The following is a 72089-nucleotide window of genomic DNA, read 5'->3' on the forward strand; positions in this document are numbered from 1 at the left end:
TTTAGTAGAAAATGGTTAAAAAAAAAAAAAAAAGTAATTTGGACTTTGGATAGGGAGGAATGATCCCAGCAAAAGGAATAGCAATTCAAAGCCCTAGTGGTCAGAGAAAATACAGCAAATAATGCAGATTGTTTCATATGAAACTAATGCACATAGTTTCTAGGTGCACAATGTGTTGGAGTGAATATGGACAAATGGCCAGAAGAGAGTGTTAAGCTTAGTCAACAGGTAAATCATTAAGGCATGTGTAAGGCATACCTATGCTAAAGACTAAATTTTAACTGGGAAAAAGAGAAAGTTAATTATTTCCTGATTGTTTTTACTTATTTTTTTTAATCACTGTTTATTCCTCTTCTCTGGTTTTTCCCTCTTTTTTTTCCCCTCATATCTGTTTCTCCCTTATATTTCATGTAAATACAAGAAATGTCATTGATTCATTCAAAAAATCTTTGTTGAACACGGCTACATATAAAATATTCTGCTAGTTCCTGAGAATGGTTACTCAGCAAGAAAGACCTGATTCCAACCCTGATGAAACATGAAGCCTAGTGGACAAGCTTCACATGTTCAGGAAACTAAAATAAATAGAGTGTTACTTAAACTTCAAAGTAGGGAAATGTCCTTAGATGAGATCAGAGAAGAAAGCAGCAACACATCACCGAGGGTATTTTAAATTAGATAAGAAATTTTGGCTTTTATGCTAAGAGCAATAGGAAACCATCAAAATAGTTTAAGCATGGAGATGATATGACTTGGGTTTATAAAAGATCATGCTGGCTTTGTGTGAAAAATCAGTTAATAAAGGGAGGAATAGCTAAGGAGACATTGGTAAGTATCTACTGCTACTTACATTCCCTGCAAAAAAGATGCCACCTCAGAACAAGAAGGTGCTGGTGATAGAAGAGGACAGTGTTATACATGGTGGCAGAAGTGGATTAGAAAAGAAAATGGAAACAAGATATGTTACTTGAAAGACATTTAAAAGGTAAACTCATCAGAAATTGTGGTTTGCCCATTAAAAAAAAATTAAATAGACAAGCACTTTCTCCTTCAGCTTCTGAAGAGTAGTTGGCGTATTTATATATTTAATATCATCTCCTTTTGTTTATCTTCTTCAGTGTGGTTTCCATTCCTCTACGCCATTGAAGTGGTTTTGATACAGATTCAAATAACCTCAATAACAAACTATTGGACATTCTCCAATCTGGTCTCCTCAATCATCATTAGGTTGCTTCTTTTTTTTTTTTTTATTTTTTTTTATTTTTTATAAACATATATTTTTATCCCCAGGGGTACAGGTCTGTGAATCACCAGGTTTACACACTTCACAGCACTCACCAAATCACATACCCTCCCCAATGTCCATAATCCCACCCCCTTCTCCCAAACCCCCTCCCCCCGGCAACCCTCAGTTTGTTTCGTGAGATTAAGAGTCACTTATGGTTTGTCTCCCTCCCAATCCCATCTTGTTTCATTTATTCTTCTTCTACCCACTTAAGCCTCCATGTTGTATCACCACTTCCTCATATCAGGGAGATCATATGATAGTTGTCTTTCTCTGCTTGACTTATTTCGCTAAGCATGATACGCTCTAGTTCCATCCATGTTGTTGCAAATGGCAAGATTTCATTTCTTTTGATGGCTGCATAGTATTCCATTGTGTATATATACCACATCTTCTTGATCCATTCATCTGTTGATGGACATCTAGGTTCTTTCCATAGTTTGGCTATTGTGGACATTGCTGCTATAAACATTCGGGTGCATGTGCCCCTTTGGATCACTACATTTGTATCTTTAGGGTAAATACCCAATAGTGCAATTGCTGGGTCATAGGGCAGTTCTATTTTCAACATTTTGAGGAACCTCCATGCTGTTTTCCAGAGTGGCTGCACCAGCTTGCATTCCCACCAACAGTGTAGGAGGGTTCCCCTTTCTCCGCATCCTCGCCAGCATCTGTCATTTCCTGATTTGTTGATTTTAGCCATTCTGACTGGTGTGAGGTGATATCTCATTGTGGTTTTGATTTGTATTTCCCTGATGCCGAGTGATATGGAGCACTTTTTCATGTGTCTGTTCGCCATCTGGATGTCTTCTTTGCAGAAATGTCTGTTCATGTCTTCTGCCCATTTCTTGATTGGATTATTTGTTCTTTGGGTGTTGAGTTTGCTAAGTTCTTTATAGATTCTGGACACTAGTCCTTTATCTGATATGTCGTTTGCAAATATCTTCTCCCATTCTGTCAGTTGTCTTTTGATTTTGTTAACTGTTTCCTTTGCTGTGCAAAAGCTTTTGATCTTGATGAAATCCCAATAGTTCATTTTTTCCCTTGCTTCCCTTGCCTTTTGCGTTGTTCCTAGGAAGATGTTGCTGCGGCAGAGGTCGAAGAGGTTGCTGCCCGTGTTCTCCTCAAGGATTTTGATGGATTCCTTTCGTACATTGAGATCCTTCATCCATTTTGAGTCTATTTTTGTGTGTGGTGTAAGGAAATGGTCCAATTTCATTTTTCTGCATGTGGCTGTCCAATTTTCCCAGCAACTAATCTTCGACAAAGCAGGAAAGAATGTCCAATGGAAAAAAGACAGCCTTTTCATTAGGTTGCTTCTTTCCAGAGCTTTCTATTTTGCTGACTTTCATGACTGCAGAATCTCCTTTCACCTTGGTGGCCCCCTTTTCCCTCTTTTGCTAGTTTGGTTCACAGTTTTCTGTCTGGTCTTGAAATGGTGAAGCCAGTCATGGTTCAGTTTGAAGCCATCTTTTACTCTTACTCTATAGACTGTCCCTATGCTATTTTACCCAAATCCATGCCTCTTAAAATTATACCTCCATTCCCTACATTTTTTTAAAAAGATTTTATTTATTCCTTTGCCAGAGAGAGAGTGGAAGAGGGAACACAAGCGGTGGGAGTGGAGAGGGAAAAACAGGCATGGGCTGAGCAGGGAGCCCAATTAGGGGCTCTATCCCAGGACCAGGGGGTCACGACTTTAGCTAAAGGCAGATGCTTAATGACTGAGTCACCCAGGCACCTCCATTCCCTACATTTTTTTTTTCTGAAATCCAGACTCAAATGTCACTGCATAATTAGATTTCCATTTAATTCTTTACTGACACCTAAACTCAACATGCACATTCACAGACAGGGAAAAGTAGAGAAGACTGAGGTTGATGGCTAGAGGGATACGTGTAATTGAGTGTAGCAGTGGATGAAAGAGGAAATCTTCAGAAATGAAGTCAAGAAATTGGGAAGCCTGGGCATTGGATACATTTTCCATGAGAATACTGAATCTACATGGTAAAATCCTCAACAAAATGCTAACAAACCAAATTCAACAGCATATTTAAAGGATTACACACTGTAACCAAGTGGAATTTATTCCTAAAATGTAAGAATGGTTTGACACATGAAAATTGATCAATATAATACACCAACAGAATAAAGAAGGAAAAGAAAAAAACATGATCATCACATTTGATGCAGAAAAAGCATTGGATTTCTGCACTTCTATCCAACATAGTACTGGATGTCCTAAGGAGAGAAATTAGGCAAGAAAAAGAAACAGAAGATATCCAAATTGGAAAGGAAGAAGTAAAGTTATTTCTGTTTATAAATAGATGACAAGTATTATATGTAAGAAACCCTAAAGTCTACAGGCATATACACACAACAAACAAAAACCTTTTTGTTATGGACATTGGGGAGGGTATGTGCTATGGTGAGTGCTGTGAAATGTGTAAACCTGGTGATTCACAGACATGTACCCCTGGGGATAAAAATACATTATATGTTTATTTAAAAAACTAAAAAATTAAAAAAAAATCTTTTTGCGTTAAGAAAAAAAAAATTAGAAGGTAGCAGGGTACAAACTCAATACACAAAAAACAACTGTATTTCTACACAATAAAAATGAGTAATCTGAAAAGGAAATAAAGAAAATAATTCCATTTATGATAGTATAAGAACTAGAAATTAGCTTAAACAAGGAGGTGAAAGACTTAGATAATGAACACAAGAAGTATTACTGAAATAAAGACACAAACAAATGGAAAGATAGCTCATGTTCATAAATTTGAAGATTCAAATTGTTAAGATGTCAATACTTACCAAAATAATCTACATGTTCAATGTAATCTCAATAAAAATTCCAACGACCCTTTTTTTTTTTTTTGGCAGATTGAGAAAAATTCATATAAAACTTATATAAAATCTAAAGGAACCCAAAAAATCAAAAAAATCTTGAAAAAAATCACACATTTAGAAGATCATACTTTTGGATTTCAAAACCTATTACAAAGATACAGTAATTAAAATGACATGGTTCTGGCATAAAGACAGACATTAAAACCAATGGAATAGAATAGAGTGCCTGGAAATAAACCCTTGAATACAAGAGTCCAAGATCATTCAGTGGGGAAAGTACTGTCTTTTCAAAAATCAGTGCTGGGAAAACTGGATAGTCACATGCAAAAGAATGAAGCTGGACCATTACCTCATACCATATGTAAAAATTAACTTGCCATGGATCAAATGTAAGAACCCAAACAATAAAACTCTTAGAAGACAATATAAGGCAAAAGCTTCATGACACTGGATTTGGCATTTTTTTTTAATAGGACACCAAAGGTAAGGCAATAAAAGCAAAAATAGGCAAGTTAAACTTCAGAAAATTTACAAACTTTTGCACATCAAAGAATGCTACCAACAGAGTAAAAAGACAACATACAAAATGGTAGAAAATATTTTCAAATTATATATCTGATAAAAGTTTAGTACTTAGAATATAGAGAGAATTTACAAACTCCTAAAACTAGAAAAAAAAAAAACACCTTATTCAAAAATGGGCAAAAGACTTGCATAGTAATTTCTTCAAAGAACGTACATGAATGGCCAATAAGCACATAAAAAATGCTCAATAACTAATTATTAGATAAATGCAAATCAAAATCACATTAACTATATATGTAATAATCCTAAACTAAAAGCAATCTTTATGTCCATTAACAATTGAATAGAGAAATAGAACAGTGAAAACAGAGTAACCAAATATATGTAACATGAATCTGAAATACATAATTTTTCCCCTAAAACAGACATAAAAGAATAGATATCAAATTGTCCCTTTTGTGCATTGTTTGATTTTAAAAAAGTAAAATATGCAAAAAGCATAACTATATATTGTTCAAAGTTAAGAAAGAGGTAGCAATGTGGAGGTGGCATGGCAGGGCACATTTTGAGTGCTTGTGACATTTGCTGATCTGAAAGTGATCACTTAGATGTGTGCTTGGGGTTAATTTATTGAAGCGTGCATTTATATTTTCTTGCAATTTTGGGGGATACACTCTACTTCTTAATTAAAAAGAAAACATCCTAATTGTCATAAAACTACAAATACCTAGAAACAAAATTAGTAACATAGGTAATTGTCTATATGAAATCTATAAAATAAAACCCGAATAAATAGGGAGATGATATAAGTTCTAAAATTAAAAAAAAGCATCCTACAAATTGATGAAAAACAACCAAAAAGGCCAGAGTCAATAACAAGTGGAAAAAGATATGGACAGGCAACTTGTAGGAGTACAATGCTAATGTTGAAAGAATGTGAAAGGTGTCAACTACATTTCAAAAGAAAATACAAGAAAATGCAAGTTAAAACCACAATAACATTTTTGCAAGTTTTTTAAACAATACCCATGATATAAAGGTCTAATGGGGGAAAAATAGAAACTTTGCCACATTTCTAGTGGGGGACAGAGTATGTTAACTGAATTTTTCTTGAAAATAGTCTGGTAGTATCTATTATAATCAAAACATCATAAGCCCTTTGTTGGCTCTATCAAATGATAGTGCCATACATAAAACTGTAGGTACAATATTTTTGTTTGTTTGCGCCATCGCTTACAATGACAACATCATGAACAATTTGAATACCCATCAATGATGGAATAACTCTGTTACATCTAGGGCTGTCCATAATTTATTGCAAAATAAAAAAGAAAGCTGAAGAGAAATATGTTTTTTTCTAGGTTCTGTAAAAACACTGTCACAAAAACCCATTTACCTGTATAATGGCTTGTAAAAGACATTTTTAATCTATTACTCTCAGAAGAATGGGAGTGGCCAAGGCTAAGGGTCAGCTGAAGAAATTTTTAACTTGTTTTTTTTCCTCTTTTATTGTTTCAGTTGTTACAATGAGCACTTTATACACACACACACACACACACACACACACAAAATTTTTAACTTAAGGGTATTTATAAAGAAGAAAGTTTCCTTCTCAGATTAAATATATGACACTTTTCTTTCTTTTTCATAAAACCTCATACTTTAAGCTTCACTCCTTTCGAGCTCCAGTGCCAGGTGTTTCTTGTCCACTTTCATTAACTTCCCTTGAAACTGGTCTAGCTATGCCAGCTTTCCTTTTATTAAGACGGTTATTTACATGCTACAAGTATTTACAGCGTGTTAAGATGGCTCTGCGGCCAAGTTTAAAAGGGGATTCTGGTAAATCCCTTCCGCTTACAATGCTTTTATCTATTACTATTCTGCCGTTCATTGCTCTCCTTCTGTTTACTTAAAGATTTGATCTAAGTTCTTTATGCTTTGCCAGGACCCAAAGGCACACTTTTCTCTTGATGCATTCCATAGTACTATTCGCTGGCTTGATTCTCTAAGAGAAGATTCATTTATTGAATCACAAGGACTCTAGATTTAACTCAAGATAAATGTTGAGTATTGCTTCGGGTCCTGGAAAGCATTAGATGCTCTGTGAAAAAGTGGCTCAACCTTGAAGTTAAAAGGAGCCTGTTTTGAAGTTCCAAATGCACATTCCTCCTCAGTGTACTCTATCACCATAAGATTTTTATACCCTGAGCTCACCTTGACAACCCAAATCTTCTTACTGGGTCAGCTTCTTTCCTCTGGGAATTTATGGAGAACACAGACTCTAAGATCCCTCATTGTTCTCATGCCTAAACCATTATTCTTATTTCAAATTCCAGGCTTTCAAAATCACAATAGCCCAAATGTCCTAATGGCCAAGCACACACTCTTCTTATGGCTCTCCAGATGCTACAGAGATGGTTTAAGCTAGAAATTTGCCTTATACCACTCCCTCCTCAACAGTGTTGAAGAGTCCTGTCCATGACCCTGCTCTCCTTCCTGATGACCACTAGCTTACTTTGGCTTTTTTCATGTTTCTTCTGATGATTATAAGTCTTCCCTTTGAGCTTTGTACCTCTGGTCTTCGTCAATTTCCAACACACTTCTGCAAAAATTATTTTTTAAAAAACAAAACCCCAAGCTTCTCAATTTCCTCCAAAAAGAGCTTTGATGTTTCCCCAATATCTATGAGGAAAGGATTGATGATCTTAACATGTTAAATGTGTCTTCCAAATAATTTCAGCCCATCTTTCTGACCTTGACACCAATATTCTACCAGCATTGCCCACCACCAAGGATGGCAGGCTCTGCTATACCCTCTTACATTTGGATACACCATTTTCTTTGTAAGAAGGCCTTTCTGACCTGGTTTTGTGTGGTGGATTCCAACTCATCCTTTTAGATCCTGCTCAAGGGGCACAAGGTCTGAAGCCTTCCTAACTCCTTTAGGCAAATAGCTGTTCTTCATTTCTATCTCCATTTTATTGTCTAGAATTCTATTGTGGCATGTATCAGATTATATTTTAACCATCTGACTACATACTTGAAACTTCCTTAAATCATGGGTTCTTCCAGGCCAGTGATAACAAGTTTAAATCCAAAAGTTGGATTCAGTTTCTGACATGGGAAGGAGTCCAGTGTGTACTTATTTGAGGACTTTGGGAATTGCAGAATACGCACATTTCTTTCACAGTAATCAGGAGTCTCAATATTCCATAAAGACTCTCATTAAAATTTGACTAAGTAAGATCAGGAAATGAATCAGAGAGATGCCTCTTGTTATTTTATTCGAAGAACATCTTCCCATAAACCTGTTAAGATTCATTGGAAAGTGACATGCATTTCCCTCATTTCAACTGTGGACTAAATAATATTACCACACATCCTACTCTTAAAAACTGAAAATTTGGTTTCCAGACTGCAAAAATGTCTCAAACCTTTGACTCCTTTCACTACAACTACATCAAGGTTGAATTTTGTTTTTCACTCAAATAGTTGATTTTACTCCAGGAGTTCTTAGAGAAACCTCTTATGTCAGTGAATTTGTGTTCAGAATGCAAACTCTGCTGCTCAATTTGTGATATTTTTTTCCTACACTGTAACTATGATTTGTTTTTTATCATTATGGTATATAGCCTGCTCAGGAAAAACAAAACAAAACAAAAACAAAAACAAAAACAAAACCTTTTATAGGTACTATGGTAGAATATATGTATATTTGAAAAGAAAGAAAGATTTGAACATCACCTCATACATGTACATTTCACATAAGGAATCTGACACTTAGAAACCCCTAGTCATTTATTAGCATCACTCTCCCACTTATCCAAGTTCACAAAATAAGTGGCAGATAAACAAAATTCAAACTCTGTCCTTTATAAGCTCCCAAATTTTATATTCATTCTGCATGTTGCCTCTCTGATTTGGATTTCACCCATAACATTTATTTCCATATTGTTGGGGTGCCTGGGTGGATCATTAATTTACATCTGACTTCAGCTCAGGAGCTCAGGTCATGATCTCGGGGTCCTCAGATCAAGCCCCATGTTGGGCTCGTTGTTCAGTAGGGAGTCTGCTCCTTTCTCTCCCTCTCTGCCTGTCCCTCCCTCTGCTTGTGCACTCTCTCTCTCTCAAATAAATAAATAAAAATCTTTAAAAAAAATTTATTTCCACATTGTAAGTCATATTGTGTCAAAAATTAAGGTTTTAAGTGCAATAGAGAAATGAAAAAGTTATAATAAGATATTTTAACTGAATTTTAAATTATGTCTCAGTAGCATAGTTTGACTTCAGCTATAATGTTCATCTTCTAATTATATGCCAAAACTACTAGCTAATTGATTTACTTTATATTTGGTTATATTGTAAAATATATTTAATTATTTAAGGACTAACCGTTAAGACTCTCAAATTAGACTATCATTCCACTTTCACAATAAAAATAAGTGGGTCTCGATTTTTTGTGAACATTAAAAAAGGTTTTAATGTCCCTCAGAGTGTTTCTATTTCTTCCCCCAAACCATGCCCCTCCAAAATCAATACCGGAGAGATTTACATAGATGAAGAGGACAACATTTGCATTGATATAAAGAGAAAACAGAACATGATAATGGGTGGGTTGAGAGGAAGAGTGGTAAGATAAATGGATCAGGGGACAGTAAAGGTTTAAAGAGGATGGCATGTACCACTGAACAGTTGTAGTAACATTTTCCAAAAGATATGTAAGTGTAATATATTTTGTGAAATTTCATCACCAACCTCTGTGCATTTCTAAAGACAAACTGAACACTTTTTGCATATAATTTCAAGCTTCAGTTTCTGTTGATTATTCTCTCCTGAGATATACTAGATAGAATGTTATAAATATATTTCCAAATATGTCTCTAACTGTAATTTGGAACTTAAGTGTCTTAATTTTTAAATACACACACACACACACACACTTAAATACATATATACATATTAAATATGTGTGTATATATATACACACATATTAGTAAAGTGAGAAATAAAATAGTTGTCTTACCTTGACCATGGGCATGGAAATTTATCTATGTGACCATGATGTATGCTGGAAAAAAGACTGGTGAATTTAAATAAGGAAAAAGAGCATGGTAACTTCAATAGCTATTTGTGAATTCCAAGAAAAGCTGGGATGCTTTAAAGCAATATTATTGGGATCAAATCACAAAATACTTGAGTTCATTCAAGTGATTCTCATGTACCCTCAAGTTTATGAATATTATAACACACCGTGCTTCTTATACTTTACTTTGATACATATTACCTAGAAATTTGTTAAAATGTAGATTATAATTCAGAAAGTCTGAAGTTAGGTTTGAGCATTTACATTTCTAACCAGCTTTCAGGTTATAGCACTGGTCAAGGTACCACACTTTGAGTAGCAGAAGGCTATTGGTTTTCACAGTGATCAGAGAGATCATAAAGAGAAGTAGCACTGTGTTAGATAGTTAAGAGTCATTCTAACATTCTTGACAGTACAACAAGATGGTAATTTGTAATTTGGATAAGGGATATGAATCTGGGTTAGTAATATGAGAGAGTAGCTCCCCTCAAAGGGTAAAAGGTGCCCAAGAGAAGATTGGAAAAAATTTCAGGTAATCTGTGTTGAGAAAAATCTTGAGTATATAGACTCAGAGGCAACTGGTGAAAGAAAGAAACAAAGAAACAAAGAAAGAAAGAATGAATGAGCTGGGCAAAGACTGTGGAACACCAAATGTGTGTACAGAAGAACAAATTTGAGCAAACTTCTCAGTAATAAATCAAAATGAATGGAGACAAACAGAGTTGGTTCAGCTTCAGTGACTGAGAATGAAATGCGAACTTAAAAAACTTTGAGTGTTAACATCTGCACAATGTAGGGATGACCCAAAAGCCATTAAGAGAAAGGGACACAGGATGAAGAAGCTTTTGAAGAGAAAAGGAAAATTAAGATGTTTTTCAGGTGGTGGCAAAACAACAAGGCGAAGGAAAGTCTTTATGGATGCCACAGGTCATCTCTTCAGGGACTGTAACCATCGCTGAGGATCACAGACAGTAGAAGGAAGGCCATCTGAATCCACTGTGAAGGAAAAGGAAATGGGAGAAGTTATCTAGAGAAGTAATTAGGGAGAGGGGCTATAGAAAATGAGATGACTCCTGCTGGGTTTTGAACTGCAGTAACCAGAAAATTCAATGCAAGGGCTGAGAAGAAATAGATCTTGAAGCCAAGGAGAAATGTAGAAAAAGAAATAGTCCAAGGGAAACAAAAATCACATTCAAAGGGTGCCTTTTACAAATTAAAATCACAAAGTTTATTATTTTTATGACTCACTATTAAAAAGGAAAAAGATGACATCAGTTCAAATTTTAACAAATTCTAACTAACCATGTTAGAGACTAATGGAAAGGGATTGCATCACAAGGAGATAAATTAGTTTTAAAAGTTGGAAAGAGCAAAAGAGGTGCAAAAACATGGTAAAATAAAGTGGCAGGGCAAAGCGTAATGACCAAAGACCAAATGGTTGGAAAGCATGATACAGATAACACCGCAAATGAAAAGAGTCTGCAATGGTAGAACCAAGAACTCCACTCATGTGGAGGAAGCTGGGGAGATTCCACTCATTTCTGGCACAGACACACTGGAGCATATTTGACCCTTGGCCTGGTGAACAGCAACAGACCTTCCTCTCTCTTTTAGTTCTTCTCCCACCTTTACTCACTAATATCAATATATTGTCCCACTTTCTTTTGAAAGATGCTTGAGACTTTCAGAAAATACAGAGCTGGACAGTTCAAAGTAGTAAAACAGAATTTTTACTTTTTCTTTCAGGAACTATTCCAATAGCAGAGGAGAGTTCAGTATAGAACTGGGCTCAATTCCAAGTACAGCAAGAGCAGTGGGGACAAGTCAACATGTAGTTGACTTGTCAACATCGGGCCAACATGTAGATCAGGAGGATTGGAGAATGAAAAATTACTAAGACAAGACATCAAGGGTAGGGGGGATTCTTGCTGAAGGCAGGCCATGATAATCAGCTGTCACCTCAGGGATGGAAGGGGATGAGGAATATGACTAGATATTAAGAGTGATCAGATCCCAGGGTTGGGACTCTAACTAAAAGGACCTAGCAGAATTCTTGCTAAAACTGCCTGAGGACAAGGTCCAAAGATGAGGCTTAGTTGAGAAAGGGACTTAAAGGAGCCCAACTAAAGTTTAGTCAGGGAAAGAGTCTTTGTCAGTCAGAGGATCAACTTTCCTCATCAAAATAGAAACACTCTTTCAGGGTGCCTGGGTGGATCAGTTGGTTAAGTGCCTGTCTTGGTTCAGGTCATGGCCTCAGGGTCCTGGGATGGAGCCCCTTGTCCGGTTCCCTGCTCAGATGAGAAAAAAACAGAAATACTCTGCCTTGAGTCTGCTGTCCTTCTCAGTGTTGGGCCTCACTTTTTCCCTAAGACTGTGTTCCTTTTTCTCTTTTCTTTTCTTTTTCTTAATCACTGCCCACAATATGCTAAAGCTTTTCCCTTTTCCTTTCAGGTCCTGGTAGATGACAGTTTGAGCATCTGATAAATGAATTTGAGTAATGAAAGTCATGCTTAATAGTCGTTTCCATCTCATCCCTTACATATACATTGGCAAGACTTTAGTAATGTTTACACAGGAATTACAGGGACAAAAAGGAGATAACTTCATTTTGAGGGTCTTTTCAGCTGCATATACTCCCAGGAAAGAAGATCAATCCTATGTGATAGGCAGCACTATAATTTTTAAACATTTACTTGGTCTTGGTCCATATCCAATTGTGCCATTACTCAACATTCGCAAATCTGTATCAGAGTTAATCAGAGGAAGGAGAGGAAATTGTCCAAAAGTAAATAACCACATGAATCATTACTGATTGTGATGTATCTCATTAAAAAAAAAATTTGAGAAGTGCAGAAAAGTAGGGCAGAGGAAAATGGCTGTCATGTTAAGGACAAAGGGAAAAAATGATCAAGCCTTGGATATAATTTTAAAAAAATAATAATTTTAGCAGAATACACACTCTGAAATAGCTGGTGTCTTTCATAATAGTCATCAGAGGAGGTATCATACTATGATGTTTCCATTGCTCAAGACATTTTTGAAACACTTCCTGGGAATTTTCATCAGGATCACTTCATAAACCATATAAGAAAATCATTCCCATAAAATTATAGTCATTGCCTGCATATTTGCACATTTCCACCATAGCATCTGGATCTTTATTTTTTAAAACAAACAGATAAAAATACTTATAATTGAAAAGTGTACCTGAGTGAGTGTAGATGAAGCAATCAACCTGGCATGTTGAAAGTAAACTTAAGTGAGATTGAACATGGTTTTCAATTTGAATTGTTTTAAGCAACAAGTTTCCTGACTTCTTACTGGTAGTAATTTCTTTTGGCATTAGTTTTACAAGAAAGAAAATAAAGCTTGATTCATGATTTATTTGGAATAAACAGGATCAGATATTCCCTTTGTGATTTCTTTGGGCATAAAAAGGAAATAGTTCTACCAAAGATTAATTTGGAACAAAATATTAATACATTCACCATTGTCAAAGCAGTCAGCTGTGTAGTAAACTAAATCCCTGGCAATTTCAGAGTCATTATTCAACATGGAAATTATAATGCATTTCTCTCTTACCATGAACAAGATGGGATCCCTATAGAGGCATATCACTCAGATGTCTGGTTTAGCAAAATCTGTGTATTGTGTCGTACATTGATCATTGTGTTGAGTATTAACACAGATCTTTGTGTTCTTTCCTCCCAGTGTGAATCAAAACCACTTGATGGGAAATTATTTTTTATAAGGGGAGCATAACCACATGTGTAGATGATTCAATTTCTTTGGTATGGATTTTTTAAATTATAAATTCCCTGACTGATTAGAAAGTATGCATAACAACATTGAATTAAGAAGATGCCATTAAAAAGTATGTTTCTTCAACAAATTCCTTTTAAACATTGATACAAAATATCTTTTTTCCCCCTTCATTTTACATTTAAAGAGCTCTTTGGTAACTGTTTGGGGACAAACCAAGGATAAATTGTCACTGAGTTTTGAACAAAACTGCTGTCTTTGCTTTCCATCTACAGACACAGAGTTTATGACAACATCCAGTCCTGACCAAGACGTTTATATTCCTGAAAAAGAAAACAAAATGGGCTTGTGTATAACTTACAATTTATAAGAAAACGAATATATCATCTTTTCAAGGAGGTCAAGTAGCTAATAGGATCCATTCATTCAACAGAGACCAGCTTAAGAAAGGTTTCGATGATATGCAGGAAGAAGCTGGATCGCACTGGCAACCAATAAAGGGTTTTAAGCAATAAAGTGGCATGACATGTCTAAAATCCTCAGTTTGGCCGCCATGAGTAGATGACCTTGAAGGAGAGCAAGAGAAGTTAGGAAACAATCACAATGGCTGGGACAAACATGATGGGCTGAGCAGGGAAAGACTTGGATCTCCGCACATGGAGCTCGTGGAATATATTGATAATTAGATATCAGAGGAAGGAAAGCATCAATATTCTGAGATAATTCCCCATTGTATAACTTGACTAACTGGAATATATAATGTTGCTTATTCAGGAAATGGCGAAGACAATGAGAGAAGCGGTTTGAAGAAATGAATCAAGCATTCTCCCTTGACTGTATTAGGCCTGTGATGCTTACTGGACGCCCAACGGGAGATCTCCAGGAGGCGGTTGAAAAGACATGTATGATGTGAGGAGACGAGACAAATGATAAATGAAAACATCGAAGTCATCTCCATATCATGGGCATTTTAAGGCTACTTAATGAGATGAGTTCAACCCGGAAGAATAAAAGCAGGAAGGAAACTCGAAATGTTCATCCATGTAAAGGTTGAGTAGACAGGAAAGAGCAAGCAGAGGCAAAGGAGAGAACAGTTAGAAAAGAGGAGGAAAACCAGAGGAGCCTGTGGTGTCCTGGAAACTTAGAAAAGAAAGTCTTTCTCAAACAGAACATTTGACAGTGGCAGAAACAGCTGAAAGGGCAGCTATGGGAGAGCACGCATGGAAGCATCTAGTGCACTTCCTGGAACACAGCAGGTACTCAATAAATGCCATTTCCTTTCCTTTCCTCATGCTAGTCTTAGAGGTGCTAGTGTTTAGTGAAGAAGAATAAAGGCTTAAGAGCCAATCTGCCTCAGTCCAAATTCTTCCTTGGCCGCTCCATAGCTATATAACCTTATTTGGGTCATTTCACCTTTCAATGGTTTGATTCCTGTATTTTAAAATGGGGGCCAGGGCGCCTGGGTGGCTCAGTGGGTTAAGCAGCTGCCTTCGGCTCAGGTCATGATCTCAGGGTCCTGGGATTGAGTCCCACATCAGGCTCTCTGCTCAGCAGGGAGCCTGCTTCCTCCTCTCTTTCTCTGCCTACTTGTGATCTCTCTGTCAAATAAATAAATAAATAAAATCTTTAAAAAAATAAAATAAAATGGGGGCCATAACAGTGTCTACTTCATGGGGAGGCACATTGCAATTAGTCAGTTAGTTAGTTAGTTACTACTACCTATTCTATTTAATTTCTTCCATGTGATGTATTTTTAAAATCACCCACATTGTGCCTATATCTGCTTTTAAGGACTATCGATTGGGACTACTTCGGGGACATGCAAAAGGAAACAAACAAGTGGCAGTGGGACAGCTGAAGACTAGCAACAGTGGAAAGCTGTTTCCACCCAGAAGACCAAAGGGACAGGAGGATGAAATGGTGTTATCAGCATGCATTCAGGATTAGAATTGCACAAGAGTGGTTTCCTGGTGGGAAAGAAAAATATGCTTATTACCAGCAACGGGTGCTGATAAAGGGAGGGAGGGAGAAGTACATCAGTTATTCTCCTTTTACCTTGATTTCTCAGTCTCCTGGGACCTCTGACTGATTCTAAGCACAAGCCAGCTGGCAACAGAGCCAGTGAGGCAGTTTGCAAAAATTAGCCTTCTAAGACCCAGATGGGGTAGAGAAGAGTGGAACATAGACTAAGCGAACAAAGAAAGAACAACCAAATATGCTTTGCTATTCTCTAGTGTTATGTTCCTAACCAAGTCCCAGCAAATGATACCCAGATAAGGGTGACTCCGCCCCATTTCAATACCTCCTGCCATGCCGGTGGCCAGTCCATAGCCAATACCCTCAGCTTCTAAATTTCCTTTCATGACATCCAGGTTTTCACAACTATTAAACAATATGGAATCTCCTTAGCACTTTGCTTCCTTCTCTCTCTCTCTCTCTATGTATATATATATATATATATATATATATATATACACACACACACACAAATATATGTATACATATACACACACATATGTATGGATCAGTTAAAAGAGTGTTTGTAATTTATATTGTATTTTATATATTATAAATTATAAAATGAAAAGCTTGTTCCAAACTTTTCTGGAAAATAGGCCAAAATTTTTGTCTATTTCCAAGATTTGGATAGAATTCCTTGATTTGACTACATCCCACAAGAATGCCTTCATTCCTGTTTTTTACTGGAAACTTCTAAACTGTTGACACCACAGATTAAAAAAAAAAAAAACAGATGGGCAAGTCTCTATGACCTCATTTTATGTTAAGGATACAAATATTCATCCAGATAAAAAATAATGTCTCTATTTTTTTAATGTCTGTAAATAAAACAACTTGCAAAAGTCATTTTATCCATTCATCCATTGCTTGCTTATTGACATTAAGTAGATCTATGGTTATGGTGGGAAATTCTTCAATCATCAGTCATTCTCAGTAATCGAGGGGATTTTTTTTAAAAAAAAAAGCAAATTTTTATAAAAAGGCTCAGAGTTCAAAATGCCTAAAAATGTGTGATTAGAGATATTTGTCATAATCATGACAAGATGAATGAAAATCCTTTTCAGTGGAAATAACATCTCTTTCTTTTTTTATAAAGAATTATTTTCTTTAATTTTACAGCAAAAAGGAAAAGAAAGACAGAAAAAAAGAAAGAAGGAAAGAGAGAGAGAGAAAGAAAAGTAAAGTATTTGGCATAGAGTAGTACTGAACTTCAGCCAGAGGAGAGTTTGTTCAGAAGTTCATCCCTCCTTTAATCTAGGCTAGTTCAAACTACAGCAAAATTATAATTTTTAGTATCTCTTGAAATTCCAATGGGTTCTGTTGAGAAGGAACTTCAGAAGATAGTGACTCTACACTCTTCAATTCAAGACAAGACAGCATAAAACTCTTTACTAGTTAAATAATATCAGAAAAGTAGTTTGCTATTTTTCAGTATCATATTTGTGATTATCAGACCTTAACCTGAGATGCAAAAATCCACCATCTTCCCAGTTAAAATCTTTTCATAAAATAATGGAAGCCATTTACTTACATAGAATGAGCTAGCAAATACTATTTTGTCATTTCCAAATGAGTTAATATAGCTCTTCATATGACTAGTAGTATCACAAAATGGATGGTAATTATAAATTGCATTTTGACAAACACAGAATCAGAAAGAAGCAAAGGTCTTTCATGGCAAATCAGTCAGTAGTTATCACATACCAACTGAGTACAAAGTTATATGGTCAAAATAATACAAGCAAATTATGTTAGTTACTCCTTTTCTCCATTTATCAGTTTTTGTTGTTGTTGCTCAAGAGTTATTTATCCAAAGTAATTTTTGTGTGATGTAATTTTATTAATTTATATGTCGAGGAGAAGTAGTACGGTTTGGTTAGTGCTTTGCTCATGGCAAAGACATGTAATAAACAGGTTATGTACTTTAGGATCTGTCATTTTCTCTAAGGAGAGTAGAGCCATACTAGAGGCGCTATGACAATGACCAACGTGTGTTGTCGGTATTCGCAGAGCGTGAGCCCAAGCAACAGCCAGGCTTCATGGAGTACCTGAGACATGAGCTGATCTCCCAGTGAAACTGAGTCAACCAGTATATAGACCGCATGAGTAACTTGTATTTAAAAGAAAGGTCTAGGGGCGCCTGGGTGGCTCAGTGGGTTAAGCCGCTGCCTTCGGCTCAGGTCATGGTCTCAGGGTCCTGGGATTGAGTCCCGCATCGGGCTCTCTGCTCAGCAGGGAGCCTTCCTTCTCTCTCTCTGCCTGCCTCTCTGCCTACTTGTGATTTCTCTCTGTCAAATAAATAAATAAAATCTTTAAAAAAAAATAAAAGAAAGGTCTAGAAAGTGATGATCTATTTTGGTTTCTCAAGTACTTTTCATACCTTTGATTTAGAATTTGTCTGTTGTATACAAAATGTCCTTGTAGTAGTAAGTGCCATGTATCTCAATGTGATCAAAATACATACTCTGCAGAAAGAAACAACAACAACAACAACAACAACAACAACAAACAAGTCATCTAGTTAAAACGTGCTGTGGCTATGAGACAGAGGTGTGTGTACTGCAGGAATGACCAGGAGAAAGTCCGCTCTGAGCTCCTTCACTCGATGGAGAGATTTCCAAGCTGCAGAACAAATACTAATGATTCCAGCTGAAATCAGTACAAATGTAATTCTAAATAGGTAGCCAATTTCCAAGTGTTGATTATTCAAGAATATTGTGGATTTTTCTAATGCTACAAAATACTAACTGGGATACATTTTAATAACACAAATCTACTCTTTAGCTGAACATACTTAGATTTTTCTTCTTATTTTTGTAGCAAGTATTAGGATTTATTTACTCTGCAAAATATCCAGCTCTAGTCTCACTAGCAGAGAGTTGTAAAAATTCTCAAGAAAATGACAAATTTTATCTTTGACCCAAATTTCTTTTTCAAATTACTTTCACTAGTGATAACACATTCTAGAAAAGAATATTTTGAGTTATTCTCTGACACACAGCTCTTAGGGAATAAAATTACTAGGTCCTATGTTATTCTTATTAGATTCTTTTAAAAGAAAAGTGACTGAGGGAAACAATACCAGCAATATTTTTATTTCTTTTTATTATAAATATAATTCTTTTTATTGTGTTTTTCCTTTTTGCTACATTTTTATTATAATTTATACTTAATTCTTTTTATTATATTTTTTACTTAATTTTTCAGATGAGAACATTAGAGTCCAGAATTGTAGTCATTTGCCCAAATCCAAGTAGCTAAGGAGGGTTCTGTTGTAAAAAAGTTAATTTCATCACACTGGAGAGTATATTTGATTCAATGTGTGAATGTACTTCTGTTATGCAAGAAGAGTACATTTCAAACATATGAATGGAATTTTTGATGATGAGAATCTTTGAACTCTATGATACTAGAGGAAAACCTTAGAAGAGAGGAACGAATTACTTGTAGATAAGAAAGGGAAAATTCTTTGAATTGACGGATTGGATGGAAAAGCGTGTGAGGTGCTAAAAAGTGGAAAAGTCACCCTAGAGAGAATGTCTGCTAGTTTGTTTTATTTGTCTGTTTTGGCAGGAGGGTATACCAAAGTGAAAAAGAGGATAGCATCAGGACAGTGCTCTACAAAATATTAGGAACAAGTTTCGGTCAGTTAAATCCTGTGTGGCAAATTTGATGGGTAGGATAAAAAAACAGGACAGCATTATTGAAAGTTTCCATTGATGAAGAGAAGGACAATCTCCAGCAAGGTTCACTTTATAAATAAATGCAGTGTCACCCTACTATAATACAGTTTGTGATTAAAAAAAAAAAAACAATTGCAAGTGACTCAGGATACCTGAGACCTCATGAAAACATGAAAATTAACACTTGGCCGATAATGTATGTGTGGGGGAAAAGGTCTCTTTCCTACCAACCGTCATACTAAGTAGCAGGTGGTATGGGTAAAGCCATTCCAAAGAATAAACTACAGAGATAGTAACAGGCCCAGTTAAAGCCACTTGACGGATGGGATGGTGGTGTCAAATTTCCATGCAAGGACGGCTCCAAGAGAAAATCTATATAAGACCTAGAGTTCAAATAACATCTGGATTTAGGTGTGCCTGAATGAGTCACATTGTTAGACCAGTCATGGGAAGTACTGAAACTGACAAGTGGCTTGCTACTGATGTTCTCCTGACTGCCTGCAAACGATGTGATTTTATTCATCTGCCAACTGATAAAAATTATATCTATCCTTTTGTTTTATAAGAGCAGCATTGGTTTCATTTACACTTGAAATGTTTAACCCCTGAGAGTTCCAGGTACTGACAGAACACCAAGCACTGATCAATTCAACATGAGGATCTTTTTTACAAGCACTTCACTATGATCTTTGAAGAAAAACCCATGCAAATATAATTCTGTCTTTGTTTAAAGAAATTCAGAAGATTGGGCTTAAAAAAAAAAAGAAAAAAAGAATGTCAATATATGCAAAACACGACTTATTTGATGATTCATTGGCAGATATTAAAAGAAATTAGAAGTTGGCATAAACCAATCTCTACTCTGGGTCGTTAATGGATTAGGAAAAAAGACACTGGACCTGATGTAAAAACACATGGATTCTAAACTGAGAGTAGGTTTTTTGGTTTTTTGTTTGTTTGGTTTTTTTGTTGTTGTTGTTTGTTTTTTTACCATCTGTATTATTTTTGGGCAAGTCACCATATCCCTCAGAATAAACTTCTACCTATTAATCTACACAGTTATGCTAAGAATTCTTGTTTTTCCTAATTCAAATGGCCTGAGATGTTCTATCTTGATTGGGCTCTGAACCCAGGTTTTCCTCCCAACCCATTCATCGTCACTGAGCATCCAATGTTTCCTTTTTAGTCATGCAACATTTAGTCGTGCAATATTTGTGTCATGCTAAGTATTTACTGGACATTGTGAAATGGAAACGAATGACGCACACAAGAAGGAATAAATAAGATATCCACAAGATTTATTAAACAATCCAAAAAAAAAAAAAAGAGGAATATTTGAGAAGGCATAAGTAGGAAGAGAAAGGGGGCAGGAGAGGACATAAGAAGATATAAAGCGGCGAGTTTTCCATAGCCGGCTACAGAGTTGCTTAGGAACCCACATAGACTACGAAACTATGGACAAATACTACTCCCTGGATTAGCCCATCACAGTATGTATCTGAGTTTGTGTTGTCCTCTGTTCATACTCTCCACAGTCAGTGATCTAGAACAGTGCTGCCTAAGAGAACTTTCAGCAGGGATGGAGAGTTCTACGTGCGTCCTGTCCCATACAGGCAACCTCTAGTCACGGGTAGCTGCCGAGTACTTGGAATGGGGCTAGTGTAACCGAGGAACTAAATTTTTATTTTAATTTAATTTTAACTCAAAATGCAATTACATAGTCCCATGCGGCTGATGGCTACTGTATGGGACAGCGCGGATCTGTGACCTACAAGGTTAACGAGCGACTGGCCATATTCCTGTGTGGAGCAGAGGAAAGCTTCCAAGACAGAATTGTGGCTCAAAATAATATGTGTCTGGCAAAATGAACCATTGTTATAGGGACTTCAGTTTTCAAAACCACCCGAGATTTTGTTTTACAACCCGTGACTGACTTAATACATCTCTTCAACAGATCATTGCCTTTTGTCACCAGAAGTGGAAACAGAATTGAGTTTGCTCCATGGAACGCACTCCTGTAGGTTTCTGGGACTCAGTTTTCTCATCTGTAAAATGAAGTGTTGGACTTCATCAGATCACGTTTAAAATTCTTTTCAGCTGCGGGGATTGGGAGCAAGCCTACACGAACCACCAGGAAGAGCTTGCATGTTTGACTTTTAAGTCTCATCTGTGAATTCCAGTCTCATCATCAGAATCTCTCCAGCATGTTTCCCCTTTCCCTTTGTGCCTCTCACTCTTCCTGTCTGTCCACAGTTCAAAAGATTTCTCCTGTCCGAATGATTTATCCTTCTTGATTTATGCTGTCAGATAGGTCTGTTTAGATAGAGTCCAGACACACTCATGTGTTGCTTATGCATTCTAACCAAGAGAGACAACTTCAAATGGATCAAGGTTATCTAAAAGAAAGAATGAGAACTTTAGTCAAAGATCAGAAGGAAAGAATAAGATGATAAAATAAACTTGGGATAAAGAATTCTAAGGTTTAAACCAAACCAAGGCAGGAAGCATGTTTTTCTTTCACAAAATCAGACGAATTCTTCTGGGAAGGGTTCTTTGAGCAGCAAGGAGTTGCAGTTGCAGACATGCAGATCTTTGACGTGGCCACTTGGAGCTTGTCAAAGAGAAACAATCTGAAAATTCACTCTGGTCCCTCTGGCTCCCCTGGTTCGCTACACCCTGAGAAAGAAAAAGATTACACAAGTGCCACCTTTTGGACAAAACGGCAATAGCAACAAAGAGGTCAGCTATTAAAGAGTATTAATTCTAGCTCATTCTTAAAGGCAATAATGAAGAGGTAAATCATTTTAATCTTATCATAATGCTTGGAAGTTATATTCTACATAGGTCTAGAAATCTTCCCACTTTAAAAATATAAGTAAAGACTGAATTAAAACCTGAATTTGTTGTTTGTCATTTTTAAATGGTGTATTTAAATAAAGTAAGTATATGTGACTTTGTTTTAAAACAATATGAAATAATCACAAAAAATAAAATGATATCCAAAATATGGATGTCATGGTTTTCTTTTAGCCTGATCATGCATGTAGATCTACTGGGAATGTTAATTATTTGCTCTCAGTTACTCTGCCCTAGAGAAGATAGTCCTTAACTTTAAGTAGTATCCCCCCCCCCCTTTTTTTTTTTCAGTATTAAGAATGGAAAACTGGAGAGGCAAATACCTTTATTTTGTTATAGACGGAAATTCTTTCTTGTTTTTATCTAAAACCTGGGGGTGGGGGGGATGGCCCCAGGAATCTGCTAAGGCTTTAGAGGTACAACAAAACATGGTAGAGAATAATATAATTATCATTTAACATGTGCTAATACCCTTTGCATGTCCCAGACATCCTGGGCATGCCCTCCACTGTCATACTGACCTCTGAGCAAAGTGCTGCAAGTGAACAGTAGCCAAGGCTGACCTTTAAAAGGCTTCAGGGATGGAGGTAGGAGGATGTTGGAATTTATCAGAAACCACATGGAGATACCCACAAATCTGACTTAAAAATAGTTCTCACTGGCCTGACCCATTGAAGTCATAAGTATAAAATAACCCTCTTTATTTAATGACTCATTCTCTCTCTAAAGAACCTTTCAAACATAATCCATTAAAGAGGCATGAAGGCAACTCCAATAAATGGCTGATTGCTTCCATGGGTCCCTGAATTCATCCTCTCCAATTTGTTTTGTTTGCACAATCACATAGACATTCAAGAACTACAATTTTTGTAATGTTTCCCTTAAGTTGCATCCCAATTCAGATTCTACCTTTTTCCCTAAATGAAGTGTCATAAGGCTGCTGTGATTTTTAAGTATGAAATGAAAGCTGCCTTTGCTAATAACAGCCATGATACTCTGAAGAACCTTCTTCAGTGATCATAGATGATACACTATCCTGACTCTTTGTATATTGCTCCCTTCCCCACCCCACCCCGTAAATTTTAACAAAATTATTTGCCCTCATATTAAATATGTGAGAGGCAGATCGCTGAAGCAGCATTTTGTGTCTTACGCCCTGCCAACATGGGGATGTTAAAATTACTCAGCACGCCCCGCTGTGGTTCTCACTTGGCTCTCTCTTTCCCCAAACCTCAAAATAGCTTATAATGCCACGTACCATATGTGGAGTAATAATTAGGCTTACCAGGGTGCTTTCTGTTGGACAATCTCTTTGGCATAGATGAAGCCATAAAATCCAGCTTTTTACACAAAGTTATCCATTTTTTTTGCGAATGCTTTAAAGATCATAACTGTAATATCGCTCGACAACTTGGCATGCTCAGAGCTGACTAATGGGCACTTTTGAGTCTAGAGTTTAATGCATTTTTTTTCTTTTGGGATATATGCCAGAATTTGGGAATCAAATCAATAGCACACATCCACAGTCCTTGAACCCTAAAAACAAAGTGAGGGCATATACTTTAAAAATATCACTCAGAACTGATTTTGCAAAAATAATTTGGAACTTCAAATGAAAAGTAAATGCAAAGACCTTCTAAAGAAGTTTAACATTTTGAATGAGCTTTTGGGAGCGAGAGACAGTATCATATTATTTTTCTAATTAGAATTCCTATATCCGGTCTGTCCTAATGGATGCATAAACCTCTTTAATTTGGCCACACACAGTCTGTTTGGGATTGCCCTCTTGCATTTAATTTGCACCCCCAAACAATCACAAACCAGAAACATATGTCGTAAATCATGTGTCTTCAGATTCTGCCACGTTGTTGGTATAAAACAGAGATATTATCAGAAATGACTGTGAAAAATAAAATATTTAAATATTTATAGAGTAAGATCAGGATGGCTTAAACTTGGTTTTAGAGGTCAACTAAAGGGGATGGGCTCAGAAGTCGCCCTTTAGACACACACAACACAACAGCGCATATTTGTTTATAAAAACAAGTCTAAGGGCAGGCTCCTTTCAGAACTGTGAGACTGATAAAGGGAGAAAAAAATTAGAAAAAGCTATTTGTGATTATTTAATAAATTTATTTTCTCTAAACTATAACATCCACCAAACCCTTATTTCTTCTGGTATGTGTTTCACTTTGGTATTTTTTTTTAAAGGTTTTATTTATTTATTTGAGGGAGAGAAAGAGAGCGAAAGAGCATGAATGGGTGGGGAGGGGCAGAGGAGAGGGAGAAGCAGACTCTTCGCTGAGCAGGGAGCAGGACACAGGGCTCAATCCCAGGACCCTGAGATCATGACCTGAGCCTAAGGCAGAGGCTTAACCCACTGATGCACCAAGGTGCCCCTCTTCTGATATGCGTTTATTAAAATTCATAAAGGACATAGGGGAGAGAGAAAAAAAAAAACAGAAGCATAAATTTCCCATTGCACCTATATATCCAAAAGGTATATCCCAGTAGTTTTGCAGCTTACACACTAGTCTATTTTGTAGTTACCCTTACATACTGTAGCCTACATGTGTTTCAGCATGGGAGTAAGCAAGTATACAAACATCGTGTTTAAAGTTTTTTTTGAAACTCCTTTTTCTGTTTTCAAAATATAAAAAGTATTAGATACATGTACATACACATACATACATATGTATTAGATGCATGTACATACACATAATACTTTGTGTGTGTGTAATTTGGGATCCTCCTATTTTACATTGTGTGTGACAAGGGTGGGATTTAGACGCAGTGTGGTGCCATTACCAGGAAATGCACAGCCTTTTTTGACCCCATTAGAAAATATTATAAAATTAATGCAAATAATTAAAAGGCATTTATATTCTCAACAGGGAAACTATTACAACACAGAAAAGTCGTTTGTCTACTTACACTTCTGCAAAGTGCAAACAAATAATATTTTGTTACTTAAAATGATACAGTAGTAGATCATGGATATTAAATCAGAGTGTAGGCTCTGAACCTTATTTCCACCATCTTGTAATATCTAAGATCTTGCGATCCTGAGAAGTCATGAAACTCCCAAAGCCCTAGTTTTCTAGAGAAAAACCTGACTCCATGGGTTAGGGTGAGGATTTAGTGTGGTTGCAAAGACATATCTTTGTTTTTCCAAGTAGCCAAGATTCCTTGTAATTTCCTGTGCTATTTCCACAGGGGACACTTGGTAAATATTTATTTTGCTTATTTGAAAGTCTAAGAAATTTTCACTGAAAGCACCCTATTGCACAAGGTGAATGAGCACTAAGTGAATGAGTTACCTAATGTTGAAATGGAAATGAAGAAATGCCCTTTAGAATGACTTTCTTGTTTTTTTGTAAACAAGCTCCTTCTGAAGTTCTGCAAAAAGGCCCTTCCTCCAGTAGGCCCACTCAGCACAATTAACCACCATTATCCCAGGATGCATTTAATCAGTTTAAAATCCTCAAAAGAACAAATCACTTCTAAATTTGGCCCAACCGTATTTTATGATAGCAGCACATGGGTCATAAGCCTTGCCTTGCCTTTCATTCATTCATTCATTCATCGTTCACTCATTCATCCACTCATCCATTCGTTTATTTGTCATTTAGTCAGTCATTTATTCAACAGACGGTCACTTAGATTTGAGTGTCTATGCGTGTTGGATTTCTCTGGAAAAATGGGAGAAGAGCAGGAGATCCAAGTGTGTATAATTGTCCTACTGAGTATCTCAGAATCTTGAGCAGTTTTCTCTGTTCCCTTCACACCCTTGCATTTGACCTGAGCAATCAGAGATGAAGAGGATGACCCCCTCCATAGCTATTGGGTGTTTCACTGTCCATGAAGGGCTAAGAGCTCTTTTCAGCTTGATAACCCATGAAGCCATGACTCTCAACTCAGAAGGGCTCCGAAACATGTCCAGGCTGATAAGTGAAATTGGCCTGGATGTTTATGCCTCAGAAGCAGCTTACTCTGAAGACATTGTATCTAATCTTGCATTTGTAATTTTTAAATTTTATTCCATAAAGAGGGCTCCAAATATTTAAGAGTTTCAGGCCACACCAACCTGGTTTGTTTCTCCTATACCTGTACTGCCTCTTTTTATTTTGTTTTGTTGCATTATATGAAGTTACTGCTTTTAGCAATCATTTTTAAAATACCCAAACCAGTGGTTCACAACAATACCATGCATGATAGTTATATAGAAAAATTTTTACAATGTGATTCCCAAGTTCCTTCAGTAGGGTTTGCAATCTTAAGAATATGTATATACACATACATAGTGTATAATATATAACGCATTTATAGATCATGTGCGTGATATATATGAATATATAATACATGAATATATGTGATCTTATATACATCATATATACACAATATATATTATATATGATAAATAGGTGTGTATGCATTTGATATTTGTATATATGTATATATTAGAAATTGCTAGCTTTCTATTTGGAAATGATGACAATTGCAAGGGATGAAGGAGGGGTAAAAAGCTCAGTTTGGCTAAGAGCTGTTTTTCCAAGTAGCCTCTGAGTGGAGGTATTTGATAAATGGTATTTATACATTTGGAGGTATTGACTGCACTCAAATCAGCCCTGCCATAGACACAGCTAATCATTCACAACTGCTCGGCAATGACCTTGCCACTACACTCCAGCTCCAGATTCACAGTGCCTATAATAAAAATGATGAAGTCATACACATTGGCCCTAAAACAAACTGTAAAGGGTCTCCACATCTTCACTTTGTAGACTCTGATATACAGCACTTTTAGTCCTTTTGCTAACTTGCCTTTTTTCTCCATCTCCTGCATCAATTTTCACCTCTATTCCTTCCACAGAACTCCTAGTTCCCTACCAGCAACCTGGTTCTACATCATTCCCCCAGTTTCCAGCCACGTAGCTTTCCACTTCTCCAGTCCACCTGCCATAAAGTAGACACTGCCAACAGTAATGGAAACCTTTAGAGATACCCTCTACTGTCTATTATTGTCTATGGTCAGTCAGATTTATAAGAGTTACCTTTACATTATATAACCTGTGACCTCAAAGAGACTGGCTCAAATAATACACCATGGCCTAGAGAACTACAACATTCAAATAGTATTTCACTAATAAGGACAATGGCTTTCAAAAGAGTACTATACTCTCCTTTTTTCTGTCCCGTCCCACTGTTCAACCAAATCCAGGCACGGATCAAAGATTCTGGAAAATACCATCCCCTATAAGTTTGAACCAATTGAGAACTGAAATGTAGCCAAGACTCAAAATAAATATTCAGAGATCTTGAATATAGTGGAATAGGAATGTAGACTGATGAGTAATAATAGAGTATATTAAAGTGTTAATCAAAAGAGTTTAAAGGTAATCAATACTTAACAAGGAATTAATTGAAGGATTGAAAATAAGTCAATTTTCCCATCCATTCTTTTAATAAATAACAAAGATTTCTTTAGTCTTTACCATATAATACTACCATTTTTATATTAATTACAAATTAGACTATATTTGATAAAATACTTAATCTGTAATACTAAGTCATATTTATTACTAAAATACATATTACAACCATTTAAATAATTCTGTGGTGTACTAAACTGGATAAATTATTTAAATGATATGCATTTTGCATATATACAATCCTCTTCTTTCTTCTAAAAGATTTGTATACACAAAATATTTTTCAAATAATATAAGACCTCGTCATGTGTATTATTTTAAAAAATAAATCTTAACAAGATGATATGAATGGTTCTAAAACCAAAATATATGTTATATATTACTTTCAACAACATAGCAATAGCTACAAATACTTAAACTGGATAGAATGACCCACCACCACCACCTGCTGTTTGAAACCGAAAATTCAATTGAGTTCAATTTACAGGACTGGAAACTCAAAGCTTGGTCTAGTTACAAATTATCATGGGGATAAAGTACCATCATTATCATTATCTCTCAGATTTTAAGGTTTTTAAATAATGTATTTTTTGAGCATGTGTGCATATTTTTAAATATACCAGTATAACAAATAAGGGAAGAGACAAATTGAACAAAATAAGGAGAGCTAAGTCAGATAAATACTTTGAATTTGAGCTCTCTGTTGTACTCCAGAGGTAAGGAGAATTTGGATTTTTCTGCTAAGAAATCACATAAGCTTTTATTCTTACTGATTCCATAGACTATACATGTTTATTGTTCTGTATATTTATTACTGGTAACAGGAGCATTGTCAATGTAATGCAGAGGGAAAACAGGACTTTTTCTTTTCTTTTTTTTTTTTTTAAGAATTTGTTCATTTACTTACTTATTTATTCAAAAGAGAGAAAGAGAGAGAGAGAATGATTGGGGGGAGGTCAAAGGGAGAGGGAGAAGCAGGATCCCCACTGAGCAGGGAGCCCTCTTGACTTGGTGTTCAATCCCAGAACTCGGGTATCATGATCTAAGCCAAAGGCAGCCACTTAACCAACTGAACCACCAAGATGGCTCAAACTAATTTTTTCTTAAGACAAACTTGGATTTGAAATCTAGCCTTTCTACTTGTTAGCTTTGAGATCAGTCCATTTATGCAGCCTCCCTAAACCCCCTGCTGCAGATTTTAAAATATTGGGATATTAACACAGACCTAGGGCTTTACAAAACTTTGAAATAGTAAAATGTGAAGCACTAGAGACACATGTTAGGCACTAAATAAATGGCATCTCTGATTGTATTATTTTATCCACAATTGATGTGTATAAGAAAAATTTTAAAACCTAGGTTTCTATACTTTCAAATGGAAGTTTATTAGCACTTCTGTTTCTGCCATGTGTTGCTATGTGCTTAGGTTAAATTGACTTAATGCACTTCCTTTGTCATCTTTTGAGTTCCCTATATACCCTTGGTTATAAGGGTATCACTAAAATCCCAAATTTGGGAAGTTCAGATCAGCCCAGACCATGGACAAATGTGAGGGATCTCATGAAGACAGAGGAAGTTTTGTCTTTCAAATAAACATCAAGTGTAGAACTTGAGTCAGACAGTCAACCTGACAGAAACATGAAATTTACTATAAACAAGCATCATGATTTCAGTCTACGATCCAGTTGGAGATTATCTTTTGACAAGGAGACTGTGAGAGGTGTACAAACAGGCCAAACACACGTTCGTGAATATATCTGGATTCATCTGATGATACAATATCACTTTGGATAGCACGAATCTCTCTCATGGACAAGCTTCCAAGAGATTTTAAAGAGTAGACTTTTATCCTGTTTTCTGCTGTAATCCCATAGAAAGTAGCAATTTCTTTAGATGTCATTATTATCTCTAGAAAAGTAACATTGTGAGTGTGGCCATCACTATGAGTGTTCTGTACCAATTCAATTAGATGAGAAGAATGAAATAGGTCTGTATCATGGAGATCTTTGGTACTACATAAAATTATGTAATGCATGGATGAAAAAATAAATATAGACACAGATGGATGGATAGATACATGGATAGACAAGTGGAGAGGCTTCAGAAAAGAAGTTTACCAAGGGAAAAATAAGGAAGGTTGCTCCTTCCAGTAGAATTCCAACTAATAAAGGTAAAAGGAATGATAGAAATAGGAAATCACTATTTGGAAATCACCCTAAGTAATAACAGTATCAGGTAAGAATTATCAATGGATTTGTGGGTGAAAGTATAGTGAAAAGCAGGATGATTAAATTATCTCAAAGCAGTTTGCAACACAATATTTATTAATTACAAAGGGAAAATGGTAAGTTTATGTTGGAGAAAATTGGCAGATAACATCTTTACCAAGTGGACACAGATGAATCACCCTCCCATTAATATAGCACATGAGGACACACTGTGAACGGCATACTACTCCTATGGTACTCTTGCTCAAAGTGCATAACTTGAATCTAATAATAAGGGAACATCAGACAAACCCAAACTGAGAAACATTTTTACAAGGTAACTGGCCTATATTCTTTTTTTTTTTTTTAAAGATTTTATTTATTTGACAGAGAGATACAGAGCACAGGCAGAGGGAGCTGCAGAGAGAGGGACAACCAGACTCCCCACTGAGCAGGGAGCCCAATGTGGAACTCAATTCCAGGACCCTGTGATCATGACCTGAGCTGAAGGCATACACTTAACCAACTGAGCCACCCAGACATCACACTGACTTTTATGCTTTTTTAAAAAAATATTTTATTTATTTATTTGACAGAGATCACAAATAGGCAGAGAGGCAGGCAGAGAGAGAGAAAGGGGACAAATCAGGCTCCCTGCAGAGCAGAGAGCTGGATGTGGGCTTGATCCCAGGACCCTGAGATCATGACTTGAGCCAAAGGCAGAGGCTTAACCCACTGAGCCACCCAGGCACCCCTGACTTGTATTCTTAAGAAAAAAAAAAAATCTAAATCATTAAAAGACAAAAAACTGAGGATCTGTTTCAGATTAAAGCAAGATAAGAGACATAACAACTGTATGAAACATGTGATCCTGGATTATGTAAGAACATTACTGGCACAAATCGCTGACTTCGAATATATGGCTTCTGGATTAGATACTGTTACTATTAATGTTAGTTTCTTTTATTCATTGTAATGTGGCTAAGTAACAGAAGATATATACTAATGTATTTAGATGTAAGGGGTATTATGTCTGCAAATTACTCTCAAATATTTTAGAAAAAGAATATATAAGTATATTTACATTTGTATTCATAGTTATACCCATGGAGAAAGGGGGAGAAAGAAGGAGAGAGAGACAGAATGGTTAAACAAAGATGTGTTAAAAATTGGGGAATCTGGGTTAAGATCTATCAGAATTCTTTGGACTAATTTTGCAAATTTTGGACATCTGAAATTATTTCAAAATTAAAAATTAAAAATGGTGAAAGAAAGATAAGGAGGACAGAAGAAAAGGAGGAGAAGGGCTGACCCTCTTAGAAGGTCTTACAGCAAAAACTTCTCATTTCCAATATTCTATAACCACAGTAATAGAAGTATCAGTTTATTGAATGAGGATAATTTGGATGGGAAAGAGGAATAAAGAACCCGGAGATGGAGTCTGGGATGAACTGCACCTCTAACAGAAAGCATTTCCTGCACTATAAGCTCTATGAGGGGAAGAAAATGGTAGGATTTTGCTCACTATTGTTCATCCAGTTCTGATGCAATGCCCAGCACCTAAGGTGTGCTCAATAAATGTATGTTAAAGGAATAATGTACAATTTCTACAATTCCTGATTTGTCCAACTTGTATTCTCCTGTTTTGCAATTATCCTCACATCTTCCTAAATTCTAGTTCACTAAAGATCCCATAAGTATATAATTATTCAACCTGAGCAACCTTTGCAAGAAAGGAAAACTAAATTACGCAAGACCGAGAAAGATGAAATCTGACATGACTCAGTAATGAAACATGGGCACCTCTTTGCTGGCTGTGATAAGAGGAAGTTTTGTGGTTAACACATTCTTTTCCCCCTGGTGAGCAACTGTTAACTTCCTTGAACATTAATTTAATATCAATAGCCTTAAACAGCAGTGGAAGAGTTGTGGTTAAAAACAAGAAGGCTGGTGGAGTGTGGTGTTCCAGTTCAAATCAAAATCCAAGGTTTCAGCAACATCTAATTTTTTGGAATGTGAGTGGTGAAATTTGAAATTATGACCATAACTGGAAGTGCCAGAGAATGCTAGAGAAGTTGTAATTACACGGGACACGTAAGCCCGCCTGGGGAACAACATGTGGCAAGAAGTGTCTTTAATCTGCCTCACACACTGAATCTCCCTTCTTGGTGACATCCACATTTTCCTTTATATTAGATGGTAACTAAGTGGGCCAAGTCTGAGCATGCCTGGGAGCCTTCACCCTAAGACACGTCCATCAATAAGAGTTTTCAGGATGACTTCAAAGGAATATCACATTTCCATACTCTACCCATAGATGAGAAATGCAATGGAGAGACCTTCTGCCAAAGCCAACCAACTCGCACACCCAGTGACACCTCTGCAGTGACTTGGAGCACAAGACTAAGGAATAGGGATGACGGTTGTGGTGGAGTTTGATGTTTTGAAGTTTTATTTTATTTAATAGAATTACTGAGACACAACTGACATAAAATAATGGCACATATTTATTGGGTAGAATTTGGTGTTTTAACATTTATACACACCATGTTTTAATATATAGACATCCATGACACCATCACAATGGAGAGAGTGAACAAGCCTATCACCTCCAAATATTTCCTCCTGCCCCTTTGTAACCCTTCTCTCTTGCCCCTCTTCATCTTCCTTCCATATAAGGCAAGGACTTACCTGCTTTCTAACACTACATACTCATTTTCATTTCAAAAGATAGAACCATATTGTGTCCTATTTTATATAAGCCATAGTTTAATTTAGCATAGTTATTCTGCTGACATTTACACCCTCTATGTTGTAGTATAAATTCCTTTTCACTCTAGACTGTTACTCTATTTTATAATACACAGCAGTTTATTTATCCATTTGTATGCCAATGAACATTTGGATTGTTTATAGCTATTAAAAATAGGGCTGATATTAACATTCATGTAAAAGTTGTTCTGAAGACTTAAGCTTTCATTTCTCTTAAGTAAGTAGGAGTAGAAGAGCTGAGTTTATGTTTAAGTACTAAAGAAACTGCCAAATTATTTTCCAAAGTGGTTGTATCATCTTGCATTCCTAACAGGAGTGTATGACAGTTCTAATTTCCCAAGAACTTGGCCAACACTTAGTAGGTTTGTTGTTGTTGTTGTTGTTGTTATTTGCCCCAAGAGTAGGTCTGTTGTGTTTTGATTTTGTCCTTTTTTTTTTTTTTTGCCATTCGAATAGGGATATATTCTTAGCTCATTGTGGTATCTCATTAATGTTTATTTCTAAAATAACTAGTGATAGTGAACATTTTTTAACATGTTTAGACGCCATCAATATATGTTGTAATGATTTATTCAAATATTTTCCCCAGTTTTCATTGCATTGTTTTTCTTCACTAATGTTTTCAGCATTCTTTACAGTAGTCTCCCCCTTATCCACAGGGAATATGTTCCAAAAACTCTGTGGATGACTGAAACTGTGGATACTACTGAACCCTACATATACTGTGCTTTTTCCTATACAGAAGTATCTATGATAAATTTACAAATTAGACACAGTAAGAGATTAACAACAATAGCCACTAATACAATAGGACAATTTTAGCAATATGCTGTCATAAAAGTTACGTGAATGTGGTCTCTTTCTGCTCTCAAAATCTCTTATTGTACTGTACTCACGCTTTCTGAGAGGATGGGAGAGGATAAAACACCTAGGTGAGGAGATGAAGTGAGGGGAATGATGTAGGCACAGCGACTTGGGGTTAGGCTATTACTGACCTTCTGACAATAGGTCAGAAGAGGGATCATCACTTTCTGGATCACAGTTGATCATGGTTAACAGAAACTGTATAAAGTAAAACTGTGGATAAGGGAGGACTGCTGTATATATTCTGAATACATATCCTTTGAAGCGTACGTATCATATGCATGTATATGCCTTGTAAATATTCTCTCCCTGACTGTGACTTGCCTTTTCATTCCCTCAACAACATCTTTTTTTTTTTTAAAGATTTTATTTATTTATTTGACAGAGAGAGATCACAAGTAGGCAGAGAGGCAGGCAGAGAGAGAGGAGGAAGCAGGCTCCCTGCTGAGTAGAGAGCCCGACGCGGGACTCCATCCCAGGACCCTGAGATCATGACCTGAACCGAAGGCAGCGCAGCGGCTTAACCCACTGAGCCACCCAGGCGCCCCCCTCAACAACATCTTATGAAGAGTAATTTTTTTTAATTTTTATTTTTTTAAAGACTTTATTTATTTATTTGACAGACAGAGATCACAAATAGGCAGAGAGGCAGGCAGAGAGAGAGGAGGAAGCAGGCTCTCCACTGAGCAGAGATCCCAATGAGGGGCTTGATTCCAGGACTCTGAGATCATGACCCGAGCCGAAGGCAGAGGCTTTAACCCACTGAGCCACCCAGGCGCCCCAAGAGTAACTTTTTAAAAAAGATTCATTTATTTATTTGAGAGGAAAGAAAGAGAACAGGAAGAAGTGCAGAGGGTGAGGGAAAGACAGACTCTCAAGCAGACTCCCCAGTGAGCACAGAACCCAACATGGGGCTCAATCTCACAACCCTGAGCTGAAATCAAGAGTCCAGACCCTTAGCTGACTCAGCCACCCAGGCTCCCTGAAAAGTAGATGTTTTTGATTTTACTGAAAGTTGATTGATCTATCTGTTCTTTTATGGACAATGTTTCTCTTTTGTTTTAATTTTTTGTGTTGTTATGGCATTGGGATAAGTATGAATTAAGAGGGCTTATTGAAAGGTGCTGAAAAGCGCATCTAAAATTTTGTGAAAACTTTCTACCACAAGTTGTACTTTAGAACCTAAACACCTTCTGTTGATGTGAATACACAGCAGGAGGTCAATAAAACTTCTAAGATTGACACCTTAGATTCCTCACTATTGGTCTTCATTACTCTATGTGGCTGAATCCAGGGAAGCCATTAGCTATGGAGGAGTTCCCTGTCCATGGCAACTTCCCTTACAACCGAACATGTGAGGAAGATCAGAATACCAGTTCAAGGTTAGTCTGTCAAAACCTGCATCAGACAGAAGGGCCCTTGGGTAGCATAGTGCTGTGAGTTGCCTACTGGACAGGAAACACATTAGGCCCCTACACAACAATATGTTCTGAAATGAAGTGGAAATTGTAAAAGCATATCAACACATCAGAATCACCTAGTGAAATACACTATTGAAATAGAAAAGTTCATCAGAATCCTCTAAATCAGTAATCTTTTGGATTACACAGTAAGAAAGAACTCTACAATTAGCAGTAAGCTATTGTCTTTTCAAGACAAAGAAATCTTCAAAAAAATGCATGGGGACTTTTTAAGGCCTGGCTCAAATATCCGTCAAAACCATCTTATTCTATTTGTTCTAATGATATACTTAGCAGGTATCATTATACCAGCTGAAATGCACTTAATTCACTGGATGATAAATGTAAGAGTTTAAATTATTTGTCCAGTGAGCAGGTATAAATTGAGCCCCATTAGAGTTCCAGGAACGATTGTAGGCATTGAGAATACAGCAGAGAACAAAACATATATTAAGTGGTGATCAATGCTAGGAAGAAAAATTAAGCAAGGAAGGAAATCAGAGGTTGATAGGGATGTGCTTTTTAAGTAAGAGGATAGAAAATTTATCTTTAATAACATTTGAACAGATATCTAAAGAAAATGATGAAGTGAGCCATTCTTTTTTTTTTTTTTTTTAAGATTTTACTTACTTATTTGACAGACAGAGAGGCAGGCAAAGAGAGAGGAGGAAGCAGGCTCCCTGCTGAGCGTGACCTGAGCTGAAGGCAGAGGCTTTAACGCGCTGAGCCACCCAGGCGCCCCGTGAGCCATGTTTTTTTAAAGATTTTATTTATGTATTTGAGAGAGGCAGAGAGAGCCAGCGGAGTGGGGGAAGGGGCAGAGGCAGACAGAGAAGCAGACTCCCTGCTGAGCAGGGAGCCCCATGTGGGGCTCAGATCCTAGGACCCTGGGATCCTGACCTGAGCTGAAGGCAGAGGCTAAACCAGCTGAGACACCTGAGCGCCCCCAAGAGCCATGTTATTATCTGGGAAAAGAAAGTCCAGGTACAGAGAACAGCAAATGCCTAAAATCCAAAGCAGTGGCATGTTTGGGCATGTTCAAGAAACAGTAATAAGCTAGAGGGGAGAGTGCAAAGAATTAGACTAACTCAATGGAGATCTCTTGTCCTCCTACCTTCTATCAAATGTACCTCACTTCTTCTTAAATTCAATAACCTCTTTGCAACATAAATTCTTTTTAAAATTCTGATTTTTTTTTTAAGTACCTGTCCTCAGTGACTTTTCACATATACTTTGTGGATTTCAACGTGTCTCTAATCTTTGGGCAATCACAGGTACAGCTCTGAGCTGTTCAGAATCAATCCACAAAATTTCAAGGGGGCTTATATTTCAATTTCTCATCATCCACTCAAAAATATAAGAAGGATAAAAGGAAAGACCTGAATCTGAACACAAGAAAGATAGATAAAGGCTGTATGTTTGTGAAGTATTCCTGGGAGTCAGTTTAGAATCCTTAACAATGCTTATCATTATAAGAACAACTTGAAATATAAAACTTGTCTATAATCATTTCTCTTAATTTACTGTAACACCTAAGTGGTAAAAAAAAAAAAAAAAAGAAAAGAAAAGAAAAGAAAAGAAAACATTGTCGGGAATTTCTGCCTTACAAAGTTGTCCTCCGAAATACGCTTTTAGCTTTTTTTCTATTTTTTTCTATTTACAAGAGTTCTTGCAATCTTTTGTTTCTGGTGTTTTTCAGTGAAAAGAGGAAACAAAACATGTAAATTATTTATATTAGCCAAACAAGGGAGACGTTTGTTTATGCAAAGCCATCTCCATCCACAAAGGTTTATAAACACTGTTTTGGTAATACCAGGTTTTTACCAAAATGCTGAACTAAATTTCCTTTGCTCTGTCTTTGTGACACATCAAATAGTTTACTGATTATGTGTGGGCCTTAACCAAAGTCAATTGTACGCTTCCGGTTGTAAAAGCATGCTTGCAGTTTAATTAAGACCAGTTCCATAATTAGTTGCGGGACCATTCATATTTTTTGCGACAAGGTATGTGATACTTCTTGCTCCCTGGTCATGAGTTTAAGGAGAAGAGGAGAAGATAAAAAACAGGTTAGGTGTAGCAAGGCAAATCTCCAGTCAGAGATAAAGTAAACAAAATAAAGGAGTGGATAGGATTCATTCTACGGCAGCTAGGTTTCCTTTATGAAGAACACCTTGTTCAAAGGAGCCTTCCATTTAAGACCCTTGTAATAACAAATGGCTGATTCAGAGTCCCTTTTGGTGGCATACTCATGAGGGATTCCTGACCTAGCGAGTAAAGGAGTTATGTCTTCTCTAGAAACGGATGAATTCTTTACACAACCTTTATAAATTTACTGTATGAACATTATTTAGACACAGTGCATATGGGGAGGTAAATAGTGCACACAAAATCTTAGGAGACCCCAGTCTACTGTTTTATAAAACCTTCATAGAATATTTATAGAACGGAATGGTTCTAAATACTCACATTAGTGATACCGCAAATACGTGGTCTTGGTCTTCGTGTCACCTTGACATTTACCATCCTACACTGGAAAAAGTGAATGTTCACATTAGTTTCACTTTCAAATTATAGTTCGGGATACTCAGTCATGCGGCTTAAGGTACAAAATTAAAAAAAATAAAGATATTTTCATGATCTTTAAATAAATATAATTCAGTTAGAATTCAGCTTTCTGAAGATAAGAAAGAAATCATATCTAGAATTGTGTTGTCTTCTCACCCACCAAGTTGCAAGGATATATATTACTTTATGAAAAATGGTTATTTTGGAGTCTGCATGCCCAAGCATTTTCTCTGCTTTTTTATTACAGAAAATTCAAGGCCTTCAGGGGAATTCATGGATCAAGAAAAATAATACATTCTTTCCATATTATAGAATATTTCTATCACTAAATATAACTCAATGCCAATTTCTGCAGTATCCATCTATATTACAAAAAGCCCAATAAATACAGGAGTTGGAAACATTTGTAGATTCTTGAAAGATTTCTGATGTTTAGTTGGCAAAAGTCACAAAAGGTTGAATTTTCCTCAAAAATACTGATATTCCACAGAATTAGAGTGAACTTTACTGTGCCTTGTGAGGATGAGTATAAACAGACAATATTTTCCTTTTTAAAAAATCTTCCTTCTGTTTTAACAGTGACTTAAACAGAGTATTTATGTTGCCTATCTAAGTTTTTATCATAGCATTGAGGGATACAACATTGTAGCAAGTTTTCTGTTATGCTTTTGTTGTTGAGATAGTTGTTTTCTCTATGACCCTGAGAGCAAGACCTGAGCTGAAATCAAGAGTTGGTGCTTAACCAACTGAGCTACCCAGACACATTTTTTTCTCCTTATTGCTCCATTAGGTTTATATTAAAAATATATTTCCCTTCTCTTTTTCATCTGTGTGGTTATTTCTCTGTGTGTGTATGTTCAGGGGTGGGGTTATCCCATTTCTGGGCATTTCTCAAAAGTATACCAATGTCCCATGCCTTATTAGGTTCTTACCAATATTCAGATTGTCACATCACTGAGTTATAGACAGTCTTGAGGGCTAAATTCTGTTCAAAGCCTCAGCCATGCTTTGCTATTAACTGATAAACATGTTTTTAAAAAACCCTCAATTCAGTAATAAATCACTGAATCATCAATGGCCTAGAAGACTTTGGGGAAGAGGAATAACCCTAGAAGTAAGTCATGATGGATCCTAGTGGGTTTTTGGAGGGCTGTTTGCCCTTCCCCTCCTCCCAAGTCCCATGGAATCCTGAAAGAACATTATGCATTTCCCAGAAGTGGAAACATCACCCATGAGGTATAAACTGCAAGATCCCCCCGGTAAACAGTGTAACGATTCTGCCTTGCAGGGTTCCACAAAAGAATCTGAGAGTGCACTGAAGGTGCTTCTCTTTTGTACTTCCTTAGAGAACATACACACATTTACACACACACATTTTTCAGGCATAGGAAATATTTGCTTTCTATAAAGGAAGTGCTTGCAGCTATAAATCACGCTCAGTGCTGACAAAAGACCAACAAAGAAACCAGTACAAAAATGTGAAACAGAAATGTTAAAAAAGAAAAAAAAGTCACTCTGAAAATGTTTCATTACTATGAATATATTCCTAGTCACTCAGTTAAAAAAAAAAAAAGAATATGTATCTAAAAAAAAGATATGTATCTAAGAAAGATCTAATATAAACTAAAAAAATCTAACATAAATTGAAACTCCTAGATATAAAACTATTTAAAAATTAGAGAAAAAGCATACTTCACCTTCTAATCAATGGCAAATGGTGAATATATCTGAGATATACTTTATAAGAAATAAATATCAGTTGAAATTTTTTTTTTTTTGAAAAATGATGTCTGGAAAATATGGCATATGAAATACTTTACCTTCCTTCTTGATTCTGCGGGGTTTGGATCACAGTTTGTGAACAGAAGTTGGCTGGGCAAGGAGCAGCTGAGATCACCGGCAACCCTTAGGTGCACGAAATCTCTTAGATTAGAATTATTCCCCATATCCCTATTTCTGAAACAGTCAATTTTTCAGATTGGAGCAAATGGAAGATGCAAATTTCTTGATAACCTACTATAAGCATTTCATATAAAATGTACACACCAGCCTCTAAACTAGGATTCACCATTGTCTGTTCTAAGAGTAAGGAGACAATGACTTAGAGAGATTAAATCATTCGTCCAAACTCTCCCAGCAAGCAAGTGGTGGGGCCACGGTCAATTCATCCTCAAGTCTATGTGATTCTGAAGTCGGCAATCTTTCTCTTAAATCCTACTGCTTTGCATTTCATGAAGACTGATATATTCAACACCATGGAAGAGTCATCTCAAAGATCAGATGCCTATGAGATGGGAAAGATTAACGACATTCCAAGGGGAGGGAGGGAAGGGAAAGTAGGTTCCTACAGGGCGCACTGTGAACAGTGAGCATTTCCATGATCTCTGAAACACCTGTGATGGACTCAGTTCAGGGCAGAGTAAGAAACTGGGGTAAGGACAGTCTGTTCAGACCAGTGTATGACTGAAGAGTTGGAGACATCTAAGGAAAATGAATGAATGAATGAATGAATGAGAACTCTACTATAACCTGCTTGATGCCTGAGTCAGACCTGGGTTTGTGTCTATTTGTCTGTCATGTGTCCTGTTTACTGGGCAGTTGGCAGCATGCCTTGTCTTCCCCACCGATCATACTCAGTAGCCTCTGCAACCTCTGGAAGACTGAAGTCAAAGCTTAAAGCTTCTTTTTCTTTGAAGACCTTGGGGACACAGCGGTCAGTAAAGCTGGCTAGCTGATAAACTTTGAGAAGGCCCCAAAGCACAAAAGGAAATAGTTTGTGAACGCAGGCATTGATGGCACAGCAAGAATTCTCCCATTTATGGAAATAAGGCTGCCCAGTGAGTAACCAGTGCTCACCAGTACTAGAATCTCCTCTTCTCCATCCCTCCATGAAAAAGTAGATAAAGGGCAGGAATCCTATGGTTCTAAGGTGTTCTGTTCCAGTACATTCCCTACCCTAGGAGGGCTGCTGAATCTGGTCTTATGAGACAGGGTAACTTTCTATGAGGGCAAGTGGAGGGACCCCAGATCAGACCCACTTGTTAGTATCCTTGACCCTACACGTATCCTATGTGATTTTTTGTTTTGTTTTATTTTGGGTCTATTAGTAACCCAAATCTATTCCAAGGTATCATTCTCTCCAAGACTCCAATTCAGACCAGCTTTCATGGTCCAGCTTAGTTCAGGTGAGATACAAATTATTAATATTCATTGTAAAGCACTTTATAACTATCAAGGTTCTATTCCATATCTAATTTTATTTTTCATAGTACTCTCCTTGAGAAATAAGATATTATTTCCCAGTTTTTCAAGACATGGCAACTGAGGGCCAAAGTTGCCATATCTCCTTTCACAACACATCACTAATACATTTGGGGCTAGACCTATGTCTCACGGCTACTAGACTGTCTCAGGCCCAATATTTTACAAACGACCTAATGAGAATATTGCAGAGTTTTTTTTTTTTCAAATGGTAATTTCCCCAGTATTGGGAGCTTTGGAATTTCCATTATGTGTCAGCACCTTTCAAAACAAATAGAAATGAGGATAAGATCTGACTGGCAGAAAAAAAAAAAATCACAGAAACTTGAAAAGATTTCTTTTCAATTTTAAAAACACAAGTAACCAGAACACCGTCTTAGAATATGTTCTAAAAAGGGAGTTTGAAGACAAAATTGATCTAATTAGGAAAGTGTGAAGAAAATATCCAAAAAAGCAAACCATATACCATGTAATAGTCTGGAGGCAAATAAAGAAAAGCTGCCTTGGTTTTTAGAAATGAGAAAATCATAATTACATAATAACTGGCACTAAAACATTCCCCATTTTAGCTCATCAACAGATTTTTCGTCTCCACTCGCTTGAGAAAGAGGTAAGTCAGGGAAGATGGACAAAGGTCTGGCACCTAGTCAAAGTTTAATCAATGCTTATTCAATAAATGAATGAATGGATGGACAGAAATATTGCCATAGACACGGCTGAGAAAGGACACGAGGAGATGCTTTCTTCAAACATAGGTCTTACTCTGTGCTATCCTACAGTTAATTCCTCAACTGTTTTTTTTTCCTTTTTATCTCTTTTTAACTTCTCCTTTTCTCCAGCTGATGGATTCATAGGTGTTACCTAGCCTTGCACAGACTGAAGGAGGTCCAGTGGAGTGAAGGATTAAGGCGTGGTGTCAGATCAGTCTTGAAAGATGCCAGCTGCAGAGAGTATGCAATATACCACCTGTGGTTCAATGTAGCCGCCATGATTCCCTGCCTTCTAGTAGCTTCATGTCTACTCACTCATCTAATTTTCAGAATTCTGGTAGGCAAGTATTCCTACTTCCTGTTTATTTATCAAAAAAGAGAGACAGAAGTTCCATGCAGAAAAGGCGGCAGAACTGAAATCGTAACCTTTATCTGTCTGAGTTCAGTACTCCCTGCTATCTTTACTAACTCTCAGAACACAGGAATGATCCAACATCTGCATTTTGCATATGAGAAATGAGAGGTAATTCGACCGATGCCTGAACATTACAGACTAGTGATGGATCTAGGTACCTTAAATCCTTTTTTGGTCCTCTTTACATTTATACCAAAGCTAGCCATTGATTTATTAGTTGAAGACCGATTTTAAAAAGCATACCATACCTACAGATTTAGCATTCCTAAAAAACTGCTGCATAAATAAAAGGCAAATGAGTTGTCCCTGTAGAGCCTTTGCCTCCCGTACCACATCATCAGGATTAACTGCTGCTGCTCGCATACAAAATCCTGATGGCACTCAGCCCTGGAGAATTTGGCTGGAGGCCATAGGTTCTTGGCCTCCCTTGTCTAGGTAGCTGGCTACCTTGGGGCCTGGGCCATCAGTTTCACAAAGGTTGCAATCATATGCATATAATACATTTTCTTTTTTGTGTTAGGTGGCATAAAATATAATTTGCAATTCTCCAATTCATCAAAAACACAAAACCAAACTGAATCAAATTTAATCTTCTTTTCCCACTTCTCAAGCAGTAGTATTCCAGTAAAAGGTATCTAGGATTGTGTTTTCAGTACTCTACTCAGCATCTAAATCCAGAATGTAAAATTCAATAGTTTTTAAAAAGATTTCTTCAAATCATGTGATCCTAGCTTGTGTTAGTTTTCACATATTTCCTAGTATAAATTTGATCTCAGGAGGATAGATATTTTGATTTACTTAGAGGGAAAAAAAAAAGGATTCCTAATTAGTTATTTAAATAAGCTTGACAAATTGCTGTCAAAGTCATCTTAAAACAAACAAAAGTGATTTTGGAATACTTAGAGTCTTGCAATTTAAAAGGAAAAGGAAAAATAGAAACTGGCACACACTTAAAAACACTAATTATAGATGGGTTGCTGAATATTGCCCCCAAAAGCAATAGAACATTCTTTCCTTTGAAATAATAAAATAATGGCATTAACAGCCCATAATCACAGTGAAAAACTGGAATAACAAGAGAGGAGGAAAAATTCCAAGGTGAATGCCAAACGCCAAGGTAAAATGCAAAGAATGATAATGGCTCCTTGCTTTTCAAAGATGAGTTTTCCAGCTCTTCCGGGAGTAAGTGTAAGAGGAGTCACACTGGTGGAAAGCCATACTTTGCCACACCTAATGCTTCCTGAGAACAAGTGCAAGAATCTTATCTGGTAGTTATTCTGGAATATTTGCCCTCAAACCTCATGGCTTACCAGATCAGAGTATGGATATTGCTGTTAGTGGCTAAACTGCAAGTGTCCTCTGGTCCTAGAAAACTGCCCTGAAATCTTAGACCCTTGGAACTCAAATATATGGCCCCCATGGGAAATCAAATACAGGCCAGTCCTTGTCAGGAAGAAGAGGTAGAAGTCCCTGGCTGGCCTTGCAGAGATCATGAAATAATTCCTTTCACGTCTGCCTTCTTGCATGCTGTAAATTTTTTTTTTAAAGATATTTTTAAATTTATTGACACAGAGAGAGAGAGAGAGGTCACAAGTAGGCAGAGAGGCAGGCAGAGAGGGAGGAGGAAGCAGGCTCCCCGCAGAGCAGAGAGCCCGATGCGGGGCTTGATCCCAGAACCCTGGGATCATGACCTGAGCCAAAGGCAGAGGCTTTAAGCCACTGAGCCAGTGCCCCTGTAAATTTTTAACTTGTATCTTGAAAGGGTAGCTACTAAATGTAAATGCTCCTGGACCCACCCTGAGCTGGTAGGCTTAATCTCAACATCCTATCTATGATGATTCTGTTAGTAAGGAGAGCTGTCTGGAGGATGGGTTGAAAAGATGTGGAGAACAAGTGGAGGCTTAGTGTGGAACAGCACGGTGATCACTCATGCCTGCTGATGGCAGGGGCAAGGGAGAGAGGGATGGAGAGACCTCGGTGGAGGGAGGAAAGGCACTTAGAGTGATCAATTTCCAGCTCTATTTTAAGTCGTTATTAGTGAATAAGTAACAAAATGTCAAGTGAGAAGTTATGAAGTCTAGTTTTATCTATTATCATGCCCAAAGAAATATATCTTTATATTTATGATGCGCATGAAAGCAGAAAATATTCATCTAATAGAAAACACTATAATAGTCACACATCTTATGGGAATGTATTCTAGTTTGACAGAAATAAAGCTAAACACCCATTAGGAGAGCCCATGTTAAAGACATTCATCATGGGGCATCAGTGGCACTTACTTTTGTATTGTAATTAAATGAATAATGAGCCAGAGACTTAAGTTCTAGTCCAGCCGTGTGAATTTTTGTTTGTTTTGAGAGAGAGAAGGTGAGAGAGGGGGTCAGAGAGGGGCAGAGGCAGAGGGAAAGGGAGAATCCCAAGGAGGCTCCATACTCAGTGCCGAGCTCCACCCTGTGCTCCATCTCCCACCTTCTGATCATGGCTGAACCCAAGAGTCCGATGCTTAACCAGCTGAGCCACTCAGGAGCCCCAGTCACATGAATTTGAACGAGTTGCTTCTATTTTCCTTCATCTGTCCCCCTACCATTGGCTAAACGCTTTGGTCTGCCTCGAGCTGTCATGGGCAGTACTTTGACCAGACGTGGTGCCGCAGTGCATTCGGCGTCCCCAGACCAGGCTGCGGATCCTGTTGGTTTGCCTTTCAGGGCGGGGCTGCTAAGCAGTTGCTACCTATTCTTGGTCTTAATAATGAATAACAGCCAGCCACAAATGTTTGTATTAGCAACTTGTTGTGACACAAGCAAGTTTTAATTGGAGTAGGTGTCATAAGGCAGAGGGATATGGGTCCTTCTCATAACTAGAGGGGAGTTGTGGAGGGTTGGGGGCAGCTGGGCTCAGCACTCACCTTCCCGCCTTGCTTCTAGAGGGTACTGTGGGAGGTGGACCCCATTCCTGGCACTCGCAGTCCACTGGCGGTGAGAGAATTCAGTCACCAGGCTTCACTTAAAGTGAACGCCTTTTGTTATTAACAGGAATAAAGAAAGAAGACACTTGGGGTGATCAATGGCAGTCTCTTCACAGTAGACTTCAAGTCTAAAAGCAAAATTACAATTGCCAATTTACAATCTTTCAGGATACCTTGTCTTCTAAACACGGGCTCTGGGCTCTGTCCAACCTCTGTCTGTCAGTTGTGTTCTTTACTGACTAGTGAGGTATTTTTAAGAATTAGCCTTTTTGGTAAAGGCTTAACTCTTGATGACATTTCTGCTACTGGTTCGAATATACAAAGTGCCACCCTTTGTTGGGGGAAGGCTGTCTGACTGGGTTTTTCCTCCATTTTTTTTTTTTTAGCTTGGGATAAAAAAATGTGTTGTGCTTCCAGTCCTTTACCGTTTCCTGGGATGGGGCTCTCAGTGAATTTTAGATTACAAGCCAGGGCAAAACGGCCCTTGTCTTCTTCTTTCTTTGTTTCCAGAAATGTTTTCTCTAGTTTAGGAATATAGGAACATATATATCTCAGTGAAAGAAAGTGTTTAAACTGAGGCCAGACTTAAAAGTAATCTATGCAACTTGGTAGAAGGGATATAAACATTTAACAATGACTGTTTTTAACACAGATTCAAATCAAGATGAGGATGAGGGAATCTTAGGACATCACCCTGATGACTTGTCTCTGCCTTTTCTCTAGCTTCTGGATAGGGTAGAGAAGTCTTGCCAATGAGATTAGTTGTAATTGTGAAATTACAAGCACAGTAGCAATGGTTGCAACTGAAGGAATAAAATTTCCTGTGTTTAGGGTCACTAAGAGAGCCAGAGTAAGATCACACAACCATGAGGGATTTGGTAGAGACAATGGGCTCCGATTTGTCAGACAAATCAGCAATCTCTCTTTTCCCTACTCTGGAGCAGCAGAAGTCAATTTCAAGAATGGAGGCAAAGAATAAGTGATCCAAAGGTGTCTGCCTGCACTTCTTATTCTGCTCGCTATTTGTTAGCAAGTCCCTCCCCTCATTCATCAGTGTGCTTCTTATCTTTCCATTATTGTAGATACAGGAGTCAGTGACCTTAGCAAAGTTCATTGGCTTCTCTGCCCTTCCCTTTCACTGTCTGCAAAAGGGAATAATAACCTTTAGTACATAGTGTTGTCCTAAGAATTTAACTAGTTAAGTATTAGGGTTCTGAGTACAGTCCCTGGCAGTTAGCGGTCAATAAATAATAGTAGCCATTACATTATTCCCTCTATTTCCCGAGACCTAGACCTGAGCCTGGCAAATAGAAAGTGCTCAGTACGTGTGTATTAAGTATATGAGTCTGACGTGAACTCTCACAGAAGACTGACTACCTCTCCCCTACCCCCATCACTCCAGTGTGCTTCTAGGAGATGCTTAGTACAGGTACTCAAGCTGCAGGTACTTACCGGGAATTCAACAATGAACAAACCGGCTGTCTGCAGTAATGGCATGTAGAGTCTGATGAGGATCCAGTCTTTAATTTTGCATTTTTACAGTTGGTAAGGTTGCCCTGGCATGGACAGTAGACTTCGGTTTTAGGCATTTAAATGAGCTCCTTTCTTCATCTGCGTTTTTAGCACTGGTCTCAAGTTGACTGTTCCTCTTGCTTGCACTTATGGATGGCTGGCATCCTAAGACACTTTCTCCATAACGGAAACTCAGGAAGTCACACTGGGAAAGGGACATGGTGAATTTTCAACTATAACAGAAGATCTGTCATTCAAAAATTTCTGACTGTGGGGACTTGCCTTGGACGCAGCTTTCTTCAGAGATGCTGGGGTTGCAGCCGGGGGCACTGAGTTAAGCTGCATCGCCATCTAGTGGTCCGATGATGTGCGCCCAGAAGAAACTTTTTGAATGAGTAAGTGAGTAGGATTCCGTAAGGTAGAGTTGACAGGAGGAGAGTCACCTTGTCTACTTCCCTTATCTGTACAAAAGAAAAATGAATCCAGAAAAAAGGGAAAGAAATGACCCAAACTTTATGTTACAAAGAGGTAACTGCAGTACTAGTCCCATTTAGTTGCTATATTCTTCAACAGTGTGCACTGTGGAGTACGTGACTTTGGCTGAACACTTGAGGTTTTCTTCCCATGTAATTACATAACCCGCTGTCAACCTGAGTGATTTTACTTTTAAAATGGGGATTATATGAGGGGTGGGCTTGGGTGGCTCAGTCAGCAAAGCATCCAACTCTTGATTTCGGCTCTGGTCATGATCCCAGAGTCCTGGGATAGAGGCCCACACTGGGCTCCCCGCTTAGTGGACAGTCAGTGTCTCCTTCTCCCTCTAGTCTCCCCCTGCTCACTCTTTAGCTCTCTCTAAGATAAGTAAATAAGTCTTTAAAAAATTTAAAAAAAAATCAAATGAGGATAATATGGCTTTTGTGGTATTTGAATAATAGAGTATGTGTAAGAGCTTTATAAACAATAAATTATTAAAAAGAAATCTAAGGTATACACTTCTTTTTCAAATTTTTGGCAAGGAGACATTTACGTCTCCTTTAAAGCTGCAATAACAGTTGAAAACAATTCATTTATTCCTTGTCTACTTCCAGGAGAATGAAGGAGAAGCTGACATGTTATTATCACAGAAAGGGAGGATACAAAAATTAAGAAAATACAAACACTTTACCCTTGAAGAAATCAGTCTAATAATGAAGACAGACATTATAGATACAATGTGCTGTGATGATAGACATTCATATAGAGACTGGTACTAACTTTACAGTTTGCACACAAAAAAGACTTCACATTTGTCAAGTTGTGGGGGAGAGAGATTGCTGAGACAGAAAAAGTTTCATATAAGAAGAAAGAAACTTGATATGCGGTCAGAGAATTACTAGTGGTACGCCAGAGAAATGGAGGGGAATAACTGAAGATGAAAATTCTAGGTGTGGAGGGATAAACACTGAAAAAGAAAACTAACAAAAAGAACAAAATTATCTTGTAATCATGAAAATATTCAGTTCTGGTACATAGATTTTCAGGACCCATAGCTGTCGTTCCAAACACAGGACGAATTACTCTGGTTTGGAGCTAAAATCGCATAACTTATAATAAAATTTGATAATTTGTTTGCTTTTATAAAAACTAAGATCATTTTGAATTGTGGAACAGCATATAAGCCAAAGAGTCCGTGGGAAATAATGAGTGTTGAATGGCTTCATGAAAACTCTTCTAGATTAGTCTTTACATTGATTTCTATATTACGTGTTTGTCTTTCAGTTTTGTTTTTTGTTTTGTTTTGTTTTGTTTTAAGTAGCCTCCATGTCCAGCATGTAGCCCAGTGGGAGGCCCAAACTCCAAATCCTAGATCAAGACCTGAGCTTAACTGACCTGGCCCCGCAGACACCCCTCAGTCTTTCAGTTCTGTGTGTTAACAACTTTTGAAACTTTTTTTTTTTCCCTATGTCTTTCATCACATCAAGTATTTGGAAAAAAATCTTAATGGCCTAGAAGTCACACTTTTCTCTTCTCACATCCCTTCTAGTCTTCACCATCCTCTGACATTCAGAAAATTGCTTTTCAGAAAGATTGACTGAAAGTCATCTATCCACATATCATTCATTCCAAATGGTTCCCTTCTGGGCTATCTCGGGATAGGAAGTGTTCATTAGTCCTTCAAAACATGGCAGTAAGGATAACTCTGTCCAAAAGATGTTTCCACATACCATGAAAGCCTAAAATTATATTCTTCCAGGATGTCTTCCTATGCTTCTGCATATCAAAGAGATAGAAAACCTTAAGATTTTTAGTCAAACAACAAGGCAACAAAATAAAAAAGAAAGAAATTTCATTAGACTCAGGGAATAGGAACTTCTCCATCTAGTAGAGCTCAGGCCTCTGTCATCATGATGGTTCATAAGGAAGATGACAACATGCAGCTCTATTGAGAACTTCTTACACTCAAGAATTTCACTGACATAGACCAGTACAATGGACTCTGGACCCAAGGGGCCTTGGGCAGTATCTTTGAGAGCTTATTAAGGCTAATCTGGAGAAGTAAGGATTGCCAATATGTATGGCCAAAGAGGACAACTCAAAAGCAAACTGTTTACATATATGCCTTGTGGGATTCTCTCAATCTTAAAAGGAGTCTTCTAATTACTTCTCTGACCCCTGTCAGTGTTCATTAATTAACAGAAAATATTGTTACAGAACATGAATTACTTGGTAGTGTTAGTCTATTCAATGACATGATTATTCCCGGCAGAACTCTGAAATGTCACAAGTAACAACACCTTCAGGTGCCAGCTGCCTCAGAATTGCGATTGTTCCTTGGCAATCACCCGTGCTGCAGTTGTGGGAAACACTGGGCCAACTGTGTCCCCACAAGGGGAAATCACTCCATCTGAAAAAAATCTCACTGATTACCAATGTGCTTGGACCTATAAATCAGAGGGAATGAAAAGCTTTCTTTGGATTTTGTGGCTCCTATAGGAGATTTCACTGACTTCTCAATTACCCAAGTAAAGTTGGGGCATTTGTTTCAAGGAAGGATAAAAAAAGACAAGTGCCACTGGACTTCATTTCTATATCTCTACTGTCCTCCCTGTATCCCCTGTACTAACCCTACTATCTTCTTCAGATGTTAACTTTCAGTCCAAAGGAGGACCATGGGCATGTCAATATCTTCCACTAGCATACTATTCTCTTCCTGGGTTGATATTTCTGGCCTAAAAATGTTCCATCACAGAAAGGTATGTGGGGCACCTTTTGAATTATACCAGAATGAATAATTCATATGCACATATACCAATGCTTAATTAGATTCCAAATGTCAATAATAGGCAGTTATAGTGGCAGCCTATGATTCTAGCATATAATACAGAAATTTGGGGGGGGGGGTCAGGAAACCTAGGATCCCTAAGGGCAGTATATATTTCTGAGAGTGAAAAGTGGCTGTACATAGTTCTGTAAGCTAAAGACTAAGGTGTCTCCCACCCATACCCATGTAGGTAAATATCACCTGCACTGCCTTAGCTCACATCCCACCGTTACCATGTATAAGAGGAGAAGGGTGTTAGTAGCCTGAAACAGAGACTAGAAATAATAGCTGTTTACCAAGAGAGAAATCTTGAATCTTCCTCACATAAAATAAATCCAGAGCTATAAAGTCCTCTGCTTAATTATCTCCATGAAGTCTTTCCCTATCTTTCTCTTTTACCATCTTGCGTATGTGACTTTTATCCTAAGGTCACCTCCTGGTCCAAAATACCCACTAGACCCCCAGGAATCTTTTATACATCTCCTAATCTGGAGAGAAGGAAAAATAGAAAGGAAAATCAGTCTTTATCCAGCCTGTCATCTGTTCATTGCCACATACCCTGGACTTACTTGTGGACACATCTCTAATCCTTCAAACCAGAGGGTTAGAAACTTCCAATGATGGAATAAGTCATTTGTTGAAAGTAACTTCTACTAGACATGAGGAACTCCCTTCTTGGCACCTGGCTCTCCCACAACCACACCAGAAATGATGCCGCTGGATTTTCTTCTCATTTTTACCATCTAGAAAGATCCTGGTTTGCACCTGATCTCTTCTTCTTGGTGAGTATTAGAGGAGTAAATCGGAGGCATCTTTTTCAATGTTCAGTTTGCTTTAAGAATATGCTATGGAAATTGAACTTTCTAGGTTCTGACAGTTTAGTGCAATGCAGACCACAACGGGCAATGCTGTGTCAGGTAAAGAGTCGGGTCCTGCAAGAAGACAGAGTATTGTCCAACACTGAGGGTTTCTGGATGAGAGGGAAAGAGCTCCGGGCAGGAATCTCACCCTTTATCTAAAATGTGGTGGGAGAATCAAGGCACAGGAGGAAAACAGATTTGACCAAGTTCAGAAACTTCACTGGAGTGGGTTTTCATGCATAAGAAGATTTAGAAGGAAGACCGGTCTCATCGAGAGAGTTGAACAAGGATACTAAGAGCTTTCTGGGGAGAATGCAGCAGTCTCTGACGCTAGTGCACCATGTACCAGATACACTGAGCCAAGTGGGGATGTGAGGGTGCCATGTGCCTGCAGGCCAGACCTCAAACCCCACTGTTGAACCTCTAGTTTGCAAGACTAGGCAGAGGTAACTAAGACCAAAGCAATGAGGGAAAGCAACTTTGGGAGAGGGTTCTCTCTGCCCCCAGAATAGGCCTGGGAAGATAGGTAGCTGTGTGCAAGAGAGTGATGTAGGTTCGTCCAGCACACTCTAGGAGGACCCGTGGAAAACATCCCTCATACCATCTTCATGTTGCTTTGAAAGGGAAAGTTACTGTCCTAGAGAATGAGACTGAAGGCCCTTTCTACTTTCTAGAAAAGCGGACCATCCAGAGAACTAGATATCGTTTTGTAAGGGAGCAGTTTTCTCCAGGAGACATGGAGGGACAATCTTTTGAGATGCCTCATGGCACTTTTCCGCCTCTTTATTAGTAGTTCACTTTCCTGTTCCTCTCTCCTCCTTGTGGACCTGTGCCCAGTGCACCTGGAGAGAAGTGTGACCTGGCAGAAAGTGGAGAGAAAAGGATGGTAACTTTCTAATATGAGAAAATCTCTGGCTTTTCTTCCTTCTAGCATGGGGGGAGTACTTGGTAGAAAAAATTTCTCCCAGATATTAGAAGAGAAGGAAAGACAGAGAGGGTAGGGATAAAAGAGGTGATGATACTGGGATTCTCTTTATGGGAGTGGGTATGAGGGGGTCACATGGATAAGAATGAAAAATGCCATGGAATAGAGCTACCCACAAAAGATACTGCTTGTATTCCCAGAGGTTGTAGGGGAATTGAATCAGCATACGGCTAACTGCCCAGCCTCAGCCCCAGTAAGGACCATGCACAGAAATTGCCCTGAGTTTATGTTAACTTTTCTTTTTCCTAGCACTGGGGGAGGACTTCCCTCTGCAGTAGTGAGATGCAGATAGAGAGTTTCTGTGCCATGACATTGGTGGAAATACATCATTGCATTATAGACAAGTCCTCAGAATGGCCTTCCCCGTTACCTATTACTTCTCCACTTCCCCAATCACATTTGATCCCACACCTCTTACCTCTTTTTCCTGACTGTGTGCGTTTCTCTTCTACCACAGGGTATTTGCACATGCCATCCCCACTGTCTGAAACACTGCTCTCACCTGTCTACTTGCCACTTTCACTCCTTCCTCTAAACACACATATGTTTAAGTTACAGTCATCTTTCAGACCTCAGAGGAAACAGAAACCCATTCTGAGATCTTAAGAAGTTAAGATGCTCATGTATATGTACACTTGAATTGTCATTCCTAAGGAAGTATACCCCAGACCTGCAATTAGGCACACATAATTGTTAGTGTGATTACCTGATTAATATCCCTCTACTGTACATGGCTCCAAACACACCGGGACAGGGATCATGTCTGTTTGCCAACCATTGTCTGTCAGCACTCAGTGTAATACATGGCATGTAGTAGGTGCTCAGTAAATACTCTGTGAAGGAATATATGCAGTCTTATCTAACACTGTCCCTGGCATGCATTTAATAGTGACATATACACATACACACATCCATAAATATATATATAAATACAAATATATATGTATATGTGTGTATATATATATATATATATATATACATATATGAACTAAACAAGTTTACATATTTTAAATAGGTAAAGTTAGGAGTGGATTGTTTAAGATGCTGTGTGGTAGACTGGAAGGAACACAAACTCTACAACAGATTAGGATTTAACTGCAGTTCTTCAACAAACTGGCTGTATGAGTTTAGGTAAATCAGCTTATTTTTCTAAGGCTCAGGCTCGTCACTTGAGAAAAAGGATAACAATGCTGGACTTGGTTATCAAATTCGAAAGAGATAATGTGCAAAAGCTGCCTCACCCAATGCTTTGTCCATAGTAAGTGCTCAACAAATGGTGGCTATTGACATGACTGAATTGGTGTATCGTATATGTTAAACCAGGACAGAGAACTCAACTTAGTTTGCCTCACAAAAATAGTGTCAGATGTATAAGATGATTCAATGAGTGGTTGTAGAACAAATAAGTGAAAACATCATTTGGGGAATGACTTGAAATCTCTATTGTGTGAACAACTTGTTTTTCAGGCGTAGGACAGAATAATGCCGAGTTCTGCCGCTAGGTGTCGATAAACTCACACTGCAAACACAAGGCCTGGCTTCTGGTTTCGCTGTAAAATTTTCTTGTAAGAGGAATGTTAAGGCACTACTACTATGGATAAGCAAAGTTATGTGCTCAGTTGGTAATTCAAAAGTTTCCAGATATACAGCAGCATCTGTCAAATAAATCAGATTTTCTTCTTCCCTCCCTCTCTCTCATTCCCCCTTCCTTCCTTCCTTCCTTCCTTCAATACCAAGGAACAAAGAACAAAGCCTTTACTTTGGTTCTCCTAATAATTTTATAAGACATGCACACACATAAACAAGAGAGTTCAGGCTGCTGGAGCTGCCCAAAGGCTTGGTAGGGAACAGGAATTTCCTGCTCTAGCACAACACCTTCCACCTGCACGGACCCCCAAAATTGTTTATAGGCTGTTCCACCTCTTTCCTCATTGTGGTTCAACTTCCTTGACTCTTTCCCCAGTTCATCCATGATTCAGAGTATTTCTTCTGCTTTATGAACTTAGCCCATCCACACCTTCTCCCAGGAATTCTACCCATCCTACCCCACTCCCTTTAACCCCCTGGACATCAGGGTAACAACTCATTTCTTCCTGGGGTATTTAGAAGCTGTCCACAAAAATGTTTTATTTTTGGCATCCCTCATTAGGTATGGATTCTTGGTTACATACTGCATGACTTTGCTAAGGCAGCCAGAACAAAGAACCCGGGACGGGTAGCTAAAACAACAGAGATTTATTATCTGACAGTTCTGGAGGCTCCAAGTTCAAGATCAAGGGGTCAGCGGGCTGGTTTCTCTTGAGACCTCCTCCCTGACTGGCAGACAGTCATCTCCTGTACCTTCACATCGTCTTTTCTTTGTGCATGTCTATGTCCAAATGTCCTCCTCTTGTTAAGAACACCAGTCCTATTGAATGAGGACCCACCCCAACAGCCTTATTTTAACTTCAGTTCCTCTTTAAATACCTTATCTCCATATACATTCCCATTCTAGGTACTGAGGGTTAGGACTTCAACGTATGGACTTCGGACTTCAGCCCACAGCTACACCATATAGAGTCCCCAGATCTTCTCAACACTGTTTATTGCAACTGTAATTATTTTCATGGCTAAGTCATTTTTTTAATGTCTAGCATATCCCTATTGTTTCCATAAGGGCAGGAGTCAGGTCTGTTTGATTGAAAATACAACATTAGTATCTGAAACTGCCTGGTGCCTAGTACCTAGCAGGTTATCCTCTCTACAGCGCTACTCAAATCGTCCTTTGTATTATGATTTTCCATGTAACTCCAGTATCTGGCTCACAGTGGCTGAGTAAATATTTAATTAAAGACATGTAATAACTAGCAACTGAAAAGAATGCTCCAGACACTTTTTTGAAACTGTTTTTTTTCTCGCAAACCAAGGACGTACTCTCTTCAGCATGCCCACTCACCTATGCGCCCCCCCCCCCCCAGGGCATATTTGCATTGGCAAGCAGAGGAAGGACCTTTCATCCAGTCAGGTGCACTTCGGAATAGCTAATTAGTCTCCGCTCACGTATAACACAGGGTGCCTTTGACAGCTTGCTAACTATACAAGCTGCGCTAGTTTGTGAACTCGGAGGTTGTCCATGGCCAAGCTCAGTGCTCCCCTGGGGCCCAGGCACTGGAGCCTGTGGCCCCGGCTGCACTGCTCCTTGGCCAGCTGTCCGCCTCTCTGTAAGGCAGGACTATATGGGGCAAGAGTAAAGGATGCATGACCATCTGTGACCCACAATCCCTATCTTTCTGGACCTGCCTCCAGTACTCTGGACCCTGAATTTCCCCAACAAAATAGCCCTGAGATTGCTTCTAGGACGTGTGTAGATCCTTTCCCCAGATTCATCCTACTGAGAGCACTCCGGATCCAAGAGATGGCAGGGGAATCCTCATAGCTGGGACGGAGCCAGATGTGGAAAGAAAAGGGGAGCAGGGCATGGGCCAGGGGCCCCCGACTGATGTCTCAGCTCTGTCCCCCAGATATATGGGCAGGGGACGCCTGGGTGGCTCAATTGGTTAAGCGGCTGCCTTCAGCTCAGGTCATGATCCCGGGATCCTGGGATTTAGTCCCACATCAGGCTCCTTGCTTGGCAGGGAGCCTGCTTCTCTCTCTCCCTCTGCCTGCTTGTGCCCTGTCTCTGTCTCTGTCAAATAAATAAATAAAATCTTTAAAAAATATATATATGGGCAGGCCTGGATATCTCTGTGTATTTTATACCATGTCTCATCTAAGAAATTATACGACAATCTGTAGAAAAGTTTCCCAAGACTTGGCCTTGGGAAATCTTCTATGTGTGTTGCCTAGAACCCGTCAGGCCTAACCTTAAATGCCAAATCTACTACCACTATCTGGGTGCCTTTAGATAAACTGCTTAGACTTCCTGACCTTCATTTTCCCCAAATGAGGGGAAAAAAATGGATTTGGGAGTAGCTAAATAAGTTGATATATTTATGACAACATTTTAAGTGATGTTCCTTGTTGCCCTGGAATTGAACACTAAACACCCAAAACTGAGGGGGAAGAGGTATTATGTAACCCACATTCAGAGGAAATATCAGTTAAGTAAGCATCAATAGTCAGGGCCACAACCCTCCCACCGAGCCTATCAAGAGACAACCAAACCCTCTCAGCTACCCCCATCATAACCCCAACACTTCCCCTCAGTAGAACCCTGGCAAGAGTTATTAAAGAGTTATGGGGATGCAAGAAAAGTAAAATACAGCAATTTAAAAATGCATACAAAGCCGAAAAAGCAGCAAAAGAAACACTGGTAATGACATATGGAAAATAACAGGCTGCTATTCATAATGAGTCATAAAATAAATGACAGCAATGTACAACATTGGCATTTAAAACATGTTCTTTGGGGGCTATTGGTAACCGAAGTAAGAGATCATACTGGGCACATGCACCAAGAGCAAGGAGGTCCCATTTTTGGTCCCTGACACCAAGAACTCAGAAAAAAAAGGTGAAGAGTTTATCAGTCGAGTGAGGCACATCCTGTAAAATGGACTAAAGAAAAGAAATTGATGAAGGAAGAGTCATGAAAACAACTTCCTTCTCTACTCTAAGTATCTGAGTTTTTAAGTGTGAGTTTTCAGGGCCCAGTTGCACAGTCTTCGAAACATCAGAGGAACTGAACTTCTGGAACAGTAATAGGATATGGGCCAATGATACAAAATTTAACCAGAAGTATGCTCTGAACATCTGAAAGAACTTTTACCATTATACTCTTCTGGCACTTTCTGTGAGACCATAAGCTAAAGTACCTGACACACTATCCTGCTACTAAGGAGAATTTGCCAAGAAAATGTTCTCATTAGAAGCAGTTTATCCAAATTAGGAAGGCGGTTTACTGATCGGAATACTGAGCTAAAGAAAGACACCTAATTCTAGCGAGAATATTTTAGCCTTGTGTTCAAATCCTGGCTTCGCTATCAGGTGCACGATTTTAGGCAAATCTCTCGAAAGTTCTGAGCCTCGTTTCCTTCTTAGAAGAATGGGAGATCACAATCTCACTTGGCAGATACGCCGACAGGGTTCACAGTGATCTCGAATGTCAAGGCCCAAGGGTGAGTCGTGCCCAGAGCAAAGGCCCCACCAGTGCAGGCTGTTCCTGGCCCAGCAGCCTTGACTCTCTGCTGTACAAATACAACGGGGACCATCTCAGGACCATTTACATAACCAGTAATGCCTGAAATGATAATATCCCTTCACATTTAAGAAGACCAAATTGTTCGTTCTTATATCTTTGCAAATTGTCATAACTTTCCTCACATCTGGAAGAAAAGGAGGCCTAGAAAAATCAAGTTGCTGATTTCTTTGGCACGACACAAAGGATGAGGAACCTAATCTAGCTGTTAGCCAAATGTGGACTCTTTCCATTTGACCAAGGAAAAGCTAAAGAGAAGAAAGAGAGCTTTGTCAGAGATGCTCTATTAAACTGATCAAGTACTTTAACCCAGAAGCCAATCAGTAAGTGGTGTGTTTATTTAGGTGGCCTGGGTGGTGTGGCCACACCCTGCTGCAGGGTCCTGGCTGGGACAGCAGGTGGGAGTTGCTCACAGTTACCCCATTCTCTGAAGAATTTCTCTCTTTAAGCCAGCACTGCTGAACCTAGAGAGTATGTCCACCCCCACTCCACCCTTCTACACCCCACAACTAATGACAGACTGACCATAGATGAAAATGGTGGTGCACACACCTCCACTATGGGGTTCCATTAATGCTCCACAGCTCCCCCAGAGGATCAGGCTGGAGTAGCTCCAGGTCCTTGCTTAGCTCCTCCTCCTCCTGCCCTGTCCTGCTTCTTTCATTTCCTTCTCTTGGAGCTTCTTGCCCAATTAAATAGCTCCACTGAATTCCTGTCTCCAGTTCTGCTCCCAGGAAACCCAATCCAAGACACTGGAGAAAGGAGATTATTAATGATTCATTTTTCTACTAATGATTACTTTAATTTTTGAAACAAATTCAAAGCATGAAAATCAGGATTCAAGTGTGATGCAAAAAAGGAAAACATTTTTTTTTGAAAGATTTTATTTATTTATTTGAGAGAGAGTGAAAGAGAGCATGAGCAGGGGAGAGAGGTAGAGGGAGAAGCCGACTCGTCACTGAGCAGGAAGCCCAATGCAGGGCTCAATCCTAGGACCCTGAGATTATGACCTGAGCCTAAGGCAGATTCGACTGGGCCACCCAGGTGCCCCAAAAGAAAGCATCTAAAATGTAGAGTTTTAAAGCAACTTTAAAATATTTTTGTCATTTGAGGGGCACCTGGGTGGCTCAGTCAATTAAAGATTCAACTCTTGATTTTAGCTCAGGTTATGATCTCAGGGTAGTGAGATGGATAGGGTTCTATGCTGGTGTGGAGCCTGCTTAAGGGTCTCTCTCTCTCTCTGCCTCTGCTCCTCCCCCTTCTAAAAAAAGGAAATCAAAACTGTTTAAAATCTTTGTCATTAGAAAGTAGAAAAACTGTAAAAGACTATGAATGGCATCTTAAAATGTTTAAACCATTCCTACTGCACTTACCACAGATCAACATAAGCAGAGAATGGGAATTTGCCATATAAAATAGCTCATTAAATTTCTCAATGTTATTATGGTTTAAGGAAAAATACTTTGTTTCCTCCCTCTCAATCCCTAAAGTTTAAGCCTCGTGTTTCCCAAATTTAGAGAGACTATTGGTGACTTCAAGTGGCCAATAAGGCAAATTTTGGTCAAAACTCCCAAAGAGGGGCGTCTGGGTGGCTCAGTGGGTTGAAGCCTCTGCCTTCGGCTCAGGTCATGATCCCAGGGTCCTGGGTTCGAGCCCCACATCGGGCTCTCTGCTTGGCGGGGAGCCTGCTTTCCTTCCTCTCTCTCTGCCTGCCTCTCTGCCTGCTTGTGATCTCTGTCTGTCAAATGAATAAATAAAATCTTAAAAAAAAAAAAAAGAAAGAAAAAAAAACTCCCAAAGAGAATTAACAGAGAAACCTGCCATCCTAATGCATTGGTTTTCTGTGTTTTAGAGCACTGATGGTCTGAACACTTTGTCAACCTCTGCTGATACAACTATACGAGATCTCAGAACTTAGACATCCTCTTCTTATTGCAAGACTGAAATTGAGTATTTTTTGGTACGCCATTCAAAGCCTTCAAGAAAATCTGAGCTCATTCCAAAGAGGCATGGGAATTCAAAACGATAAAGAAAGAGAGAATTAAATAAGAGAAACTAAGGTCTTAGCAGACTAAATTACTAGTTTCTATGGTGTTTTTAATACCATATATAAGGTATTTTAAATACTACCTCATAACTAAACATGCAGAACAACTCACTGCAAAGTACTGGCCTCAGATACTGGATTGTATTTCTCTCCCCCCCCCTTTTTTTTTTAATCAGAACATCTTGTAACCGTAAGGTTTAGTGTTCTTATTAAATGCATTATCCACTTTCCTTTACAGACAGCCATCTGTACAGATACATTTTGAAGTTACTAGCGAAACTGCACATTATATCTAAGAAACCTGCCCTGCAGAACTCAGAAGAGAGGCTGGGGGGTGAAGAACTTGAGCCCCAGCTGGTCACAGTGAGGTTAGTCAAAACTGATAAAGGACCCCACAGATCCTAGGATGTCCACTACAGGTAGAATGATTGTGCCTCCCTCTTTGTCCTGGAAAATCCCAGGCATGCTTCTTCAACATTCTGCACCGTGCTCAAATAACCTAAACTGAGGAGAAGAGTAGTGGAGGATAAGATAAATTGGTTAACCTAAAATCATATTTTTGCTATTGGGAAATCACCTGTCTCTGGTTTTAGAGAGTTAAGGATGCCAACAAGTGTCTGCTGTGAGAATTTGGAGGTCAGAGAAGTTCACCCACACTGAAATAAGCAGATTGCTTCCTCTTCTTTGATTCTCTTCTTACTTCACCAGTAACATTAATTCCCTATTTTTGAAAAGGGTTGTAGTAGAAGAGACTCTTGTATAAACTGAACTATTTTGCATTGTTTTCTGGTAGAAAATATTTGATCAATTCATTGTCTTCAGACTCCGGATTTCAACCAGCCAAAGACTGTTTATCTTCTTGGAGGGTTTTGGCAGATTTTCTCTCCTTAGGAAATGAGTTGGAAAACATCAGTGAGACTTCAAAGCCATGGCTCGAGGTTATCTTCTGATTTATGAAAAGACTGTTTCCATCACTTATCAGAACACTGAGTCCTTCCTGTGGAACTGCAATCCTAGTATGTAAATAGAATCAGGGGGGTGCTGGTTATCTTATTCATTGTAAGAAATACCTCTCCAAAAAGGTCAATGCATGACAGAAGTTTAAAAAGCTGTGTGAGGTATAGAAAGATATCTGGGGAAGGTGCAATGTTGGAGATTAGGAAACACAGCCTTGTTTTCCTTAATTCATGCTCAGTGTTCTAGTTTTCCAAACTAGAGTATTTCTCTTTCTCCAGAGTTTCTGTTGATTTCCTCTATTTCTGATTCCCCTCACTCTCGATAACAGAGAGTCAAGAGCAGAAGATCTCACTCTGACTATGCCTCTGTTATGTTATCTGGGTTTTGACAAGTTACAGAACCTCTGAAGTCCCCAGGTTTCCCACTCCTTAAATGAAAATAAAAATAAATAACAAATAAATAAATAAATAAATAAATAAAAGTCCAGATGCTGCCCTCAGAGATTCTGATGCAGGAGACCCTGGTGAGCTTGGTAAATTTAAGTATGTGTGTGTTGTGTGTATGTATGTATATATAAATATACATATACATATATATACACATAAACATACATATGCATATATACACATATACATACATATATACACATATACATATACTTAGAAAGCTGTCTGGATGATTTTATTCATGAGCTAATTTCAGGCTCATTGGACTATCTCATATCTAATATTAGACAATCTCTGAGGACTTTTACAGGCTTACAAATATGAAATCTATTCTATTGTAATAGAAAAATTTGAAATGAAATAATTTCCACTACTCATGGTTGCCGATTCTTCAAATGGCATCTTCTGAATTGTTCTGTGTATCCTTGGTAACATTAAATAGCCATTCATTTCAATGGGTATGGAGAGATGAAAGAACAGAGAAAAAAAATTATACCAATTAAACCTGCCTTTGGAATTGCACAGTGTCTCTGGACAGAACGACCTTTTGCTTTTTACTCAGTTGTGTTGTTACATAAATGTATCAACCATGATTCCCTCAGAATAAGATGGTTGTACTTAAATGAGGGAAATCGTACAAAGGGAACATCTACTCAAATGCGGACAGCGGGAAGGAAACCCCAAAATCGTCACTCTGAGGAGAAAGGGGAGAGACATTACCAGCACCTAGAGATTGGGATTGCTCAGTTAGAGTCGTGGCCTTTATTTAATAAACGGACAGGGCGCATCGGCAGTCACCTGGCAGGAAGAAAGGCTACTGAATCCCCGCCCTCAGTTTCTGCCCTTCTTCCAATGTGCCGCTGAAGTCTACTGCCTCTCATTGACTCTTCCTACCCGGGAAAGAGAGAGGCAAGGATGATGCCATGCCTGTGTAGCATCAGAGGCCTGGGGCACAGAGTAAAATGTAGAGGGATCTAGAGGGACAGGAGGTAATTGCCTGCACAAGACCTAGCTCTTCCCCAGTGGTTTCAACCCCCCATGATCTGAACATCAGGATCTCATGTTTGAATGTGGTTTCTTACCTGATTCACACAAACGCCTCCTATTTAGCTCCCGCACCCGGATCAGATGTCTTCTGTTCTGTAAAGGTGTCCTTTCTCCTTGCCCACAGGCAATAGCAAAGCTCTCGATGGGCTAAGAACCACCTTGTTGAAGTTTCCTTTCTACATCTTATCTTAGGCCCACACTTAAACTATTATTGAATCTCTCATATTTTGAATAATCTGTATCAAAGAGTCCTTGACGTTTTTGGTTTAAACAAATTGAGGGGTCTGAAAGAATAGACCGGTTTTGTTTTGGTTTTCAATGACATATGGCAGCGTCCACGGCAGATCTGCTCTCTCTCTTCTTTGTCAATACCCAAGGGAACACGAACCACAGGAATATCACTGAGTGAACACGGGAAACCACGTGAACCTTGCAGAACAGCCTTTCTGCCCGGGCCTTCCAGCTCTGACAGCCTGACGCACACATCCCCGCCACACAGGTGGATGAGTCAGGAGAAGTGGGACAATTCCACGAGGGGATTCTAACACCTTCTCCATCTCTGGCCTCCCCTCTTTGTTCTAATCTCCAAGATATCTAATCTCCATGTCACTGAAGTACTTGAAATGTAATAATTCTATGTGCATGCAGTTTTGTTTTCTTTCCGTACAGTAATTTCAGTTACACATTCCTTAGATAAAATCTGATCACTAGCATTGAACCTGGAAAGCCTCCTACTAATATTGGAAAGTCACTTCTTAGAAAGGACAGTTTTTGATAAACATATTTGTTTTTGTGGATTCTTTTGAACATTTATTTCAGATATCTTTGAATTTCTTTACAGAGTACAAGTAAATGAGATTTTAAATTTAAAGGCATTATTGTATTATCTGTTTTATAGAAAACTCTCAATAAAGAAGTTACGTATCATGGCAATGACAATAGCTTACATATGTAAAACCATCATATTTTATGAGACATACTGTCTCATGTACTACTATGAAGGACTATTAGTAGGACCCTTTTATTATAAAGGGAAAAGCGACAAATCACACATTCAAATTCAGTTCTTTGGATTTCCAAATCTGGTGAGGTTTTACTATATAGTTCCTTCTATGGCAACCAGTGGGTATTCCTCTGTGCACTTATTTTGTCATAATATCACCTTTTATTTTCTCACACCCATGAGTTCATGATGCCTCAAATATGAAACCAATCTCTTTTCTGCCTAGGGGACTTTGAGAAACACTTGGGAGGGGGTTGGTATGCTGTTGTGGCAAACCAGGTTATTTTCTCCACATGGACCCATAGCTCTGGGTATAAAGCTCCTGAAATCTCTTGGCACGTTACCAGCCCTCTGGGTTCACATCTTAATAAGTACCAAGGATTCCATTTCTTCTGACCTTGGAGTCTTGTTTGTTACTGCCACCTGTTATAGGCTGAAGCATGTCCTCTAAAAATTGTCATGATGAACCCCTATCCTCTAGTACCTTAGAATACAACTGTATTTAGATGTTAGGCTTTAATGAGGTAATTAAGTTAAAATAGGCCATTTGTGTGGGCCTTAAGTCAGTATCACTGCATCCCTAGAAGACGAGGAAGTTAGGATTCACAAAGGGACACCAGAATGTGCACGCACAAAGACCACAGGAAGACACAGCAAGAAGGCGACCATCTGCGAACCAAGGACAGAAGTCTCCAAGATGTCAACCCTACTGACACCTTGGGCTAGGACTTCTAGCTTCCAGAACTAGGAGAAAATTAATTTCTGTTGTTTAAGCCACCCTGTTTGTAGGCATTTATGTTACAGCAGCCCCAGCAGACAAGTGACTCCCTTCTCTCGAGGAGGAGTCCTAATTGGAGCTTACACATGTTTTCTGGGTTATCCTTCTTGCTCCCTGCCAGTCAGCGTAGTGGGATCCCAGAGGCTCCCGAACGTCACGCTCCCAACTGTCCTTCTTTCCCCATTGGTTTTATTCTGACTCCCTAGAACGTCCTGACGTGAAAAACCTGCTGCCTCTGATTTTCGTTATCCTAGTGCCTACAGGTGCCGTGGTAGGCTTTGCCTGCCCTCTGATAAGAGATGTACACCATTCCTCACCTTCCAGCATGTGCAGTACCAGCCTCCCCGAACTCCTCTGGAAGTCCGAATAAGCTCTGCTATTTTTCACCTCTAGGCTGACTCAGTACATCTTGTCCTTGGACCGAAGCTCTGTCCACTCCCACCTCCCCTTTGCCTGGCCCATTCCTACCTATCCTTCAACTCTCCTCTTAGAAATAACATCTTCGAGAAGCTTTTTCTCAGGCCACCAGACCGAGTTAGCCCACACGTCCTCTTCTACCACCCAGCACGTCCATCTTATTATATCGTGGCTCACAGATTCTCAAACCTCAGCATCAGAGTCAAACATACAGCTTGTTAAGACAAAGACTGCTGAGCCCCAACTCAGAGTTTCTGGTTCAACAGATTTGGGAGAAGTTCAATAATTTGCATTTTTAACAAGTTCCCTGGTGACGCAGATGCTGTGGGTACTGAGACCACGCTTGGAGAACACTGCGACAGACAAACAGCCTATTTCCTTCCAGTTGCCTCCCTTATTTTACCACCAACAAACTGCACTCTCTTTAAGGCTAAGGATTTTCTTTCAAATCGCTGTGTGCCCAAGATTTTAGACAATGTCAGAAGCACGAGACCTAGTCAACAAATGATTGTCTAATATATAAGTGAATGAACATAGGGATGCTTTACCTCACAAGAATACTTTTTAGAATAAGAGTGTGTTTAAAATTTTGTACCAAGGATGTTTAAAAATATACAAATAAGACAATCCATACTCTTTTAGAAAAGGCTGATTGCCTAAAACCATAATGTTGTTTATACTGGTTGATACATACACAAAACTGGTTTGTTTTTTTTTAAAGATTTATTTATTTATTTGACAGACAGAGATCACAAGTAGGCAGAGAGGCAGGCAGAGAGAGAGGAGGAAGCAGGCTCCCTGCTGAGCAGAGAGCCCGATGCAGGGCTCGATCCCAGGACCCTGGGATCATGACCTGAGCAGAAGGCAGAGGCTTTAACCCACTGAGCCACCCAGGCGCCCCCACAAAGCTGTTTTATTGAAGATTTGACTAGGGTTATTTTACCTCAGGGAAATGTTGTAAAATGTAGAGCTGAAAAAGGAAAATGCAAAATAAGATGTGAAAATGAGGCATTAGGAAAACTGGTCATTAATGAACACAGAAGGAAGCCAGAAAGAAATACAAAACAGAGAAGCCTCCAAGACCGGTGATTCCTCCACTGGTAAAACTCCAAATCACAAACCAGAGTCTAGAAGATGGAAGAAATAAAATGTAAGGGCACTTGCTTACACTGTGGTGGTCTTACCCTAAAGGGAGCAGAAACAGCTGTGCTCCCTCCCTGCTCAGTTGCTTTACAAGCATACTTTTACCAAAGTTTTACTGGGCCCTGCAGCCCTCGAACCTCCCTCCCAACCTCCACTTCATGGTCCCATCAACCCATTATGGCAGGGAGCACCAACGCAGGGACCCGACGGGCCGCATGTCACGGACTCAGCTGCAACTACATAAATATTAGTGCTCTGGGGCCACTAGAAAGAAAGAGTAGATGTGATTTACCAGCTCCACAGCCCTCTTTCCAATGTTTTTCTTTGACTTTCATAACATGGCAAGACAATCAGGTAAAGAGCCTCATTGGGCTGACTAGTCAGCTCACCCCCAATTTATGTTCCTGTGGACTCCAAAGAGCAAAACAGCATCACTTCTTGAACATCTGAGGGGGTGAAAGGGTCTCATGGGTTTACTGACCCAGTTGAGTTTATCTCTGGTCGTCCAGGAAATGGTGAGCGCTCAGGTTCATGTCACTGGCAAAAAAGCGCTTTCTAGATGCTGATTCTCAGTGTCTGGAAATCGAATCCACTCTTCACGCTGGTGTGAAACTGTGATCAGTCTCACGGGGACACCTTCTGTCAGCACTTTCCTCTTTGATATCCTTCAGCGTTCTGCTCGGTCGACAGCTAGGGCACCGACAGGTCTCAGCAGGTCAGGGGCATTCCTGGTGGACTCTCATCAGAGTACATATTAGTAATACTTTTCTTCTTCTCTCAAAAGTGTCCTGGCTCAGATGATCTATGATCACTCCATCAGTAGCATTCCACATGAGGCTTTTTATGATATGGTTCCACCTTGATGTCTCTTACCATCTTAGGCTGTCTCTACCCTCTTGCCACCAGCCATATTGAATTAATTATTTTCTCAGATAATTTTTTCTCTCTACCTTTGCCTATGCAGTTCCCTCTGCCTGGACTGTACTCTCCTTCACCACTCAACTAAACCATTCTGTTATTAAACACCTACTGAGCCTCCACGTTGTCCTTTAAAGGGCTCACGATGCCTTCTGTGAGTGACACACTCCTCTGTGGGGCTCCTGTTGCACAGTAAACACGCGTTCCTGCCAGCACGGGGTAGCTTATCTGTAAATGTCTGCATGTCAGTCTACATCCCAGTGATACAGCTTTCTCACAAAGAGCAGTTATGTCTTTTCAGCTTTACCTGGTATCTCAATGTTGAATGAGCAAACAGATATAAAGGAGATACCCAATATGACTTAAGGGAGACAGAAATAATTTGGAAACAATCTCTACTTTTGAGAGTTTTCCAAAACTTTGGTCTGAGTGCCTAAACCAACATGGAACAACATAGGCCCCACAGGGATCTGTTTAAAAGCTTCTCCAGATCTACCAGTCGTGTAGGAAATAACACATCTTTCCCAACTGGAGAAAGCCGTGTGATTGCTTCCTTGTGTGTCTTTGTAACTCGTGTTCTTTCTTACTGCCTAAGTGAGCTCATTTAACCTTGTCAGGAGCCCTACCAGTACTCTGGTAGGTCTAGCCTCATCTTCCTCCTAGAAATAACCAATGGGAAATTCCTCCTAAGCGTTGATAATAACTCTTGCAGCATCCCTTCCTGCTCAATTTGGATGGACTGCATTAGGCTTGAGCTATGAGTACACTCTCCATCCACCGCATAATTCATGAACTGCAGCCTAATTCTGAACAATCTGTATGACTCTTGATACTTCTGGAAAGTAATACTGCATGAAGACAGATGAAAGCTTAGGACGGGAGCTCTAAAATGGATTGATTTGGGGTATTTGATTTCTCTCCCAAATTTTTGGTTCTTTAAATTCTAACATAGGTTGAAAGGTTGGAGATCAACATGAGTCTTCTGCCTTTCTCAGTCTCCAGCATGTGGAATGCCCAAACCTTGTATATTTTCTATCAGAAAATGCTTCAATGTCCAATTTCCCAAGCTGTCTCATTGCCTTTTGATACCAATGACTACACTGAAAGCTGACTGCAGAAGGTCTGAGATGATTTTAATGAAGGAGATTGAGCCCCAGAGGTTAATGGGATTGTCACTGTGTAAAGAGTAATGCTTTTCAATGGTGACAAAGTGATACTCAACAGCTTTCAAGTCACCTCATCCATCTTCCATTTGGATTGTGTTTTGCTACTGATGTAAAGTTTAATATAGAGTTGTCCACAGAGCATCCTGACTCCTTTCCTCACGCTGACCCCAGCAGTACATGTCAGCCAGCATCTGGGCACCGCAGCTGTGAGACTTTCCAGAAGCGTGTACACACGCCTCTTTTTCAGGGGTAATTTGCTGAACAGCACATGTGCTCACCTGAAGAATGCCCTCTGACCCTACAGGCATTGCTCATAGCGTGATAGGTCCTATAAAATATTTAATCATGTATTTTATTATTTTAATCAAAGGAAGCATAACATTGACATTTCAGTAAGTAAATGAAGGAACAAAGCAAGACTTTACCATGGACATCAGTATGTACACCCAAATGGAAAACAGATTTATTAACCAAGGGCCTATCCAAAACAAACCCAAGTCACTATGTGTCAAGACAAACTACAGTTGTTCTACTTTTAACAGGTCCACAGAAGGACATAAGAGGAGTTCCAGCCAAAAAAAAAAAAAAAAAAGTTTAAGTGATTTTCACAGCATTTTCCCAACAGTCTTGTGTTTGAAATGGGCATTTAAAAGCATTCTTTTGTAGTTCTGTCAGTAGTGACCAACAAATCATCCTCACCTAGAAAATTAGAGAGGCTTTCAAAATGCATGGAAGAGGAAAGAGCTACCACTGGAAGGGTCAGCTGTAAATAAGACCTCTTTGGCAGGGTGCTCTGGTGGAGACTCGTAATGGTGCCACTCTGTGTTTTTGCTTTCTGTTCATTTATCCCGCACATATTTTATAGGGAGAGAAGGATCTCACCTAAGAGATTTGGATTATGAAATTCATGGTTTTATGTGATCAACACCTAGACATGCCTCCTTCAAAATTATCCACATCTAACTATATGATATATCTTCATATGATTAATGATTTTGGAGGCCCATGAAAAAGAATACTTATCTGGTATTTACAGATTCCCTTGACTTGCTAAAATAATTTGCTCTACTTCTACATCATTTCAAAATTATTTGTTTTTTGTTTTTTGTTTTTTTTTTACCCACCGAAGTTTTCCCTCACCTTCTTCCTATGTTTTCCCAGTATTTTTTTCTTAATGTAAAAGGCATTAAATAAACTCTGTTTTATTAAAAAAAAAAAACAAGAAATACTGGGATTTTATTCTATTATTTTGAGACCTATTATCACACTCTCTAGTGTTTCTTTTTGAAAACATAACTGAATTAGTACTTACTATGTAATGTAAACACAATTATTTTTCTCATTTGGGAAATATATGTTAAGAGTAAATATTAGAAGTATACAATGTATCTTCTGATAAAAGCCAGAATTAAGGTGGTACAAATTCCAATGGCATGTTCTATTTTTATTTTTAATCTCTATGTTTCACTCGTCTCTCTGACCATGTTATCCTCTTTGTTTCATAGTTTTCAACTCTTAATGACATCTACTTGTGTCTGAAATGTTTGTCACAATAAAATCTTCACTTTCCCCACAGCATTTGACTCATTCTTACTAGAAGTATAATTTTGATGGTTTGTTTTAAAACTGTTGCCGCTGCTTCCGTTTGTAGGCTTTAATTCCTAAACACTATGATTTACAAATGTCCGTTACCCCCGCATGACGTTACACTTCAACTTAAATCATTTCCCCCAAACTTTCTCTTATCCCAACTTTGGATATCCTCATGTCATGAAAGATTCTGATTTTCTACAAGAGCCTCAAAATTCTGTAGGAAGGTGGGGCGCCTGGTGGCTCAGTGGGTTAAAGCCTCTGCCTATGGCTCAGGTCATGATCTCAGGGTCCTGGGATTGAGCCCCACATTGGGCTCTTTGCTCAGCGGGGAGCTGCTTCCCCTTCTCTCTCTGCCTGCCTCTCTGCCTACTTGTGATCTCTCTTTCTGTCAAATAAATAAATAAAATCTTAAAAAAAAATTCTGTAGGAAGGTGCTTTCTTTTACTCACTACTAATCCACTCAATCACGCATATGGCTCTAATTTTCTTCTCATGTTTTAAAGTTTTCATATTAATATTTCACAAAAGGTCTGTCCAACAGTTACCATTCAAAAGATTTCTTTAAAAGGCCAAGGAGAGCATGAAGGGCAAAAATTAAGCCTATTTAGGTGAAAGTGGGAAGCCAAGAGAATATTTGTGCAGGCTGACTTTCTGCACAATAAGCTCAACAAAACTCATGAGATTCACACAGGAGATTTTCTATGGGGCCATAAATTAATCAGTGACAGTGCAGGAACACGATGAATGTGTTCTGTGGTATGTTCGGGCACCTTCTACACACTGTGTGGCACAGTAACACACACACATACATACACACCTAAAATTGAATAATTTTAGCAAAAGCTGTCGTATTTTCAATTTAATCCAGACAAAGAAAATGTTCTTGAATTCACTCCTAATCCCAAGCCTGGTAGATAAGGGGGAATTACTTGAAGGAGTGAGGGTAGGCTTAGTCTGAGGTGAAGCTACACAGAAGGGAGATATAAAATAAAACTTGAAACATGGAAGCTCTTGCTTCCATGAGATGGGAAGAAAGTAGGAGATGCCAGAGGTACCCTGTGACAAGCTTGGCTTACTGCATAGTTTTGCCAGCAACACTGGAAGAAAATGGCTCCTTCCTCACAGGAGAACTATAGTTTGGCTTGTTACAATTCTGTATGGCTTACTGGCTCTACACTGGTAGGAGTGAATGGCAAAATCCAGTTCTTTCAACTATTTCACAATTAACCTTGGGACAATTATCTACCAACTGGTAAGCACGCACTTTTTACAACTTCTCTCACAGGCAACAGGACAGTGGGCAGGTAGAGGAAAGAGAAATAACCATAAGTGATGCGCACTGGATGTTACAGGTCAGTGATGAATCACTAAATTCTACTCCTGAAACTAACATTGCACTGTATGTTAGCTAACTGGAATATAAACAAAAACTTGAAACTTAAATAACTAAATAAACAGAGTTCAATGTCCCCAGTCACTTGGTATTTCCTTTATCCATTGGGCTCCCAGCAAGCACCTTTCCCTTTTCTGAACATCCACGGGGATGTAGGTAAAAGCAGATCTGCATGTTTCTCCTCCACATGTCTCCTTATTTCCAATCGACAAAGGTCTCCACCTTCACAGAAAACGAAATGTACACCATGGACGTTTAAGACTAACCAACTGCTATGGAGAGAGGTTGAGATACAAAAGGAGGAGACGCTTTTTAGTTTATGTCTTTTTGCCTTTCAGGAGTTTAAATAGAAACACACAGAACTGGAAATAAACAGGATTCAAAAATTGTTATTATTATGACACATTTGTTTTTGGGACAGGAAAATATTAAACTAAGGAATTGTTCAGATGACCAAGTCAGGAGCAAAAACACCTGGCAAAGGGAAGCATGAAAATAAAATGCCAGTTTTGAGGAGAAAAATTGCAACAGATTAATTTCTGCTGGGGTTCAACATGCTATGCCATAGCAAACAAATAGGAATCGTGCTGGGTCTTGATTTGTCAGATTCCTTTAATTTACTAAGACTGCATATTAAACAAAATTGTTAGCAGCTGGTTGTCTACAAAAACCTAGCTAAACTCCTGGGAGCTATTGTATAGCTGCCTCCTTAAAACCTGTCCCAGTGTGCACCAAATTGATGTTGGAATGAAAAAGATAACTCTTTCCAAAGTGCCTTATTTCAGCTACTCAAATTCATCTTCAGAAACCCAGGGGATATTTCCCCGGAACACTATATTCTGTATTGCTGAAAACAAGGATGGTTTCCTCCCCCAAACTTCTTTGTGCTCCTTTAACTCTGGTACAATTTTTCATGAATTCCTTGGCCTATGCCCACCATATACTTGGCCATCCTGGCTCGCAGAAGATCACCACAAACCACTTTTGTAATCCCAGGCTTAGCTCCTGAATCTTGCGTCCCTCCTAAAGTCTTCCCATATTCCCAAAATGCCTGTGATCCAGATTCCCTACTCACACATATGGAAATGGCAATCTGATGGCTGACAACAAGAACCAAAAAGGAATTTTTCTTAAAACAAACAAACAAATCACAACAGTGCGTGAAGTCACAGTCTTAAGCTTAACTAATAAATATTGGGAAAATCTCCCGCCCGAAATGCATTTTAAGAACTGGACATAGATTTGGCTTTTTTTTTTTTTCTTTCTTTTCAGGAAGAGATATTCCTTCTTGCTAATAAAATTTATTGGTTATAAAATTCGGTTCAGTTTGGCTCTTTTTACCCAGTTAAATAGATGACATGAAAAATTAAAGTTTCAGCCCCAACTTTTCCCATTCGACAACTTTCATTTTCTGATTTAGAATAATTAACAAATCATGTGTTTCAATGCTTTGTCACCTCAAGAGCATTTGGGGGAAATGTTTCTTTGCCTACTGAGTAATGTCTTAAATGAAAACATGCTCAAAAGAATGCTTTATCTCCACACATAAAACACATGGAATATTTATGATTTTAATTGCTACACACCATGAGCATATTCGTTTGTACATTTATATACATCTCTAAAGGGCATGTGGGAAGGATGATTTTATGACTCTATAATTCACAATGAACAAGTCACTGAGAATTTCTATTAACTCAAGATAAAAATTTATTTAAAAATTATTTGGGAAAAAAATCCTTAGGTTTTTTTTTTTTTTTTTTTCCCTCTATATGGTAACAGGCATTTTTGCGTGATTGTGAACAAACTAAACAATATAGTGCATTGCTTTTGGATAAAAAGGTAATATTGACTTTCTTAGACTTTTTGTTTCCTTGCTAAATGTATAATTCGGAATGGGGAGATGCAGTTCTATTTCCGTTTGTTGTTTAAAAAAAAAAAAAAACAAACCAAAAACAAAAAACCCCACACATGCTAATGTAACAGTGTATGAGTAATTAAAGGAAAAATGCCAAAAACACCGTGACATCCAAAATACATTTAGCTGTTTGCTTTTACTATACGCTACTTTCCTTCTCCACTTACCCCCTCCAAGACCAAGTATTTTTCGAGTGAAGCTAAAAATAGCCAGCCAAGCCTAACAACTGGTTTCTGATTGGCTCAGAGCAAAAGCGACTCAACCAATGAGAGCTTCTGGGAACAAAAGCAATTCTTTTGTGTGTGAGATGCTCAACCCACGTCAAAACAGCTTCGGGCTGTAGAAGTGATTTTGGTAGAGATTTAACAAGGTAATAATGCATTTCAGCCCTCTGAAAGGTCTGAAGCAGAACAAAGGGGGTAGTGAAATCTACAAAACAAATGGAGCGCTTAGGCTTTCATGGGATGAATCATCTGGGTGCCTGAGCTACACACATTTGCAAACCCAGAAAAGCAAGAGCGCTAGGATTTTTTTCCCTCCTTCCTTCTTCCTGATATTTTAACAGTTTTTGTTTTTGTTTTGCAAGCGTTTTCTCTTCCCAAGGGAAAAGCAATCAAAGGCGTTGTATTATGACTAGGCACACGTTTATTATGCTGATTTGCTGATGAATAGAACGCAACTCGTCCACGATTCCTTTAAATCGCACAAAGAG

At 38.5% G+C, this 72089-nt stretch overlaps 1 long non-coding RNA gene across 1 annotated transcript; it reads left to right on the forward strand.

Moving 5' to 3' along the window:
* The first annotated feature begins 20494 nt into the window (after positions 1-20494).
* Positions 20495-22109, forward strand: LOC131839255 (uncharacterized). Its single transcript, XR_009356884.1, has 2 exons — positions 20495-20704; positions 21165-22109. It is a non-coding gene; the product is annotated as an uncharacterized LOC131839255 (long non-coding RNA).
* The last annotated feature ends 49980 nt before the right edge of the window (positions 22110-72089 follow it).

This window comes from Mustela lutreola, chromosome 8 (genome assembly GCF_030435805.1).
Source record: "Mustela lutreola isolate mMusLut2 chromosome 8, mMusLut2.pri, whole genome shotgun sequence".
NCBI classification, from domain to species: Eukaryota; Metazoa; Chordata; class Mammalia; order Carnivora; family Mustelidae; genus Mustela; species Mustela lutreola.